General features: G+C 41.7%; 1 protein-coding gene across 1 annotated transcript; it reads right to left on the bottom strand.

Moving 5' to 3' along the window:
• Positions 1-21742: 21742 nt before the first annotated feature.
• BMPER (BMP binding endothelial regulator) lies at positions 21743-54510 on the bottom strand. The gene is made up of 6 exons (XM_064290413.1): positions 54348-54510; positions 50908-51048; positions 47486-47590; positions 43464-43509; positions 22182-22597; positions 21743-21895 (listed from the first exon to the last, which is right to left on the bottom strand). The coding sequence occupies exons 1-6, from the start codon at positions 54480-54482 to the stop codon at positions 21743-21745; spliced, it is 996 nt and encodes a 331-aa protein (XP_064146483.1). The 5' UTR covers positions 54483-54510.
• Positions 54511-72089: the final 17579 nt, after the last annotated feature.

The raw sequence follows: 72089 nt of genomic DNA, 5'->3' as shown, positions 1-72089 counted from the left end.
CTATTTCAAATTTGCACATTCCCCACCGATTTAAATTTTGCCAGCTTGATTGGAAAATGGTCAAGGAATCCTAAACGGCTGTCACACCCACTACGACCCTGAGCCTCGTGTGACACCCTGGAGCCATTCCCAGCACAGCACCAAGGCCAGCGAGTCTTCTTTGAGAAGCCTGAGGATGCCAGGACACCAGCTGATTTCCCAAGATGCTGTGCCTGACCTTGAAGTTCCACTGAGTCACTACGCTGGGCTCATCAAAAGCCTGACAGGTTCCAACTATCTGTATATGTCTGATCTAAACCAGCCTACACAAGAGACGCTTCTGGGGACACCTGGCCCCAGGTTTTCTTGCTTCCAAGAAGTTCTGGCATCCAGCTGAGTGTCCTGATTTTCCAAAGGGCAACATGAAATCACACAACCCAGCCTGTCCTCATGAGGACCACCCAAATCTTGCTGGTGGTGTGGCCAGCAGAAGGGGAGTCTTTATTCATGTCACCAGGGCTTTACAAGGGAAACCTGGTTCAGCCTCATGAGCAACCTGTTGGGTGATGATATTATCTCTATTTTACAATGAAAAATGGAAATTCTGAGGTGTTAGATCTCTTGCCCATGGCTATGTCACTTATTCCAGAAAGGATTTATGTCAGCTTGCACAACTACACACAAATGAGTTATGACGAAGATTTGGTGAATGAAGAAAACAGAAAAAGATAAAATGAAACCAGCTATTGAGATTCACTTACAAAACAAAACATGCCCTAAAGTTATGCATACTCCATAGAAGTGGGTCACAAACAAGGTTCAGAGCTATTTGGTAAGCCTGGGAAGGGCAAAAACAAAGTCTATGACCTAAAGCTCTTGCACTTTTCTTTTAGGAAAGAAGCTTGGGTCTTCATTCAGATCCTCTTAGTACTTAATTTGCATACAGTATTAACTAACATTATTTTTTTGCATTGAAATCACCAAGAAATGAAGAGAGTGAAGCAGGGCAAGGGGGAGCTATAGCAAAAATACATAAGCTAATTACCAAATAATAAGATCTAATATTTTTTTTTAATAACCAAACAGAGCTCAGAACCCCACTCTTCCTTTCAAGGGCCTACTAAGAATGATGTCCCTAATTGTAACTGCTGTATCAATAATAACCTTGAATCATCCTGTAAAAGTTAAATTACGCTCAGATCATTCTCTAAAAAGGCAAAGAACATTGGTATCAAGAAAGTTGAAACCTGGTTGTTATGGATTGAATTGTGTCCCCCCAAAATGTGTATCAACTTGTCTAGGCCATGATTCCCAGAATTGTGTGACTGTCCACCATTTTGCCACCTGATGTGATTTTCCTTTGTGTTCTAAATTCTATCTTTGTGATGTTAATGACATGGGATTAGTGGCAGTTGTGTTAATAAGGCAAGACTCAATCTACAAGATTAGATTGTGTTTTAAGCCAATCTCTTTTGAGACATAAAGAGAGAAGCAAGCAGAAAATGTGGGGACCTCATACCACCAAGAAAGCAGTGCCTGGAGCCCAGAGCGTCCTTTGGCCTCAGGGGTCCCTGCACAGATAAGGTCCTAGATCAAGGGAAGATTCATGACAAGAACCTTACCCCAGAGCCGATAGAGAAAGCCTGCCCCTGGAGCCAGTGCCCTGAATTTGGGCTTGAAGCCTACTAGACTGTGACAGAACAAATTTCTCTTTTTGAAGCCATCCACTTATGGCATTTCTGTTATAGCAGCTCTAGATAACTAAGACACTGGTATACATTCTTTCTTTTGGTTTTACTCTTCTAAGAAAATCAAAACTAGACATGTGAACTCCTTCTCCTCAGCCTCTAGCCTATAAAGCACCTTGGGTGTGAGTCCTTTTTTTTTTTTTTTAAGTTTAGGTCCAAATATTCATCTTATAAAATTAATTAAACTTTCTTTGCCTCTCTCTCTGGTTCAGCATTATCAATTGAAATAATTTGTGAAGAGTACATTGTGGAAATTTTAATTAATTACAGGTATTGTTTATTCTTATTTGTTTTGTTTTAGGAAAAGTATCAATTTCTATGCAATACAGAAAGAATTCTTCCAAACAGGTCTAGAAACAACTGTGTGAAATTAAAAAAAACTCTTCAAGTACGGGCAAAGTGCAACAGATATTAGCAAGTCTTCTGAAGGCAAACTCCACACCAAATAGGCTTCTAATCTAATGCAAATGAAGTAGTATTAAGAATAAAACTAGCATGACTGAGCATTTGCCTTGTTAGAGGCTTGGGGTGAATGCTTTATGAGGGCTATTCCATGTACTCATCACGACAAACACTCATTACAACGGGGCAGGGCCTCCACTTATGCCCTTTTTACACCAGGCTAGGGCTTCTATGAGTCAGCTAACTGCCCAAAGGTGCAAAACTTGTAAGTGGCAGAACTCAGAAGTTAGCCCAGGTGGTCTGATCTGGCTCCGAAGCACGCTTGTCTACTATGCCATATGCATTTGTACCTCTCCATCTATCACTTTCTAAAAGCATCAGTCACGCCAGCTTCCATCTAGTCTAAACAGGCCATACCCTTTCCAGCACCTGGGCTTGTCACTGCCCGTGCCCTGAGATGGGCTTCCTCACCAGCAACTCCCATGTGTGGTTGACTCTACTTAGATGAGACCTCCTCACAAAGGCTTTTCCTATCCACCTAATTCAAAGATGGCTACCCTCAGTCCCAACCTAACACACCATCCCATTTTCTCTATAACTCTTCTCGCGTTTGGAAATTGCCCTGTTTCTTGTTTAGAGCCATCTGCCCATACTGGTTAATGTGCTCAGCAGCTAACCAAAAAGTTGGAGGTTCAAGTCCACCCGGACACACCTCAAAAGAAATGCCTGATGATCTAATTCTGAAGAATCAGTCATTGAAAACTCTATGGAGCACAGTTCTAGTGTGATGCACACGGGGTTGCTATGAGTCGGGGTCACCTCTATACCATCTGCTCAACTGGCCCACATTAGAGTGTGAGTTCTCTGAAAGAAGAACCTTTGTCTCTTGTTCAGCCCTGAATCACCACACCTAAAACAGTACCAGGCACAGAGCCGGAGCTCAAGAGAAAGTTGTAAAATGAAGGAATGAATGAAATAATTAATAAAATCCTCCTCTGGAAGCTCATGGCAGAAATAGGATGTTTAACAACCTAAATGGATAGTTGTAGAATGTGGGAGCCACCATGGTGGTCCTTGGCAAGTTCTCTGACATGGACCACAAGACCAGGCATTCCTGTCAGGCTGGCTGCTCAGGCTCCACAGGGAGCCCGGAATGAGTCTGTTTGCCTCCGGATGCTTCAAATAGCTCAACAATAAAATGAGGAAAACACTACCCATGTCAGTCTCACTGTCTTGGATGGAAAGAGCTTTACACCCATCAATAATGAAAAAATAATAAAGCTGCACCCTACTGCCCCCTGCTTACTAAGAAGGAGTCAAGGATTCCCCTAAGCAACCCAGAGAGATACTACAAATTAATTAGTGTTTTACCTGCTACAACGACACTCATTTAAATCTCTGTTCAAGAGCCTCATCTAATTGCATCCAAAATGTAATGTTCTGAAGAACACTGCAAGATTTTAGGGAGTTTATGCTTAAAATAAACACAAAGTTAAAATTAAAATCATAATTGAAATTGCATTTAACCTTAAGCAAGGAAGGTTAGTCTGTCAAGATAATTCAGTTTTCTTTCTTCCTTCTTCTTTAAAGAATAGTATTTGTCTTCTATTGACTGGAACAATTAAACATGAGAGAATTCTGAACTTGAATAAAATAATGTCCCAAGTGTCCTCATACCTTTCTTCCTGCTTTAGCTCCAAGAAAACTGGGCAAAACACGAGTGGCCCTTCTGAGCCGAAATCTAGGTAGCTAGAAAAGCAATTTAAGGCCTTTTTCTTGGATCACTTTAGTGGATCAAATGGAAAGAATCTACTTGTGGTTGAAAAGGAGAAGAATGAATGAAAGGTTGAGAGGAAACCACCATAAGGCTTTGGTTTTCACCGGGTTGAAAACTCAGAGCCAATGACCAGGTAGAAGGAACGTGGCTTCTCAATATGAATGCTAAGTGGTGCCAGGGCAAGAGGGTGAATGGGCCTTGGCAAGATCACCCCGTCTGAGGCCTGCCTGTTGTGCTACAATGAGAAAAACCCAAAACCAAACCCACTGCCACCATTGAGTCAATTCCGACTCATAGTGCTACAATGAGAGAGGCTAATTTGAGATCCTAAGGCCAACTGAGAGAGGCCAGGGCAGAAATATCTACAGATTGAAATATTACATAAGAAGGCAGCAAGATCAAATACTAGCTGAGGGGTAGAGGAGGAGCTGGGACGCCCATGTGGTTTAAAGTGAGTTGTGAGTAATGCAGAGGTAGGTGGCCGAGATTCAGAGATGTCAGCTTGCGTGCCACTGGCAGTCACAGCAGAATGAGACTCCTGCAGGAAGAAGTGCTGACAGCTCTTACAGCAGCAAAGGTAGACCAGGGGCTCTGCTTGCTCTGACCAGTCTCTTATTTTAAAGCACAGAGATGCTGGCACACCTTGACTTTAACTGCATCATTGAGCCTGGGCTAAAGACCTAGGATGGAACTGGAACTGGAGGTAGCAGGAGTAGATCACAGAAGATGACAATAAAAGGTAGGCTTGGAAGAGAGCTAACAGAATTTTGCTGAGAGCAGACCTTTTAGGGGTGACGCTGGGTAAAATCCAAAAGGAAGAAAACACATTTCCCTTCCTCCAAGCAAAAAAAAAAAAAAAAATGCCATTGACTCGATTCTAACTCGTGGAGACCCCATGTGTTGAAGAATAGAACTGTGCTCCATAGGGTTTTCAAGACCCTGATCTTTCAAAAGCAGATCTCCAGGCCTTTCTTCTGAGGTGCCTCTGGGTGGGTTTGAACTGCCAATCTTTAGGCTCGTAGCTGAGCAGAAATTGTTTGAGCCACCCAGGGATACCTCCCCATCCTTCAGCTAATCTAAAATCTAATACTGGAGAGAGACAATAGCAGTGCAACATAGTATACATATTAAATGTGATAGATACCATCAGCATAGCTAGGAAACTAAAGAGGTCTTGGATGGATCTTGAGCTGTACCTTAAGTCAATGTAGAAAATGAGGGCATCTCAGGCAGAGGGAATGGCATGGACAGAGACCCAGAGGCAAGAATGTGCATAACGTTTTCAGATACAATACAAAAAGTGACTGTCATGGATTGAATTGTGCCCCCCAAAATATGTGTCAACTTGGTTAGGCCATGATTCCCAGTATTTTGTGGTTGTCCTCCATTTTGTGATTGATACAATTTTCCTATGTGTTGTAAATCCTAATCTCTGCCTGTGGCTAATGAGGCAAGATTAGATTATGTTAAAGAGGGTTAGGGTGGGATGTAACACCCTTACTCAGGTCACTTCCTTGATCCAATGTAAAGGGAGTTTCCCTGGGGCGTGGCCTGCATCACCTTTTATCTTACAAGAGAAAAAAGGAAAGTGAAGCCAGCAGAGAGTTGGGGACCTCATACCACCAAGAAAGCAGTGCCTGGAGCATGGTGCATCTTTTGGATCCGGGATTCCTGTGCAGAAAAGCTCCTTGTCCAGGGGAAGACTGATGACAAGGACCTTCTTCCAGAGCCAACAGAGAGAGAAATCCTTCCCCTGGGGCTGATGCCCTGAATTTGGACTTCAGCCCACAAGGTTGTGAAAGAATAAACTTCTACTGTTAAAGCCATTCACTTGTGATATTCCTGTTATAGCAGCACTAGATGACTAAGACAGTAACCTAGAAGTTTCAAGTGAAAAAACAAAAAATTAGGTGAACTAATTATTAGGGGAAGTATTTTGAACTTTTAAGCCCAGGGCTAAAAATCTGAGAGATCATACACCTGAGGTGCCTACTGCCACCTGGTGGCCACATACCTTAATTACAATTTCAGGGTGACTAAAACCCGGCACCATGGAGCAGATTCTCGGACTCTTAGTCATTCTGTAAGACAGAGTAGCACTGCCCGCATAGGGTTTCTAAGGCTGTAAGTTTTTTTTTAAGTCCTTACAGAAACAGATTGCCACATCTTTTCCCACAGAGCAGCTGGTGGGTTCAAACCCCCAACCTTTCGGTTAGCAGCCAAGTGTTTAGCCCCTGTGCCACCAGTGTTCCTTCAGGGTGACTACTCATCCTAAAAACTGAGTCTGCCAAAAGAAAAATGAAAAGCAAAGCCTATATTGTCACACTTTAAAGTGAACATTTCATTGGATTTAGAACCCTAGTTCTAGCGGCAGTTCAAGACAAGTCATTTAAGGATGTAAACAAAAATCTTCCAAGCATTTTCTTCTTTGAAGCAAGGAAATATTGACTTGATTTTAATTACAGAATAGCAGGCGACTTTATATGATTTTCTCATATGCAAACACACACACACACACACACATACACAGTGTATACTCCCTGCCTGTATCTCTCCTCTTGCTTTATAATAAATGATGAGTTTCCGTTACAGGAAAGCACAAAGTGGGCCATCCATGAAGTCTGTGATCTTTCCCTGGAAGGAAGCCCCTGGCGTTCCCAGGACCGCAGTATATTCAACACCATTGTCCTGTTGGAGTTCCCACGTGCTCCTACCCTCCCTTCCACCTCCTACCTCCCAGTACCTCGGCAAGAAAGGAGACATCTGTGAATCCTCTGGCTTTACTTCAATTCCTTACAGCTGTAATAACCACTGCATGGAAAAAAAGAACATTTCCTAGACTGGGAATCCCTAGACGCTTTCTCATACCGAACAAGTGAACAGAGCTTTCACTCTGGTGAATTATACCCCATTTTTTTTTTAATAACCCCAGAGTGGAGAGAAGAAAACAGTCCTGAGATGATTGTGGTCTGTAAATGTCTGGGCTTGACTGCAGTTCACATCATTTTTCTGACTTCTCTGAAATGTGGTCCTGCCCTGGATGTAAAGTCCTGCTTTGCCGGCAGGTTACACTTATTGCAAATATTTCATCCAAACTTTGGGTCTGAGTGAGGATAAAAGCCAACTGCTGGTGTTTTATAGGCACAATATGCAAGGTCTTTTCTTTGCTGAGTCTGGTTCAAACAGCCCCACAAGTCTCCTATTCTCTCTCTCTGTTCCCCAGAGACCTGGTATTCTTGGCCAATGCCCCTCATGCACAGCCACCGCCCACCTATCAGGGGAGGTTTGCATGATGCTGAATCACATAACCCTACAGTCTACTACTCCAGGAATGACAAATTGAAGAGGAATGGCATTGTCAAAAAGAACATTTCAAGATCCATCCTGAAGGAAAATGCTGTCAGTGATAGGATAATATCCATATACCTACAAGGAAGACAAGTTAATACAAATATTATTCAAATTTATGCACCAACCACTAATGCCAAAGATGAAGAAATTAAAGATTCTTACCAACTTCTGAAATGTGAAATTGATCAAACATGCAACCAAGATGCACTGATAATTACTGGTGATTGGAATGAAAAAGTTGGAAACAGAGAAGATTAGTAGTTAGAAAATATGTCCAGGTATCTCATGACAAAATTTTGTAAGACCAATGACTTATTCATTGCAAATACTTTTTTTCAACAACATAAATGGTGACTATACATGTGGACCTTGCAAGATAGAATAAACAGGAATCAAACCGACTATATCTGTGAAAAGAGACAATAGGGAAACTCAGTATCATCAGTCAGAACAAGGCGAGGGACCGACTGCAGAACAGATCATCAATTGCTTATATGCAAGTTCAAGTTCATATGCCAAGGTAGGACCTTGAGTATACCACACCTGAATTTGGAGACCATCTCAAGAACAGATTTGACGCATTGAACACTCATCACTGAAGATCGGACGAGTTGTGGGACGTCATCAAGGACATCATAAATGAAGAAAGCAAAAGGTCATTAAAAAGACAAGAATGAAGGAAAAGATCAACACTGGATGTCAGAAACTTGCTCTTGAACATAGAGTAACTAAAGTGAATGGGAGAAATGACAAGTAAAAGCTGAACAGAAGATTTCAAAAGGTGGCTGGAGAAAACAAAGTAAAGTATTATAACGTAATGTGCAAAGACCTGGAGTTAAAAAACCAAAAGGGAAAAACACACCTAGCATTTCTCAGGCTGAAAGAACTGAGGAAAAAATTAAAGCCTTGAGTTGCAATACTGAAGGATTCTATGGGCAAAAGACTGAATGAAGCAGGAAGCATCAAAAGAAGATGGAAGGAATACCCACAATCACTGTATCAAAAAGAATTGTTCAATGTTCAACCATTTCAGGAGATAGCATGTCATCAAGAACTGACGGTATTGAAGGAAGAAGTCCCAGCTGCACTGGCAAAAAACAACTCTTAGGATTTGATGGAATACTAATTGAGATGTTTCAACAAATGGATGCAATGCTAGAATCACTCACTTGTCTATGCCAAGAAATTGAGAAGACAGCTACCAGGCCAATCAACTGGAAGAGATCCGTATTTGTGCCCGTTCCAAAGAAAGGTGATCAAACAGAAAGCAGAAATTATTGACCCATATCATTAATATCAAAAGCAGGTAAAATTTTGCTTAAGATAAGTCAAAAGCGGTTGCAGCAGTACGTCAACAGGGAACTGACAGAAAGTCAAGTCAGATTCAGAAGAGGACATAGAATGAGGGATATCATTGCTGATGTCAGACGGATCTTGACTGAAAGCAGAGAATGCCAGAAGGCTGTTTACCTGTATTTTATTAACTATAGCAAAGGCATTCAACTGTGTGGATCATAACAAATTATGGATAACATTGGAAAAATGGGAATCCCAGAATACTTAATTGTGCTTGTGAGGAACTATACATAGACCAATAGGCAGTCATTGGAATGGAACAAGGGGATATGGCATGGTTTAAAATCAGGAAAGGTATGTATCAGGGTTGTCTCCTTTCACCATACTTATTCAATTGGTATGCTGAACAAATAACCCAAGAACTGGACTATGTAAAGAAAAATGCAGCATCAGGATTGGAGGAAGACTCATTAACGACTGCCAATATGCAGGTAACACAACCTTGCTTGCTGAAAGTGAAGAGGACTTGAAGCACTTACTGATGAAGATCAAAGACTACAGCCTTCAGTATGGATTGCACCTCAACATAAAGAAAACAAAAATCCTGACAACTGGACCAATAAGCAACATCATGATAAATGGTGAAAAGATTAAAGTTGTCAAGGATTTCATTTTACTTGGATCCACAATCAACGCCCATGGAAGCAGCAGTCGGGAAATCAAATGATGCATTGCATTGGGCAAATCTGCTGCAAAAGACCTCTTTAAAGGATTAGAAAGCAAAGATGTCACCTTGAGCACCAAGGTGCGCCTGACCTAACCATGGTATTTTCAATTGCATTATAGCCATGCTAAAGCTGTACAATGAATAAGGAAGATTGAAGAAGAATTGATATCTTTGAATTATGATGTTGGTGAAGAATATTAAATATACCATGGACTGCCAGAAGAATAAGCAAATCTGTCTTGGAAGAAGTACAGCCAGAATGCTCCTTAGAAGGGAGGACGGCATGACTTAATCTTACGTACTTTGGACATGTTATCAGGAGGGACAAATCCCTGGAGAAGGATATCATGCTTGGTAAAGTAGTGGGTCAGAGAAAAAGAGGAAGACCCTCAATGAGATGGATTGACACAGTGGCTGCAACAACGGGCTCCGGCATACCAGGGATTGTGAGGATGGCACAGGACCATGCAGTGTTCCATTCTGTCGTACACAGGGCTGCTATGAGTCTGAACTGACTTGACAGCACCTAACAACAACAACAACTTGATGCTGAACAGGCTTACAGAGGCGCTTCCAGACTGCGATGGAGAAGAAAGAAAGGCCTAGTGGTCTACTTCCAAAACTCAGCCAAGGAAAACCCTTCAGATCACAACGGTCAGATCTACAAGTGATTATGGAAATGGCACAGGACCCGGCAGCCTTTTATTAAGCTGGGCATAAGTTTGCCGTGAGTCAGAGGACGGCTTTACGGTAGCTAACATCCTCAGCTGAGGGTCTAGCGGAAGTCTTTGTGGTGGGGGTCTCCCTCTTCCTTTTGGATTTCTCAGTTGGCATCCAGGACAACTAGATGCAGGAGGTGACATGAGGCTGGGGGAGGGAGATGAAAATGAGAAAAGAAACATGAGCGCATTCACACTTTCTCCTCAGGAGAGTCAACATTTGAATCCAAATGTAATTCAAATGATTTTACATTGATTTTCCCACAGTACACTACCTCTCTGGCTACAGGGAATTCCTCCATAACAGGCCAGTACAGGATAATGTGGAAAAAAAAAAAAGTGTATATATATATATATTAAAGGAGGTTATCTAATTTAAGGATGAGTCAATTAGCAAAGCTAAGACTTTAGACACGTTCTCAGTACAACCAGTTAACTATTTTATGCTATTATTAATCAAATTAGTTTGCACCTAAATGTATTCAATTAATTAAAATACATTGTGCCTGATTAGAAAGACTTTAATCAGATATTACATTCTTATGCCAAAAGAGGCCATGATGGTGAAACCCATATATGAATGAAAAATTAGCAAAGCTTCAAAAGAAAAAGAAAAAAAAAAAGCCTTGGCATTTGTGCAGTCATTTCTTCTTCATTTATGAAGCTTGTAGTTCCTCCAGTTTTTAGACAATGGACAGTTTATTGTTAAAAATATTGAACTAGGTAAAAGGCCAAAATAAAATAAGAGTTTATAAACCCTAGAGGACTCAAAAGTAAACTGTATTTCAGAGAAATTGGAATTATGATTTTGATCTTATAAGAAGAGCTATCTCATGTTTATAATGTAATTTGCCCTGTCAATTTGTCATATGATTAAGGTAACCGAAAGTGGATAACATTTCCTCAGAGAAAAACCCTCTTCGCTCTCTTTTTTCTGAGTGTTACAATCACAGTGGTTCTTGGAAGGCTGAACATACATGTTATGCTACTTTATTCTTTGTCCTTAAAGGAAAATACAAGATATTTCTTTGGAGAATAAGGGACGAAAATCAAAAAAATCAAATTTAAATACGATTTATGTATCTGATTTGCTGTGATATCAAGGCAACTCCCTACAGTCCTTTAGCCAGTTTCCGTGGAGTTGATTCTGACCTGTGGTGATCCCATAGGGTTGAACTGCTCCACAGGGTTTTCAATGGCTGTAATCTTATGGCAGTAGATCACCAGGCCTTTCTTCCGTGTCACTGCTGGGTGAATTCGAACCACCGATCTTTTAGTTAGCAGCTGAGCACATTAACTATTTCACCACCCAGAGACTCCACGGTGCTTTAACAACTCATTAAAAATATGTCACAGCCAGGGTCCTATGTTTTCAGCTTCATTTTAGAAATTTTACGGGTAGGATATCATGTGATTGCTATTTTCTTCTTCATTCTTTTTGATGTTATTTATACGCTGTACGACGAACATATGTTATTCTCGTAAGAAGAAAACAAAAATTACTTTTAAAAACAACTGCAATGCGATCTCCCCTTACATGACTTCATTCAGTGTCAGAGAAAAGAAACAGTTCGTTTTAAAACTGATCCATAAATTCATCAGTGAGAATCTGTCTAATCAATTCTCCACGATGAGAGTGGAAGACATGAGCAATGAGGAAGGTGACTGGGCCAGGGCGAGATTCCCCACAGGGAGGAGGGGAAACAGGACCACAGCACACTCTATTCCATCTTCCTCACAGACCAGTTCCAGTGCTGAGCTGTGCTTTAGCTTCAGTCTTGAAAGGAGCAATCCTCCCAGGTAGTTATCATCACGCCCATTTGATGGGAAGCATCTGTGACTCAGCTAACTGCCCAGGGTCACACAGCTAGGAAGTGGCCGAGCTGGGAGTGGGTCCATCTTGGTTTTGCCCTACACACAGCTCATTCTCTGTCTACGCTTCATAAAGTCTCCCTAGGAACCCCAAGTTTTTATTTTTCCTTGGAGCTCCCCTGGAAACAAGCTTACTTTACCATGCAGAACCTTGTTTATTTTCTTTCCTGCCAGACATGAGTACGGGAAGGAAAAAAACCAAGATCTACCCAACATCAGCCACCTTCACTGCAAAATGTATGATGGCTCACCCCTCTGCTGGGCGGGGGTGGGTGGTGAGAATACTGGCACCACATGGGACACACAGAATTGTCCAGCTCTGGCTCAATGGTTAAGTGCTTGGCTGCTAACCAAAAGGTTAGTGGTTCAAACCCACCAGCCACATCTCAGGACAAAAGACCTGGTTACCTGCTCGGTAAAGATCACCACCTAGGAAACCCTATGGGGCAGTTCTACTCTGTCATATAGGGTCAATCTGAGTTGCAATCGACTGGACATCACACAACAACAACAACAATAACCATCCCTGAGCTCCTCTGCCCTTTAGAGGAAAGAGGTTGGCTATAGAAGGGCGTTCTGTCACTAAGCTGTGCCCCTGAAGGGGAAAGCACAAGCCTATGTCCCCACCACATCCCATTCTCTGAACCTCACTGCACAAAGATCCCAAGGGCATTTTCATGAGCTACCAAAGCATGGGCCCCAAGTCCCTTGCACACATAAGCTGACGTCGGACATGCTGCTGTCGCTGCTGTAGCAGAAGGGGCTCCTCACGGCCACTGAAGACTACGATTCTCTTAGGCCTGCACGTCAAAGTCATTTCTCAAGACTTCTACCAAGGTGCTCATCGTATTCCTGCTTGCAGTCCACAGAGAGAGAAACAAATAGGAACTCCAAAAAAGGACTCATCTCTGCAAGCCTGCTCTTTAATTTCAGTTTTCAACACATGCCTTCGAAATGGGATTAAAAAAATCAAAGCTACAGGCTGCCAGGGCCCTCGAGAAGCACAGCCTTCCCATCCTTTATTAGGTAGGGGACGGTCCAACACAAACCCACAACCAGGATGGGGCATCCAAAAGGGACCTTGTCCTTCTTAATCCATCAGTTAATAGTAGAGGAACTTATGCCCCCAAGAAACAAATCAGTTGCTGTGGAGTCGATTCCTATATGGCAGCCTCATGTGTATCAGAATAGAACTGTGCTCCAGAGAGTTTTCAGTGATGGATGTTTCACAAGTAGATCGCCAGGCCTTTCTTCCAAGGCACCTCTGGGTGGATTCAAACCATCAACCTTTCAGTTAGCAGCCGAGTACATTAACCATTTGTACCATCCAGTGACTGCAGAAGAATGGATAGCGGCCAACAATTACAGAGGCTGTGCGCTGTGCAGGCTCGGTGCTGAGCACACGTTTAAGTTCATAATCTCACTGACTCTCAATGACACTCTTCGAGGAAGGTCTTTTTTAATTATCCCCACTTCACAGATTAGCCAACTGAGGTTTATAGGCCTTAGGTAATTGTTCAAAGTCACATAGCTGGGCTGGATTTTTAGTCCTTGGAGACCACAGAGCTCTTAATTGTCATGCCCTGCTTCCCATCAGACCTTCAAGTGAGAGACATTTGGGTTTCAAATGAAGCCTGTTTCATCTGTACAGCTGCTTAATTCACCCCAAAATCTTTCATTAAATCACTCAGTTTCAATAGACAAGGGGGGTGGAGTCAGTGTAGGGGGTGGTGAAGGTAGGAGAGAGAAGGCAACCCAAAGAATTCAAATTATAACAGGAAAATGGCTTGAAAGAGCAACACAGAGGACTTGGAGCCAAATGGTTTGGCAGATGCGGCCATGTTCATTTGTGATGACAAGGGCAGTTTTTTTTCCATCCCACTTGGAGCTGCCTTCATAGAATTTTATCTTTTATGACCAAAGATCAAATAATAAAAAAAAAAAAATCACGTTTAATGAGAACTAGGGGAAATAAACTGGTGGCAATTAAAGAGTAAAAATAACCTCCCTGTGGCTTCAGACCACAGGAGTTTTCTAATTTTAAGAGACACAAGCAAATCACTCAAACAAGGCCTTTGGGGCTGGGTTCGTCTCAAGTTTCCCCCCACACCATGGTGGTTAAAATTATAGACAGCTATAGCTCTTGAACCCATGGAATAGTGTAGTAAATGGCAGTATAAACAGGCCAAACTCATCAACTCACAAATGCAAACTTGCAGCGTAAAATCAAACCCGAGTCTCCTTCAGATCTAGTTGCTTTCTGCCAAAGGTTAATTATATTTAGAAAAGGCCATGGAACCCCCATTCATAATGAGTGACCATCCTTCCTCCATCCTTAAGCCCTGTTTCTACTCTCCTCTGACTCTGAACACAAGGTCTCATCATAGGCCAAGATCCAAGAAACGTTCCACTCACTTCCTTGTCTTCCACATGGAGATTTGGTTGGGACTAGACCCTAAGGCAGGCCTGGACTCTACCTCAGCCCTAGAAAGACTGAGCTCATGCAAGAGCCCAAAGACAGCCAGAGTGATTTCAGATTTCATTTTAGGAAATCACCTCTGTTCTATATACCGCTGTCAGGGTTAGCTGGATTTTGGGAAGCCCTCCTTGATCTTAGAGACAAGCTAATCCCTGGAAAAATCCTAGAGTAACACTAGCTTCACAATGAGCCTGTAGACACACAAAAGCATATAATCACCTGCAGGAGGTGGAAATCCTGGTGGTATAATGGTTAAGAGCTACGGCTGCCAGCCAAAATGTCGGCAGCTCAAATCCACCAGGTACTCCTTAGAAACCCTATGGGGCCGTTCTACTCTGTCCTATAGGGTCACTATGAGTTGGAATTGACTTGACAGGCTTACAGTAGGAGGTATCTCTGAAATACTTCCCGGAATTTCCGATTTTTAGGACATAATGTAGAATGAAACCAAGACAAGTTCAGCCACTAAACAGAAAAAATGGGATGTTTACTCTGTGCTTTGGAGGCCTTTGTTTTGCACACCAAAAGATTTCATATACTCTGTTCTAAGGTCAAGTCTATCCTTTGACTGTAACCTAAACCCTTCCCCTAGAACACTGTACTTACCGGTAGAAAGTGGCATAGTCCACAGTTGAGTGGCAGATCTGGAACTCCCAGGATTTGAGCTTCTGGCATTCTCTATGGGCTCGGAGCTTTACCTTCACTGTCCCTTGACACAGTTCAGGCACTGGTTTTCTCTGGGGTCTGTTGCAGAACTCATTGGACTCCACCCTCCAAGACTCAGCAAAATCATCCACGTCAAACTTGAAGTTTCCATCTCCACCGATTAAGTCATCACGCTTATGTCCATTGTAGTTGCCACAAAGGCCACAGAGTTTTCCCTTGAGATGGGGGGCAGCCATGACTTCTACAAAACTGTCTCCATCCCAGGATATTTCCAAACCTAGATGAAACACAGAGGAAAAGAAGATCAACCACTCCCGAATCCACCAATAATTCCTAACACATCCTTACACAGTACATATGACCATCTTCTAACAGGAAACAGCAAAGGTTTGTCCAAATTTTTAGTTACCTTTTATTCTCACCATATTGAATGTTACATGAAATTACATGAATAATCACTTGTTGGGGTTCGGAATAGTTTGGCCCTATAAAGGCATCGTATGTACCCTAATTTGACACCTTGACTGTGTTACTATAGGTTTATATTTTTGCCCTTTCTAATAGTAATTGTGTTGGTCCAAATCATGACTTCATTTATCCAATCACTACCATATTGTAGAAATGGAAAGGTAACAAAGATTATAGTTTTTTAGTGTGAATTTTTTTCTTTATACAAAAATTCCCCCATGATTATAACAAGTGCCAAAAGAAACTTTCTAGATTATTTGCTATAATTAGAGTATTAAAGTAATAAATATATAGCTCCTGAATACTTATCAAGGACAACACTCACATAAATGAAATGTTTTCTTTCTCATTATTTTACAGTCACTCTTGAGGCACAGATGACTCTTTAATCAATGTTTCCCAGGGTTGAGTTGGTGCGGAACCCTTCCACTCTTGGGAGCTTTAGACTGAGGACCATCCCTGGGCTGCTTATAACCCTCAACATTTGAGAAGACGTTGGAGGCTGTTCAACAAGTCAATGCCATCTTCTTTACCAAGAAAATGATCTTCATTCCAAAAAGTAAAGAGCCTAAACCCCTATTGGTTTGACAAACTGACCATCTAAAACATTGGAGGATTTGTTTGAGAACTTTCCTTTTTCTCCAGACATGCTAGTCCAAGGTTTCCAGGAACCATGCTACCCACTAACCCTGGTGAATGGTGGAATTTCAATGTCGAGTATAGGACAGCCAGGTTATGCTGTCACACAGCAGAGTTCAGTGTGACCAGAAGGTCAAGTGTGCGTTGGAAGCTTTTCTTACTGTTCTTCTGGAATAACCTGGCAGTGCCTGAGACAACAGTGAATGGGTGAACTACATACCAGTGGATGAAAAAGAGTCTGTGGCACAAACACCAAAAGAATATCTATAACAGGTCAATGCGCATTTCTGCCTGGGACTTCTCTTTGTGCACTGTCACTGTCCTAAGAGTGGCAACCCACAGAGAACATCTCTCTTTAACAGAAGGGTTTCTGCTCCCCATGTGTGTATTTTTTAAATCTTACACTGTTGGGTTTCTGACAAAAACTAGTCTTATGTTTTGCCCATTCAGAATTTCTGGAAATAGCATGACTTTCCTCCTAAAAGGCTTTGTCTTTGTTACCGAAAGGTCAAGACCAGGCTGATGTGCAGGTGTTCAGAGGATGCTCAAAATGATGGGAAGATGAGGTAGCAATGGGCAGACAAAGAAAGAGATCATGTCTGGATATGAAATTGGCATAAGGCAACATCGGCATGAGGTAAGATCAATAAGAAAGCCTCAAAAGACTGTAAAAAACCAATACTCTCTAAATTTAGACATGGTCCAAGCGAAGAGAAGTCTGGCCAAATAGCATTCTTGCGAATAGGCCACTCCACTGTCACGAGAGTTATAGATCCTCTTCAGGAAGAGTGATTGGTCAAATAAACCAGTGGTCTAAAACCATGTTTCTCAATAAATAAATGGGAAGGCCTCTATGGAAATCATAGTATAGTAAATGAAAGTAATGGAAGCATTCTTAGACCATGGCCAATGGTAGAGGAGACTTCTTGGTCAAGAGAAGAAGCTGGGTTCAGAAAAGTGGAAAAAAAAAAAAAGAGTTTGATAAAGAAGCAAGAAGGAAGGTCATAGGAAAGTCTCTCTTGGAAGTAAATGTGTGAAGAGAAGAAAATAATGAAGCCAGGTGATCAGAGAAGACATGGCTGGAATACTCACATATTGGGTTGACCTACCATGTGGATCTCAGTAAGAAGATGGTGTCAACCCTGACAATCACAACTATCATATAAAATAATTTCTATTTCTTCATACCCCACATCTAGCAAACTGCCTGGCATATAGTAAGTGCTCAATACATGATTGAATTACCTCCTATAACACTGATTCATCAATTCTGTGAAGGCAAAGGAATTGTGAGTCTCATGACAGTTAAGATACTGAAATAACCATTTTGAAAAAAGACAGACTACAAAATGATTTGTAATAAACTCTCTCGGGTATAGAAGAAACTTGACCTCAAAAGCCTGTAGCCAGACAGCTGCCCTTCAAAAGAAACAAGGGAAGAAAATCAATTCCATACAACACCCAAACTTTTAGTGCATAATTCCAAAGTTTTTCCATGTTGCAAAATTTTCCAAACTGCAAATCTCTTTCCTAGACAGCAGGCAAGTACTTTTCTTCAAAGTGCCATGAATGGTTGAAAATTTACACCTCAAGGGACTCCAACATCATTTCTGACCATGATATAATAAATTTAAGACTTTGAACAACTGAGTTCATGAGAATTCAACTCATAGTGAACAAAGCTATCGCTGTTCTATCTTTGAAGTGACCTGGTAGCCCACGCTTGAGAAGATGCACGGACACTGTGTTTTTAGTAAATTCATCTCAAAACCCTTGATACCTCTCATAAAACCTGGTCCCCAAAGTAAGAGACAAATTTGTAATCCATTCTCCTGTCTTCCTCTTTCTCTTTGTTATTATCATATTGAGAGGATTTTCATAGACCAATTCGAGGCTTCCCATTGTGGAGAGATGCCTTTGCCTGTGGCTGTATTGTTTACATACGTGTTTGCATGAATATTTTTACCCTCTATGTGAGTACAACCCATGCAAAGTAGATTACAGTAGTGAAAAGCAAAAAAACTAATAAGTTGTAATTGAGGGAACTGCTCTTCCAAACGATATTTTAAATAGGCATCTTATGAGATGAAAACATTGTGGAAGTGTTTGAGGGACTGGGGATATTCCTTTCTGCAGCTGGAAAGCGTTTCCTAAGACTATGCCTGGGAAATTTGGTAGAAATAACTGGCAGGGTTGGAAGGCTGAAAGCTGAAGCACATGGCCCATCTGGGGACGTGAGTAGCTGCTACATTCCTTCCACTGCAGTGAAGGGCCTTCCAATTTTCCCTTCTCACCAGTGAATGTTTTACCAACTTGTTCTTTACCCTTCAAGTGTCTGACCTTGCTCCAGGCTTATAGACAGTTTTTGTTTTGTTTTGGCAGTTTTTCTTTTATTTTGTGGTGGTGGTTGTTTGTTTTATTTCTTGGTTGTTATTGTTACTATTCCTGTTGCTCGCTTAAAGGGAGGGAGAAGTGCAAAATCTGTAGACACACCTTTAAAAAAAAGCCTGTTGCTCTGGAGTTGATTCCAACTCATGGCAGCCCTATGTGTTTAGTAGTAGACCTGCGCGCCATAGGATTTTCAACAGCTGTGACCTTTGGAAAGTAGATCCCCAGGTCTTTCTTTCAAGGTGCCTCTCAAAACCAAAAAGCCAAACCCAGTGCCGTTGCGTCGGTTCTGACTCATGATGACCCTATAGGGCAGAGCAGAACTGCCCCATGGGGTTTCCAAGGAGCAGCTGGTAGATTCGAACTGCCAACCTTTTGGTTAGTAGCCAAGCTCTTAACCACTGTGCCTCTAGGGCTCCAAGGTGCCTCTTGGTGGATTTAAACCACTAACCTTCAGTTAGAAGCCAAACAGCCATTTGCAAAGAACGGATGGCTTTTCTGTTCAGATTTTTCACCAAAAATAATAATAATAACAACAACAGAATGGCATATATTCTCCAGGTTCATCAAGTGAAGAACTCTACCAAAAGTAAAATTAAAAACCATGTTCTCCTGTTCCCACATACTCATACTTTCAGGTGGATCTTAGGTAACCCTTTCAGGTAGAGTTGATGAAGTGAACAGCCAGGAGAAATGAAGTATTTTTAAATTATTTGCTAAGTGCCAAAAGTTGAGTGGGGGGAGGTGCGGAGCAGTGCTTTCCCAAGTCACTAAGCCTTGCTCTGCCCACTCGGTACCCCAGTCCTTATTAGGTAAGCAGTGAGAGCTTAACTTCACCCAAGCTCCATGGCCACCTGTACTCTCCTGCCAAATGATTGCGTCATGAGGTGCTGAGTCCATAAACCACAGGGGCAAAGAGTCAGTCTCCTGCTTTTCCATTCCCCAGATGGAGGCTTAATATAAGCTGCCATTTTGAAGAAACTACACTTTGATCAGATGAGCTTATGAAATGAGAAATCTATGAAGAAGAACACTCAAAGGCAATACCGTGATATTTTAAATAGACGATAAAAAGAAAATATCTCTAAAGGGTAATACAAACTGAGATGGCTCAACCAGGGTGGAAAACACTATTGTCTAGCAATGGAATTGTTTCATTCAAAGGATCACTGCAAAGCAAGTGTCGTGCCCAGAGGAATACATTTCTTTCCGAGGAAGCAGAAAGCTTGTGTGATTCTCGGGCTACAGGAAATTGTTCAGCCGGGTATTAAGAAAGCCACATAAATTACTTGCATCGTGGTAAGAGAGCTGGAAAAATGGAAGAAATTGTAAAACTTAAGTTCAAGGCCTGAAATAGTTAAATTTACTAATCAAATTATGGTATTTATGATCTCTTATTATTTCCTTAGCAGCCTAGTCCTTTTACTCATTTTTACAATGTGGAATCCTTACAAAGAGTACACTTATTCCATAAGGTTTTGCCAGCTGTGAGTGGAAAGGTATTGAACCTTCTAGGCTGTTAGCAATCTTTAAGTATCCAGGATCCCTTTGAGAACTGTGCTGTGGTTGACTAATAATTTCCATATCGGTAGAACCCATTGTGTTCTGCTGGCTTGCATACAGACATACAAGGTGCTTCTAATCAGTGGTGTGTAAGTTTTTTTTTTAATAATGTGTAATCTTGTGCACATTTTGCAAGGAGCCCTTACTGTTGCCTCCTTTACAGGAATGAGCTGAAGCCCACATTTCCAGAGTGGCACGTCTTTTGGATACAAGAACAGGTGTCTGAATTTTCTAAGCAGGACTAATCCCGCTAAAAAGTTGAATGAGTAGAGCTCTTCACATTTGCCACTTCAAAGATAAAAAATAGACTCTTTCCTCCTTTCTAGAACGTTATAATACATTAATGCTTGGTATTCTCTCACTGAAACAGTGCACTATTCTCTAACTAGAGGCTTTCTGAGCTTCTCCTTGTGCTGACTTTGTTTACCTAAGCTGGCATTCCATAGGCTCAAATTAATTTATCAAAATACATTTTTCCTTGAATTGAAACAATTAACTGAGTTCTGAAGGTGCAACAAAAAAAGTCTAAGACTAGCTTCATTTCTATATAAAACCAGTTGCCGTTGAATTGATTCCAACTCATGGCAACCCCATGTGTGTCAGAGCAGAATTGTGCTCCATAGTGTTTTTAATGGCTGATTTTTAGGAAGTAGATTGCCAGACCTTTCTCTCAAGGTGCCTCTGGGTGGACTTGAACCACCAACCTTTTGGTTAATAGCTGAACACTTAAACTGTTTGCACCACCCAGGGACTCCTTATTTCTCTATCCAAACCAAATTAAACCTATTGCTGTCGAGTCAATTCTGACTCACAGCAACCCTACAGGACAGGGTAGAACTGCCCCATAGGGTTTCCAAGGCTGTAAATCTTTACTGAAGCAGGCTGCTACATCTTTCTCCCGCAGAGCAGCTGGTGGGTTCAATCTGCCAACATTTCAGTTAGTGGTTGAGCACTTAGCCAGGGCTCCATTTATTTCTCTATCGTCCCTCAAAAATGCTAGATCAAATGTTTCCCTTTCAAATCCATATAATCTAAAGAAACGAACCCAAGTCATATTTTTAAACTGTTAAACTATCATCAGTTTAAAAAACAAGCTATACCATAATTTGTTATAAGCAACATGTTCAAAGAAATAGCACATGGCAAGAGGACATACGACTCAAAATCCCATTGACACACAATATGTGTTCACTAAAGACAGCTGAAGGGAACCACACACATCATAACAAAATGTGTAAATCAGCTGAATTCATTCCTTGGGCTGATACCCCAGAGAAGGAGAATTTGAGCCTCACTGGACTACTAAGGGCAACCCGTTATCAGCAATGAACAGTTTGTGCTATAAGGAAGGCATCTGTCCACCAGGCAGAAATAGAGTCCAATGGACCTCAGGCAATATGAAATGCTGAGGAAGGGCCTCAGCAGCCAGTTCCACCAGCCCCAGGGCCCAGCTGAGGGAAGCCGTCACAGAGCCAGCATCCCAAGTGTTTTCTAGCAGAAGCCAATGGTTCTAGCCATAAACTCAGTGAACGAACTTTCCCAGTGTCCATGTGTAGAGGACAGCTGGTTGTACATAGTCCCACCACCTGCACCCCCCACATGGCAGTCTTATCCTCCTGGGCATGGGACAACAAAGTGAGGGGATAAGGCTACCAGGAGTCTGCGAGATCAACCACTTTTGGTGTGGACATTGATGTTTCTTTTAATAATATGCTGTTTACTTTTGAGGATTTCTTCCCTTTTTGGACAGATGTTAATAAGGAAACATTCCTTCTCACAGATGTGAAATGCACTGACAATTCCAAGCTGGACATTAATGGCCTAAAATAGCAACAAAACACGAGTGAAAGAGGTTATTTGGAGACTACCACTGCTATTTTTAAAATGAGGATGGAATGGAACTGGATGTCCACAAGTAAAGACTGGCGTGACTGGCGCCCAGTTGCAAGCCTCCGGGTTGTGCAAATTCCTTCAGTTATTTTGTAGCATCTCCGGGATCTCCCCGTCCCTCCTGCGTAGGGTGAAGCAACACCCGCAGCTAGAGCACTTCTTTGGTCAGGGTTTTCCAACATGGCGAAGGGGGAGCCATGCTTCCTGGGCGCGCTACCAGGTGTTGCTGCTGTGTGGTTGGGTGACGAGGAGGGGAAGAGTGAGAGGAAGGCCACAGAAGCCCCATGCTTCCGGAAGCCCCACCTGCTTTGGTGGTCACTTTCAGGAGGTAGCCATCCAGGTCGATCTGAAAGTGCGTCGCCCGGCAGGGCAGGGCGATGCGGGTGCCGTTCCAGCGCACAGTGAGGTGCTGCTGGAGGCTCACGGTGCTCTTGCCCATCACCAGGTCCACGGACTTGGTCCAGGAGAAGGAGCGGGTCCTGCGGGCGTCGTTCTTCACCAGCACCTGAAAGGGCGAGGCAGGGGAGGAGCAGTCTTTTGTCAAAACGTACTGACACGTCCCCTGAAAGTTAAATGTCCGTCCGTCAAAAGTGTTGTAGTGGGGATCTCCGAAAACCGTGCAAACGCCGGGCTCTGCGGATGAGTGAGAGACAAAAGCAGGGTCACAAACCAAGCGAAGGATTCAACCGGAAATCAAGGGCCCCTGCAATATACCTGGAAGGGGCTCCTGCCAGGTAAGGGAGGGCCCTTAGCAGAAATGCAGTAAGGAAATCGACTTAAGAAAAAAAAAAACAAGTTTGGTTGTTTAAAAAGTTTGTGCCAAACCTCATAGGACATATAATACTTCTGGTACTTCTATAGGTAAAGGTTATTTATAACACTTCTGGATTTTTAAATTTTATTTTATTTTTATTTTTGTGAAAATATAGAGAACATTCAAAAAAAAAAAAAAAAAAACCTGCTGCCATCGAACCGATTCTGACTCATATCAACCCTATAGGACAGAGTAGAACTGTCCCATAGGGTTTCCAAGGAGCACCTGATGGATTTGAACAGCTGACCTTTTGGTTAGCAGGCCTGGCTCTTAGCCACTAGCCACCAGGGTTTCCATAGAGAGTACAACACTTGTCAATTCTGAATTTTTCAAGCATCTCCATTTTGTAGCCTTGCTGTGTTTCTATGGTCTTAATGCAAGAGATGAAGAAATTGAACTGAGATAATTTTATAAACTGAGTTGGCCTAACTTCATAACCCATATAAACAATAACAAAAAATAAAAAGCAGCAACGTAAATCACAGTATACAAAATTAATTTTACATTTAATTAATAATATTCCCATCTAGCTAATTCAAAGGATTTAGAAACAGATGCCATTCTAAATGTTACTCATGGTTTTAAAGAAAATTATTATCAACATCCACGTGTTTACTAAGGACAAATAAATAGAATTGCTAAACAGATACACGTTTATTACCATCAGGAACCAAAGTACTGATAAAGTTAATATTTACAGACAGTCTCTACATGTTTTCTAGAAATACAAGGTTCCCATATTTTGATGTGTGTACCAAAATCTAAAGTTGGATAAGAAAAAAATATATTAGAAAACCCATTACTTAAGAAATTCCAGTTAATTCATCACCTCAAAATACCATTAATTCAAATTTATGAGGTCTTATAAGGCCCAGTAAAGTTTTACACATTAAGGCATTGCAAAGATTTTTATAGAAAACTGAATATTATTTCTTTATTAGTGAGAAAAATTAGCACTGATTTATCCTCTATGCAAAGATATTTTATCAGTTTTCAAGGAGGCATGAAACAACCAGGAAATGAGAAAATCATCTGGAGAAACTAGCCTAAATTATGAAAGAAATGTAATAAAAAGAGCAATTTCCAGTCAACGCCAGAACAGGTCAAGAATATGAGAATATCATGTAAGTTACTGCTCTGAATATCTAAGGGAAAGATTAAGAGTCAACACAGAGAAGGATGTGCCAACAGACTTGACGGGACCGATGGGACCCAAGGCAAACATTTGCTTTTCATTTCTCAGGTGTTTGCAGAGAGTGTTGTTTTATATTATGGTACATGGTGTCACTTCGTATGTCAATTTCATGTGACCTCATGCAAATAGTTTGTATTTGGAAGCTGATAAATTAATGACTTGCTCTAAATTAGTTTTCCTTGCCAATATATGATATTCAAATTAAAAAAGGAAAGGGATGGCTTTTGGTTTGTAGGATAGTTTCAGTCAATAAATAATTGAATATATATGTATATACACAAAAGACACTACTTGGGAGAGAAGGATGGACAAAGTGGGTGGGGAGACAAGCTTTGAAAGCCCAGCAATTCTATTTGAACTCGACCTCCATTTCTGTTCCTTTCTTATTCTTTCCTTGGTGGTTTGTTTTTTCCTTGTAGTCCCAATTTTACCCAGTGTGTAGCTTTACAATGTACTACACCCCCATCTTCCTGATCTTGTACCCCCCAACTGATGCCACTACCTGCTTAACCACCCCATAGTGCATTTTCTAGCCCTCTCTCCACGTGATTGCTTTTGAACTTTTCCTGTCATACGTTTCCCTTGCATTCTGACAAATGGAATCTCTCACTGGCACGGAAATGTTTTTTTGTTGGTTACAGGGAGCAGGGCAGGTCTTTCAGACACCCCAGGTGTCATCAGGAGAATTATAGTTTAGAGTTAATACTAACACGGGCCACAAAAGGACTAAATTTAAGCCTGTCTACCAGATGCTCCAACTTAAGAGAAGGGCTTTTTCAAGGTTCTTAACTCCACCTCCACCATCTGTGAGTTTGTCCTACTCTGGTGGTATTTGTGCTGCTGTGATGCTGGAATCTAGGCCATCGGTATTTCAAATACCAGCAGGTGGACACATTTCAGTGGAGCTTCCAGACTAAGACAGACTAGGAAGAAAGACCTGGCAATCTACTTCCAAAAATCAACCAATGAAAACCCGATGAATCATAACAGATTATTGTCTAATATAATGCTGGAAAATGAGCACTCTAGGTTGGAAGGCATTACACCATAGCCACAACAATTAATGCAAGCATGCCAATGATCACAAAGATGTCACAGGACCAGGCAGCATTCCATTCTGTTGTATATGGGGTCACCATGACTCAAAGCCCACTAGACAGCAACTAATAACCACTTTACCTGCTCAACAGGAAAACCCAGAAGTAACCAAGGCTTTTGAACTTTTGAGCTCGTAACAGATGGACCTCAGCTTGGAAAGGCCAAGGCACTACCAAAGGGGCTGAAATTACACTCTGAAGGAAACTCCTTCTCAGCTGTGAGCAGGCACAGGGAATGCCTCCACCTGTCCTCCGTCTGTTACAGCCACTTGTCTCCCTACACCAGGGACAATCCACAGCTTTCCCTGAAGTTTTAACAACAATTTGCATCAAAAACTATCATTAGTGAAAACAACAACAACTCGCATTTATGGAGAACCCACTACATGCCCTAGCGCTGTTCTGTAAGCCTAATGATCATGGATATAGCATAAGAAAATGGATATTTAGATTGTCACCTAACATTAAGTAAGCACTTGATAGTAGATCCATAAATAAACTATTATCCAGTCATTGAAAAAGTTTATGAATGATTTTAATGACTGAGGAAATGCTTATGACAAGTGAAAAACACAAAACACAATTTTATGTATAATATAATCTTAGTTATACACACCATGGTGTTTTCAATTGCCTCATATGCACGCGAAAGCTGGGCAATGAATAAGGAAGACCAAAGAATTAACGCCTTTGAATTATGGTGTTGGTGAAGAATACTGAATATACCATGGACTGCCAAAATAATGAACAAATCTGTCTTGGAAGAAGAACAACCAGAATGCTCTTTAGAAGCAAGGATCGCAAGACTTATAACGTGTACTCTGGACATGTTATCAGGAGGGACCAGTCCCTGGAGAAGGACATCATGCTTGGTAAAGTAGACGGTCAGCAAAAAAGAAGACCTTCAATGAGATGGATTGACACAGTGGGAACAAAAATAGGCTCAAGCATAGCAATGATTGTGAGGATGGCGCAGGGCCGGGGTCACTATGAGTTGGCACTGACTCGACGGCACCTAACAACAACAACATACACACACACCCCTAAAATTTTAAATGAGTTTACCTTGGTGGTAGAACTAAGACTGATAGTTTTTGTCTTGTTTTGTTTCTTAGGCTTTTCTGCTTTTGTTGTTGCTTTTTTTATTTTGTCTTGAAGAAGCAAAACATGGATTCTTATTGATAAATCCAATTATGTGAGAAAGCAAATTCTCAAAGCAGCAACAGAACATACACTGCCTACAGTTGCCCAAGGGGAGGCTGAGCTTGCTCATAGCTGGGCAGGAAGCAATGACGGGCGTCTAGGGAGAGACTGGGCAAAGGAAATCATGTGTAAACAAGGCTGTCAGGAGAGATATTTTTCAAGAGGCCCTCACTGTTGGGAGAGAGTGGCTTGGAGATTGGGGTGATTTTTCTGTGTGACAGCAATATAGCAGAGGCCAACAAAATTTCATGACTAGGAAGATGCCTGAGAATTATATGTTGTACTTAGGAACATTTGTATCATGAGCAAAAATAATTTTGAAACCTTGGCCCCTTTCCCTGGCACCTCTAGATCTCTATGCCAGACCCTCCAGGAGCAGAGAACACGTGCACTGGCGAACAGCTCAGAATGAGAATCTCAGGCTTATAAAAATCTGCCTCCTTAAGACACTTAGGGGACAAAAATGAACATTATATTCTCATCTAACTTTTTTTCCAGCACACCCAGAAACAAGCTGCAGTCCAAGATGTCCAGATGTCCAGTCAGTCTTCTGGGTTGCTCAGAGTGAAAATGGGGGGGAGGGAGGTTCAAACAAACAGACTATTTCAGAACCAAAATTGTTTGAATACGTGTAAGTTGGAGGATGGAGAGAAAAATGCCATTTGACCAGTGGTGGTACATTTTCTTGGTAGTCCTTTAAGTCAAATAGGGAGTCCCTGGATGGTACAAAAAGTTAAGTGCTCGACTACAAACCAGAAGGTTGGCAGTTCAAACCTACCCAGAGGTGCTTAGAAAGAAAGTACTGGCTATTTACTTCTGAAAAATCAACCACTGAAAACCTTGTGGAGCACAGTCTTTGAGACACATCAGTTGCCAGGAATCGGAATCAGCTGGATGACAATGGGTGTTTTTTGTGTGCGTTTTAAGTCAAATCATTAGATTTCATTTTCTTGTTATACACATATGTAAATATATGTGTATACACACATAGATGTGTGACCACGTATGTGTACACACCCACAAATTTACAGGCATGGGGGAAAGCAGGATGGGAAGTATAGAAACCCAGATATTAAGAGTGTATTTTTTTTTCCTTTTAAGTAATGCAATTATGTGTGATCTTTATCTTCCTCTTTTGTTTATGTGAATTTTCCTTATTATTTCATTATTTACAACGCTATATACTTTTTGTATACATTATTATTTCATTGTTTACAATGACTATAAGAATATTTGGATAAGAATATTTGTTTTAAAAAATTAAAAGCACTGGATTAAAACATACCACTTTGATGTTTGTTATATACTTTAATAAGATTGCTGTAAAATAAAGTTGAGCTGCCTCCTAAAACACATTTCCAATGCTTTTCCCTTAACCTCGTCAGGTACATTTATTTCTGCCATGGGTATTTTTATTCCAATGAAATACCTTTCTTCTGAGAGCAGTGATTATTCTCAAAACATCCGTCAAAGAAAAATTATATGACTGTTTTAGGGACTCATAGGAAGTACGGTCGGAATCGATTCAAAGGCAATGGGTTTTTTTTGTTTTTTTTTTTTGGTTTATATGTTATAAGGGAGAAAATAAGGGAACCTAGCCTTCATTCCATAACTATATTAGTTGGAAAACATAGGAAGCTACTCTCATCCTCAGTCTATTACTTCCATAAGGAGAGAGGTCTCTCCAGCTCATCACGTCACACTACTGCATGCATCAGCGCATTTCAAGTGTAGTGTCCTAACCACGAGGAAGCCTATCAAATAAAATATACAGCTTTAAACTCTTCTCAGCATGAACTGCAGGGAAACGGCCCAGTGGGACTCTGGAGTCACTGTGTTGTACAGGGGCTGCTGGGAACTCCAGATGAGAAGGGGTCTTGACGATGCCAAGCTTGGATAGGAAGCAGGAAAGACTGGGATTAGACACCTCCTCCTTAGCAGCATAAAACCTTTTGCTGTAGGTCTAGACTCTTCCTGAACAGTGGCAAAAGCCTTCTGTATAAAAAGGCTGTGGCATGACCCAGGAGGAACTGAACTCACACACTCAGGAGGCTCCGGCCTTGAACAGAGGATGTCACCAGCAGCTGTTGCCTCACAAGGGACCGGAGGGCCAGCAGGTCCTCCACAAGGTGGCACCTGGATCCCTGTAAGGTTTTACATCCCTGGCTTTTTAATCTAACTTTAACATGTGCGTATGAGAGGTGGGTGGACAACAGGCCTGGCGATCTGCTTCTATAAAGATTACAGCCAAGAAAACCCTATGGAGTTCAGTTCTACTCTGTAACACATGGGGTCTCCTTGAGTCGGAATTGACGGCTATGGGTATGGGGGCGTAGTAGCAGTGAGTCTCTTTCCACCAATCCATAACACACCAGAAATAATTACAAATCTATATAGGAAAAACTGATATTTTAAGAAGTCGAGTAGATACGTCGTTGTTAGTTGCTATTGAGTCAATTTCAACTCATGCCGCCCTCATATGCGCTGAGTAGAACTGCTCAATAGGGTTTCCAAGGCTGTGACCTTTTGGAAGCAGACTGTCAGGCCTGTCTTCCAAGGCACCTCTCGTTGGGTTTGAACCACCAATCTTTTAGCTAGTAGCTGAGCATTTAACTGTTTGTACCATCCAAGGACTCCTTAGGTAGGTGTACCTTAAGAAGATAGATTTATTTTCACGTATCTTCCATAACAGCATCTACACACCAACTTTAAACAAAGAGCAAGTTAAGGAAGCAGTCCCTAACTTCAAATTCTAAATCTAACCTAAAAGAAAACTAAACCCAAAACCTGTGGCAGACAGTCTAGGGCCTCCCCAGTTTAGCCCAGTGCTTCCTACCTCACCTCTTTGCTCCGTAGTGACCTGTGCCATCAAAGGCATCTCTGCAGTTCTGGGCATGTGGGTCCTCACGTCCCCGCTCAAATACTAACTCCTCTGTAGCAATTTCCCTGATGTCTCAGTCAAAGTCATTTCTCATTTCTCTAAATCTCAAAAGTGAAGCTGACCATATAGCTCAGATTTTCAAGGACAGTCTTAATTTCGTATATTCTATCCTGAGGTCACACTATGTATTTCAGTTCGAGGATCAGGAATATGGTCACTGAACCTATAGCCTGCTTATGATATATCACTTTCTACCAGGTTTATAGTTACAATGTATCCTTAACTCCTAAACCAGGCTTTATACTCCACATATGTAAATTTTGTGCCTGGCATACTGCTTTGTATATAAACCAGTAAACCAGTTACCACTGAGCTGACACAGATTTATGGCACCCCCATGCATGTCAGAGTAGAACTGTGCTCCATAGGGTTTCAATAGCTGATTTTTCAGAAGTGGATTGCCAGACATTTCTTCCAAGGCACTTCTGGGTGGGCTCAAATCTCCAACATTTCAGTTAGCGGTCAAGTGTGTCAACCATACGTGCCATTTATATGGATTCATCTTTGCGTTACTCATAGTGGTGCCTGGCATAATACATATCACATATTAATACATATCTATTGAATTAATGGATTAATTAATTCACCAATTAATTAGTTAAAGACTATATTGTGATGGGAAACAAATAAGCTGCCCACACAGAATTTATCAAAATAGATAAGTATAATGCTTGGCATATGGAGGTAATCAACGGAATTTTATATAATCAGTCAATGAATTAAATAATTAATTGATGGTCTCTGAACAAACGAATTATTAGGGAAAAATATGAAAGCCAAGAACATAAGGGGGAAAGGATGTCTGGTGCCAAGAGAGCCACCTGAGAAATTCAAATCCATGAACTCAAATACTTGTTCGGACAACAACGACCTTCCCCTTTCTGAAGTCCAATTTCTCCATCTGAATAAAGACAACTGCAAAGTACTGTCAGAATCAGAAAGCTTTATCAGACCAGAACAAGCTGAGAAAAGAACTTAGTCCTAATTCCTATATGATTACAAGTGGTAGGCAGGATAATGCTCTCCCCACCAGAGATGCCCACATCCTAATCCTTGGAACCTATGAATATGTCATGTTACATGGCAAGGGGCAAGAAAGGCTGTAGATGGAATTAAGGTTGTTAATCAGCTGATTTGAGTGGGGAGATAATCCTGGATTACCTGGGTGGGACCAGTGTAATCACAAGGGTTCTTATAAGTGAAAGAGGAGGGCAGGAGTGTCAGAGTGATGCAGCCTGAGAAAGACTCAAGCCACCATTGCTGATTTGAGGATGGAAGGGGTCCTCACATCAAGGAATGCAGGCAGTCTCTAGAAGCCAGAAAAGGCATGTAAATAGATTCTCCCCTAGAGCTTCCAGAAGGAACACAGCGCTGTCGACACCTTGAGTTTAGCCCAGTGAGACCCATTTCAGGCTTCTGACCTCCAGAACTATAAGATAGTAAATGTGCGAGGTTTTAAACTGCTCACTAAGTTTGTGATAATTTGTTAGAGCAGCAATAGGAAGCTAATACACATAGCAACAGTCAAGGTGAGCTAGTCAAGGGGAAAATAAAAGACATAAGCATCACTAATGCAAACAATCGTGACCACACAGAAACTGACTAGTTTATGTGAGGCATTATGCCAGACACTTTCCTGCTTTCAGTATCTTCTTTAGTCCTCACTATGTCTCAGCCCACTGTGTAGTATTGCCCTCATCTCGGAGCAATGAGTTTGGAGAGGTTGCCTGGCTACTCATGGTCACTCAACCACTTGGAGTAAAGACAGAGTCCAGCCCAGTCTCTGTGGCTCCAAGGCCAGTGCCTCCTCCACTGCACTTGATTCTTCCACATATAGCCTACACCACAGTGTGCTGTGCAGTTGTTGCTGTTAACTAGTTGGGTCACGGAGCTCTTTGGGAATCTGGAGAAATGCGTAGACACTTTTCTCTCAAAATGCACATGAGGGTGTCCACTCAAATTTAGAGGTTCGTAGATACCATGTCCCAAAGGCTAATCAATGACCTCCTAGGAGTCTGAACCTCAGATGAAACACCAGTGACTTAAACCTACCCAGAGGCACCTCGGAAGACAGGCTTGGCAATCTGCTTTCGAAAAGTCACTGCTTTGAAAACCCTGTGGAGAAGTTCTACTCTGCACACATGGGGTCACTGTGAATTGGGATCAGCTGATGGCAACCAACAGCAACAGAAGTTAATGAGGAGTCCCTGGGTGGCACAAAAGGAGCCCCGGTGGTGCAGTGGTTAAGCACTCGGCTGTTAACAGCAAGGTAAGCGGTTCAAACCAACTAGCCACTCTGCAGAAGATAGATGTGGCAATCTATTTCTATAAAGATTTTCAGCCTTGGAAATCCTGTGGGGCAGTTCTACTCTGTCCAATAGAGTCGTTATGAGTTGAAACAGGCTCAACAGCAATGGGTTGGGTGGTTGGGTTGGGTGGCACAAACAGTTAAGTCTTCAACTACTAATCCAAAAGTTGACAGTTTGAACCACCCAGAGGCACCTCGGAAGATGGCCTGATGATCTGCTTCCAAAAGGTCACAGCCTTGAAAACCCTATGGAGCAACACACGGGTTGTCATGAGTAGAAACTGACTGAAAGCAAACGGTTAGAAGTTAATTAAGAGCCATATTATATTATTTTCTCATTGAATGTGTTTATATTTCATCCTCCCAACTACATTACAAATTCCTGAGTGAAAGGTCAGTATCAGGTGTTTATCTGTGTCCTTCATAGCATCTTCCAGAATGCTGGCCACTCACTAAGTAGTAACAAAAACATGTTATCGAAGATGTGGTTTTGCCACTCCCACCATCCAAGGTCTGACCTTAAAATGTCTCTTGGCTTTAAACTAGAAGTTAGTATTTATCAATTAAAAGAGCTATGTATCTAAGATGAAGAGAGAGAATTTCACATCTCCAAGTTAACCTATCTTCCAATTTTAAAGCCACCTTAGAACTTTGCAAACATTGAACTTGTTACTTTGAAGAGGGTCCTGGGTTTGCATCCTGACTTTGCCACTTACTAACTATAAAATCATGCACTTGTTACCAACTTAACCCCAGTTTGCTTACTGTAACACGGCTCAAAGAACAGCTACCTTACAGGACGATTATAAACAGAAAGATAGCATTGTAGAGTGCCAAGAACATAATAGATGCTCAGACAATAGTCATTATTAGCTTTATTATTATAAGTGCTATGAGAGTCCAGAAAATAGGTATATCTACTGCTGGCTGAAATAGGGTTGAATAAGACTATAACGAACACCAAACCCATTATCATCAGGTGGATTCCTACTCATACTGATCCTATAGGACAGAGTAGAACTGCTCCATAGAGTTTCCAAGGCTGTAAATCTATACAGAAACAGGCTGCCACATCTTTCTCCTGCAGAGTAGCCGGAACCCACCGACGTTCTGGTCAGCAGTCGAGTGTTAAACCACTGCGCCACCAGGGCAGACATGTAAAAGTAGCTTTTTGTTGTAAAGACAATGTGGTTGGAGTTAGTCTATAAAAGACATAAACAATGTAGATTTGGGGTTAGAATGAAGTAAACCTTTTAGGCCAAAAGAACAGTGTTAACAAAAGCCATAAACATAGGAGAGAAGGCAGCTTGCAGGAGAATTTGCAAGAGACCAATAGACCAGAGTGGGAAGTAGCTTCAGGAGATGTGAGACACCCAAGTTGTCTAAATAAATCGGCCTGAGATTTATAGCCAGCCTGGGAAGTTTAAATGTATTCCAAAGAACCAACATTTCTTAACATGTTTCCTATGAAACATCAATCCTGCCTGTAGTTCTGCCAAAATAAGTAGAAATAAAAAAAAGTTCTGCAGCTCAAATTAGTTTGGGAGGTACTCTATACTACATCACCCTCCTGAAAGTTGACCAGGCACGTTGGCATAGAAAGGGCTCTGGGAATTCAGCAGTAAGGAAACATATTTAAGTTTACTTGACCCGGTATTTCCCTCAAGTATTTAATCATAGCAGCCTGTTTTGAAAATATTACTTATTACTATCCCTCAGCGTGAGTGTTTTATAAAACAAACATTGGGAAACTCCGCAACAGGCCAGTGAAGGAAGCTGGCGTAGGTTCTTGTGCAAGCCAAGCTTGGTTTTGACAGTGGTATGAAGAAAGGGCTGAAGGAGAAAAGATGGAAGTTAGTGACAGGCAATGGGATGAGGGGCTAGCTGACATGGAAATCAAGGGAAATTATTTATTAGAAAAACAATACGAAGAGACAATCAACCAGACTTGATGACTGATCAGCAACAAGGGAAAGAAATGCCAAAAGTATGACGAATAACACTGAGGCTCAAAACCTGCACAGCTGGGATAAGGGGGTGCCAGAATTCGGTCAACAAATAAGTTTGGGAACAGCCATTAACCCCTCATCCAACTCCCAACCCAGATCATTTGGAGGAATCAAAGGTAGCAACTTTTTAATCAAATTCGAATGCAGTACTTTGAAAGAAGAATGTGTGCTCCACAAAGATTAAAAGCTGTGATCTAGCATGTTAGCATCTTGTCAAGAAGTGTCATGTGAAAGACATGGAAGATTGTATGAATCAGAACGAGAGAGTTTCTAAAGAGAGGTGCCATGGAAGTGAGCTGTGAGCTCACAGGATGGAAAGGTGAGAATAAAAGGAGTCCCTGGGTGGCGCAAACAATTAATGTGCTCAACTCCATGGCAACTGTTTCTTTAAAAAAAAAAAAAAAAAGAACAGATCTGTGTACTAAAGAGAGATATGAAAAGGCAGGAGGGAAGAGTGGATATGAATTTCACATCAAAGGAAAATACGCAGTTCAGCTAATGAGTCATTTCCACATTATTAGCCATGAAGGTTAGAACCAAAGGTATTTTAACTCAATAGACTGAAGAGATTAAAGTGACCACATAAACGTAGGGACATTTTTTAAAGATGAGCAAATGCAACTGCTTTCAAATAAAAGCCACCGGCCATGTATTAAAAAAAAAAAAAAAAGGAAATTGGCAAACTTCATATATGTTCTCCAAAATATAATAAAAATATAGTCAACAGTGCTTAAAAGTTTGGGCTTTGGAATCTCCTGACCAGGTTGAGAATCCCAGCTCTATCTCACATTAACTGACCTCAAGTAATTTAATTTCTCTGATCCTCAGATTCTTCACTTGTAAAACGGGGACAGCGATAGCTTCTACTTCGTAGGATTATCATGAGGATTAAATGACATGGAGAGCTTTGGTCACAGTGTCTGGCACAGAATTACGCTCAATAAATCACTGCCAATAATAGGACCAATTGTGGCAGCCACAGTAGTAGCAATTTTTATTGTTCTGATTTTGCTCATAGGAGATTTATTCCCCCTGAGAGGAATAAACCTGCCTCAGCCTTGCATAGGGTAAGGTGTAATTTATTAGATTTTCCAGAAAGCGTGTGTTTCAGTTTTGGAGTGTGGGGTTTGTATTTGTATTTTAGATGGACTATCACTAAGGGTTTTAGTCACAGGTATCCTCTGTCAACACTGGGTACCAGATTCTTTCTTGAGATTCAGGATGGCAGCCTTGGGTAAAGTGTACCAGATGTCTAATGATGAATTTACATATTAATGTACTAAATATATTCTTTCTAAGTTAGGCAAGAAAATGACTTTAACTGAACAATTTAATAATGGTACAGTTATTCGTAAGATAACTTTCCCACACAAAGGTCCAGGGAGACCATATGATCGAACAAATACTGGAGCAGGTAGTCAAGAAATGCTGGTTCTCATCCCAGCTCTGCCAGTCTGTACTAACTTGGGCCTCAGTTTCCTCACCTGAGAAGTGGGAAGGTTGACCTCATAATTAAGGTCCACTCACTAATAACATTCCATGATTCTAAAATGGTGATGAGCTTGAGTGGCGTAGCAACTTGGCTCTTTTGCACTCTTGGTGGAAATTATACAGAGTTACTGCAAGTTTAAAACTGTAAGTAAAAAAATTGGGGGAGGTCTTTACTTCCCCCGGAAATATGTCAACTATACGACACCAGGTGAAAAGAAAACTGAAAAAATAGAGCGACATGGAATACCAAGCCAGTCTGTTTTATTGGTTAGCTCAGAATATACCAACCATCAATGTTCTGCACCTGAGCAAAAAGCTGAAGAGGTCCCCAGGTATAGGAAAACCTGGGAACATGGTTTCTATTTCTCCCAGGGTGGGATGGGGGGACAACACTGTTAAATACAAAACTCCTCTTTCTTTTAATTTGCTTCTCCAATCTTCAGTTCCTGTGAGTAGTAAAGCCCTCCAGGTCTGCTCTTCTTCCTAAGTGCAACTGGTTGTCAAACTGTACCAAATACCAGGAAGCCAAAGGGAGTAATTTTAGCCCAGGCTCTGGGGCCAGACTGCCTGGCAGGAATTCAGGCTCCACAGCTTACTTTGGGCATCCTACTTTACCTCTAAGGCTCAGTTCCTTCAGCTATAAAATGGACCTAATACCATCACTTGACCCATAAGACTGCTGTAAGAATCCAATGAGATGCCCAGTGACAATGTGTAGGCAGAGCTTGGCTGCTAACCAAAAGGTCAGCAGTTCAAATTCACCAGCCACTCCTTGGAAACCCTATGAGGCAGTTCTACTCTGTTCTACAGGGTCGCTGTGAGTTGGAACTGACTCGACGCTACCTAACATCAACAACAAACAAATTACTGCTGCTATTAAAATTATTACCATCAGTGTTATGAGGATGACAGTGATGATGATAACTACTAACCTATAGACCACTAACACCCTCTAGGAACTGACAATAAGTTGTGGAGAAAAGATATTTCCTAAGAAATGCAACCAGAAAGCTCCTTAGAAATGAAGATGGCGAGACTGGCTCACTTGTTTCGGGTACCTCATCAGGAAAGATGAATCAGTAGAAAAAGACATCATGTTTGGTAGGGCCAGTGAAAATGGAGTAAAACCTCGATGAAATGGATTGACACAACAGCCGCAACAGTGGGCTCAAGCATACCAATGATCGCGAAGATGGTTCAGCTCTGCTGCACCTAAGGTCGCCACGAGCTGGAGCCAACTTAGAGACTGACAACAGCAACAACGGTAACTTTAGTCTCCTCCTTCAACTCCACACCAATTTACAGCAAGAAAATTTAAAGTCACAGTACCCCTTGGAACAGAACAGCAAATAAAACAGAAAACAAACTGATTTCCTCATACTTCTTCAAATACTGCCACTGCCGGTATGGGCTTTCCTTGGCACCACGTGTGGTACGGCCGGGTTTTATTTGCCACCCTTGTCTGCTGGCTGGGGCCTCAGGAGCAGTGACCAAACCAACTCCAAATGCTCAAGCAAAAACTTCAGGGGCCACTTAGCTTAACACCTGTCTGGCAGGGTGAAAGTCTACACCACAAATTTTTATTCTACAAGCATCTTGAACTCCAGTCTAAAGTTTCCTTGCTTTCCTGGGTTAAGGACAGACTCCTGGTGCTCAGGGACCTGAAGCTGCTGACAGTCTTGGAGGCCAGAAACCTTGCTCAAACATAGAATTACTAATTTGCAGAACCCCTGTCAGTAGAGATTTCTCATAAAATGGGCCCCAAGGTCACTGTTCATTATGCTTTTTTCCAGGAGAATAAATGAAATTGGTTGTTGGAGTCTCCCTCCTACCGCTACTTGGTTTAACTGGCGATACCTGTGGACCTGCCTAGGGGCTTGAATAAGATGTGCCAAAATCAGCTGGGGCGAAGTGCACAGCATAGCACCGCTGGGGTGGGTGCACACAGCAGGCACACTGCCGCTGCTGCACACAGCTGGAAATGAACCCTTGGGGGGTTTAAAAATCCACCTGGCAACTGTGAGCCTCCTCGCACCCTGAGATGCTGAAACTCGATATTTCCTGTTACTTTGGGGACATGTAGTTGAGGTTATTTCAATTAAATGCACATCTGTGCTCAGGATACCCTACACGCCTCACCGTTATGTAATCGTGAGCTTTCAGTTTGGGTGGGGATTCGAATGGTGAGGTTTGATGTAGCTCTGGGCACAGCTTCATGAATCTACGAGACCTGGGATTTAGCATTCATATTTGAGCTGCCTTTTGTTGCTTCTGGTCCTGTACTAAGAGTCCCTGGATGGCGCAAATGGTTAAGCACTCAGCTAAGTGCCTCAGAAGAAAGGCCTGGAGATCTACTTCCAAAAGGTCACAGCCTTGAAAACCCTAAGGAGCGCCATTCTAATCTGTAATATATGGATTCGCCATGGGTCAGAAGTGACTCCATAGTCCAAAACCAAACCCATTGCTGTCAGGTCGATTTTGATTCATAGCGACCCTATAAGACAGAGTAGAGCTGCCCCACAGGGTTTCCAAGGAGGGCTGGTGGATTCAAACTGCTGATCTTTTGGCTAGCAGCCGAGCTCTTAACGATTACGCCCCCAGGACTCCCGACACGACAATAACTGTTTTTTTTTTTTTTTGGACTTGTAGATGGCTAAGAGATTAAGAGATTAAATTCTCTCACGTTCAATCAACCTCTCAACATCTCTGTCTTTCACATACACATACAACTCTTATCAGTGAAAACTTTGACGCTAAGTATGATTTCCATGAGCACTGAAAGCAGGCATTCTTCGTGCTAGGAGCTTATCTGATTCAGGTCTCTGTTGGGTGATTAAGTCAAGATCCCACCTACTATTTGCCGACACACAGTAAAATAACATTTCATATAAACCCAATGCTGCACGCAAAACAGACAAGTGGCCTTCTTGGCACCTAACTCGTGGTCATGTGATGCACATCCAGGCAAAGCTAGACTCGCTTTAGGCTATAACCTCATACTTTGGCAACGCTTGCATGAGAGCTTTATAACGTTTGTTTAGCTCACTTCAAATATTTTATTTTAAATAAATCATCCAAACCAAATTTAATTCCTTTCAGTTGGAAAGGGGAAAAGAAAGAGAGAACGTCTCATGGTTATTAAAAGACAGAAATGCTTTTCTTACTTCCTTCAGGAATGTTTTATTTATTTTTTTTTTCATTTTGATAGTATCATCCTTACCCCTTCAGTACCAACCCTACAGATGCTCACAACACACCAAAACCTAAAACCAAACCCGTTGCCATCAAGTCAATTCCGACTCCTACTGACCCTGTAGGACAGAGTAGAACTGGCCCATAGGATTTCCAAGGCTGTAAATTTTTACAGAAGCAGAGTGCCACATCTTTCTCCCATGGAGCAAATAGTAGGTTCGAACTTCAAACCTTTTGGTTAGCAGCCGAGCACTTAACCACTGTACCACCAGATACAACCACAAGTTTTTAGACTGCCCAGCTATGGAGCAAACAGCTATCTGTACCTGAATTAGTATCACTTATCTACAGAATTGTAAATTACCATTATCACTGACTATTGCAAAGAGGGAGTCACTAGGTGGTACAAAATGTTAACACACTCAGCTGCTAACTCAAAGGTTGGAGGTTTGAGTCTAACCAATGGTGCCTCGGAAGAAAGGCCTGGTGATCTACTTCCCAAAAATCAGCCATTTAAAACCCTATGGGGCACAGTTCTACTCTGAAACAAACGGGGTTGCCGTGAGTTGAGGTCAACTCAAAGGCAACTAGTGCTGGTCGTACTGCAAAGGGAGTCCTATAGAAATGCCCTACGCATTTATTTCAACTTCTTCTTTTCTTCACCTACCACAGGTCTGAGAGAGCCCCCAAACACTACTGAGGCAGAGACTAACCCGGTCAGCAAGGCAGGAACTCGGTGGGGTTTTAGAAACAGAGAACGCAGTTTCATGGCTGATGGAAATAAAGCAACATTCATTTAACTGCTGCAGAGAATCAAGGTCAGTCAGTTTTAGAGTATTTGAGGCTATGTAATCAATCCATCCCGTTCATTCATTCATTCATCCTTACTGCTTTCCAAAAGAGACTGGACATAATTTACAGAGATACAAACAAAAGGATCCAAATATATAAGGACAGACATATAAGATGACGTCAGGGATGAGCTTATTAATCAATTGTGTGCCGTTAGAGGTGACCTGCAAATTTATTTCTAGCTTCCTAGCAACTAAAGCAAAGGTGGTGACTTTTAATTAATCAAGATATAATTGTGCCTGTATCATTTTTGGGGGGAGGGGGGTTCGGCAAGAGGAATGAAAATACAGAACTACATTTAATCAAAGCCAGAGGCTTCAGGCCTGTCATTTTTAACACAAGGAGCAGGGTAACCCCACTCCACTCTCCTGCATCATCTAATCACCAGGCTTTGGGGGTAAGTATTGCTACGGGCACCACAGGTGTTTATTTCTGCATTCACTCCTGCTCTTACCCCTGTTTGGAGACTTCGGTATCAGTAGTTCTCAACCAGGGGCAATTTTGGCCCTGAGGAGATGTTTGGCAATGCCTGGAGATGTTTTTGGTTGTCACAACTGGGGATGGATGGTTACTCTTGGCATCTACTGGGTAGAGGCCAGGGATGCGGCACAGGACAGCCCCGTACAATTTTCCAGCCAAACTGTCAATAATGCTGAAGTTGCGAACTCTGCAGGACCCTAATGGTTTATGTGTGTGTGTTTCTGTTTTAATACTAATCAGTCACTTTCCTAGTTTTAGAAAACACTTGCCTTATTTTGCAGTTTCAGCCTTGGTTTCTGTGCTGTAGAAATCCATCTATCAGAACAGCTTTCGTAACTGACAGAGGAGGAGAAAGGAGCCCTAAGGTCTGTTCTGGACCCTGTACATAGTGACAAAGGAATTTCAGAGTGGGAGGTATTAGGTCATAGCTCAAGGATACTTGAATGTGGTATGGAAATCTGGGCACTGCTCACAAAACCAGAAGTCATCCCATCTCTTAACTCGATCTGAACAAAGAAACTCGCCAAGTCGAATGTTCTTCAAGATTGATGGGAGCACTGCTGGAGAGCATGACAGAGTAAACAAGTGAAAAAAGATGCCAAAGGAAGTTGAGAAACCACATCTGATGACATAACTTAGATTTGGACAGAGAATCACAGGCCTGGGGACCTGCAGCACTGACCGGTTAGGTGCAGGTGCATAGTACAAAGGGCCTCCTGTGGCCCACCACCTGGGTAGTTTCTCTCTTGCCAACTGTCTCTCTCAGTGATAGAAGTCATAGGCTCAATCAAATCTTTTACGCTGTAAAGCATTTACTGTGACCCGTTAAAAGCTTGGCTCCATTTTGTCAGAATCATTCTTCTCTTCTTCTTTTTTTCTGAATAAGCCACCGGTTTTCGAGATACCAAAAGGCCAACCCATAATGGATAAAATAATAATGAAATGTAGCTTTTCTCTCAGTTATCTCAAGAATCAACTTCTTGATTCTCGTAACATAAAGTCAGATAAGTCAAGATTTAGGCTTAAGAAGATTTAGCTGTAAAAGGCTGGCCACATGTTTTTACTAAGCTGACAGGCAGCAACCCTGTCTTCTGTGACGATTGGCAGAGGGAGCAGGTGTGTGCTCGTGCCAATCGCAAAGATTTAGCTAGACAATATCAGGAGTTCCTTTAAAATCTGTCTCTGCTACAAGTAGGAGATAACTTAAAGGGAGAGGCAAACATCTTCATTGACGTGGGTACAGAGGAAAACTTCATCAGTTTAGACCGTACCCTGATCATCCAAGGAGCCCTAGCGGCACAGTGGTTAAGTGCTCAGCTGCTAACCGAAAAGTCAGTGGTTTGAGCCCACCAGCTGCTCTGTGGGAGAAAGATGTGGCGATCTGCTTCCATAGAGATTTACAGCCTTGGAAACCCCGTGGGGACTTCTACTCTGTCCTATAGGGTCACTATGAGTCGGAATCTACTCTATGGCAATAGGTTTGGTTTTGATCTGCTCATTCAGAAAGGAATTTAGCTGAAGTCACCCTCTGAACCATTCATAAGCAAAGTGGGTCTCCGGGAGGATGGTTAGATGACTAAATATAATAGTCTGTATGTTGTTGTTAGGGGCCGTCGAGTTGATTTTCAACTCATAGCGACACCATATGACAGAGTAGACCTGCCCCATAGGGTTTTCTTGGCTGTAATCTTTACAAAAGCAGATCGCCAGGTCTTTCTCTTGCAGAGCCACTGGGTGGATTCAAACAACCAACGTTTTAGTAGTTAGCAGCTCAGCACTTAACTGTTGTGCCACCAGGGCTCCTTAACACAGGTAGTCCCCAATTTACGGTGTATTCAAGTTATGACAAACTGCACTTATGACCATCTGCTTTTTGGGGGTTTTTTGTACGTTTTATCATTATTTTTATCATTAGTAATATGTACGGCATACAACGTTGCAGAATGAAATTTGCTGATGTTATCATTCTCATGCTAACCCCCAAAGACAAATAAAGATTGGATTTATAAAGATACTGATATAGAAAGGCAATAATAATGAAAACTAAAAAAAACTAAAAAAAATTTTTTTTTAAACATATTCAGTTTACATCAGAACCAACTTACAACAGAGTCAAGGGAACAGAACTCCGTTGTAAGTTGGGAACTACCTGTAGTTTATACGCATGATTGGAAATCAACTGTTACATTGATCATAGTTAATTCTGCTTCCTGCATTAATTTCTTGCCTCTGCTAAGTAATATTTGGTTCACCTCTTTTGAGTTATTATATATTATATATACTTCATTATCTTTAAAGAAACTCTCTTTCATTAAATCTATGATTTAATTTTCATTAATTCAAACAGTACTTTCTTCTAGTATATAATTGTTTAATCTTTCTGCTTCATTAAAAATAGTGAGATAGATTCTTCTTGATGTGTATATATGTAAAGATATATGCATACCTATATAGACAGAGATATACAGACATATTTAGACTTTTTTTTTCTACATATCCATTCCACCATCCATCAATTTGTTGTACTGTGGTGGCTTGCATGTTGCTACTATACTGGAAGCTACGACACTGGTATATCAAATACTAGCACGTTCACTTATGGTGTACAGGCTTCAGTGTAGCTTCCAAACTAAGATAGACTAGGAAGAAAGGCCTGGTGATTGACTTCTGAAAATTAGTGAGAGCTCTATGGATCACAACAGAATATTGTCCAATATAATGCTGGAAGATGAGCCCCCTAGGCTGGAAATCACTCAAAATAAAACATACACAACCATCAACTTGAGCATATCAACAATCATGACGATAGCACAGGACCAGGCAATGTGTTGTACGTGGGGTTGCCACGAGTTGGAGCTGACTCAAAGGCAGCTAACAACAACAAACACAACACATCCATTGTCTAAAAGCACCAAAAAATAACAGCCAGGTTAACTCCTAGTAATATAAACTCTGACTGTAGACAAACGTAATGAACAAACCTGTTCCCCCATGAAAGCTGCCTTTCAGCTGCCATCAAAGCCCCCTTCTCGAAGCCTGACTGGCTCATAAAAAACCTTCTAATAGGCTTCACAGCTTGGTTAATCCTGTTATCATACATCGGAACTAATTTGACAGCGACGTTACTAATACCCCTCTTCCAATGAAACACTTCAGAAAGCTATCTTAAAGTCCCCTGAGTTCCAGGAGGACTGAGATGGCAATCTGCTAATAAATCTAGGCATATGTTTCCATATGGGGATGATATTAAGCCAGTTGCTGGGTTCCGTCTGCGTGATTAGCAGAGCAGCTTCAGATGGCTTTCCGAATGGGTCATTCTTACAGAGAAACTTCAAGAACTCAGTTATGAAAACAGGAAGGCAAAACTATTGTCAGTTCAATGACCTGTTTTGTCTTTGCCAGCAGCAATACTGGATGTGCCCAGGTGAAATGGTGAAAAGGTGGGGCGGAAGTGAGGGAGGAGGACTTGCAGCTGTTTGGTTTCATAGAGGTAGAAGGGAAATCCCTCCTAGGTTATGTATAATGTTTGGTTTTACTGCATATTATCATCTTAGTCTCTATGACTGCAAATGCTATTAGCACTAAAATGCACATTAAATTATCTGGTCCTTTTTAAAATCTCGTCAGACCATTTATCATCTTAATTTCTCATAGCAACAAATTCAGATGGGAACATCTATATTTGTCTCAATTGTGCTTCTGTGAGAGAATTACAATTGACTGAAAGTATCTGTACTGATGTAGGATGATCCCATCCTATACCTACAGAAATGAAATGTGCATAAAACTTAACAAAAACAGTTGTCATCGAGGCGGCTCTGGCTCAAGGTGACACTTGTATCACTGTTTTTCCCGTTGTGCTTACAAAATGCAAAACAAATAATAACAGAAACACATTTTCAGAGGAATAAACTTACTTTCAGTGCAAATAGGACAACATCCTTTCCTGTTGAGAATTTTACCCTAATCGAGAGAAAAACAAATAACAGGTTAGTATGAAGACACAGGGTCTGCTGAGGACAAGTCTCTTTTTTAAAACTACTACCAGATAAACCAATGAAATCTGTTCAAGCCGTATTTGAACTCAACGCCCAGATGCTGAAACTGAAGTTTCAAGTATCAGGTTCTAAGGCCATGCAAAGGCATTCAAAAAGCTTTCCTGTTTTTTTCCTCCAAGAAATAGAATACCTAAAGGGCTCAGTGGTGTGATTTTTCTCACATGAAGGGAAGACGGGGATAGTCTGGACTCAAGCTTTTCACTGATATCCACATCCAGCCCTCTGGAGACCAAGTGCACATATAAAAATGGGAACTGTCTGTCAGCCAATCAATCCACACAAGGCCTTCCTTCTGTCTTTGCTTACAGGAGGAGCCCAAACGATAAACCGTAACCTGAGCTCGGACTCACCCAGTTCTATGGCTATGAGGGGTATCCACAGGAGATCAAGTTCAGTCAGATTTCTTCTCTTAGAAAGGGGTATGTTATCCATTTTAAGTCATTTTTATCCAGTCAAAGTCAATGAAGCTGAGAGTTTTGAAAGGCTGAGTAATTTTCCATTACCTTTCTGGAAATACAGTGCAATCTCCTACGCTGCATTTCATTTATTTTTCATGTGTGACATTTAAAGGAGGAAACCTAGTCTCTGGGCCTGTATCAGAGGATGGCATTGTCTTTTACCTGACTCACTCGTTAATTACAAAGGAAAAGAAATGCGGAAGAAGATTATGTAACAAACACCCGATTAGATATTTTACTCATGTTATCTAATATCAGGTAGTTGTAAGGATTAAATGGGTTTATACTTAGAATACAGTAGCATTTAATCAATATTAGACATTGCTGTAACTGCTGTTATTAAGGGCAATGAAAAAAATTGGAAACAGTGATGATGGTTATACAATGTGGTGAACATAACTAATGTCCCTGAGTTGTACACATAAAAATGATTCAAATGGCAAAGGTTTTTTAATGTATGTTTTACCAAAATAGAATAAAATAAGAAAGATGGGCAACAATCTTAAAAGTATTTCCCTTCACACAGATGAAGAAATTGATCTCCTGCAACACAGGGGTGGTAGATGCAAAATCAAACCTAATTTTGTGTGACTATAAAGGCCATTAGGGAGCCCTGGCAGTGAGTGGTTAAGCACTCAGCTACTAACTGAAAGGCTGACAGTTCGAACCTGCTAGACGATGTTCCCCAGGAGAAAAATGTGGCAGTCGGCTTGCATAAAGATTACAGCCTTGGAAGCTCTATGGGGCAGTTCTACTCTGTCCTCTAGGGTTACTATGAGTTGCAATCCACTCGATGGCAATGTTTTTGTTTTTTGTAAAGGCTGTGCTGTTTCCATTCTAGATCTGCATCCTCTTTAGCCTTTTATCTGTAAGAGAATTTAATATTTACTGAGAATCTGCTAAACACTAGACAGAGTGCTGTGCATTCTACAGACTTGATCTCGTTTAAATTTCAGAACCCTCCAAATACTTCTGACATATCCCCTGTTATTGAAGAACAGGAACTGTGACTGGTTCATTTTTGTACCAGCTAGATCTAAAATGGTCCACTAAAGGCCATGACAAATTTGAATGAGACTTAAAACTCAGCCCAGTTCATTCAGCTGTCCATGATCTTTGGGCATCATGATATATTTTCATTGCCTAGAGCTCTGTTATCTATTCCTATTTGGCAAGAGGTGTGCTTTGACTTCTCATGCCTGAAACCAGTTGAGGACAAAGCATAATGAGGTCAGCTCAGTCAGGCCATGGGGTGATGGCCAAAGGTGGGTGGACTAAGGCACTCTATGCAAACGGCACACAGCTGTTGAAAGCCAAAGTCACAACAGAATGTGACTCCCTGCATCTGCACCCCGGCAGAATTTGCTAGCTCCCTTCTTCAAGAAAATGAGACTGGGGCTGGTAATAGCCCTAAATTAGGTGGGCAATAAATCGGGTACAGACTATGAAGTCAAACCACTGGGGTTATTGTTAACTAACCGTGGTATTCTGAGCATGCTGCAACCTCATCTGTAAAACGTGTCTAGTATTAGCACCCACCTCAGAGGAGTGGCCTCAGCATTAGATGAGGCGAGCCCTGTGACTGCAGAGAAAGTCTCAGTACATGTTAGCCAGGATGAGGTGATGGTGTCGTAACGACCCAGTCCCCATTGAACTCTCACAGCCCTTCTCACAAATGACACTCCTTTGCCCCTTAGGGGAGTTGGCAGAGAGGCTGGAGAAATCCAGCCATAAAATTCTTTTTCAACAAGACACACACATTTCTGGAAAAAGAGATGTGCGGTAGTCAGGAAGGATTGAGCAGGGAATACAGGTTGTTGCTTCTATTTTTTCTTATTTTTTAATCTCCCCAGGCAATGCAAGGGAGGGCATGCGAGTGTTTAACAGGCTTTCCATGGTAGAGGTAGGTTATCTTCCAAAGACCTTGTGCTGGCCCCTGAGAAGGGAAAGTGTGAACTGGAGGAAATGTTGGAAAGCTGCCTAGACACACAAAGGCAGCCCTGAGGCAGGAGCCAGCCGGGCACTGACAAGCTTTGACAAGATGTGGAGTGGGTAGGGCAGGGGAAAGGCCTTAGCTGGGAGGGATGGATGTTCTTGGCCCAAAAGTGGTCCATAAAGAAGAAATGCTAACATGATGCTGGTGACATGAAGAGCGTTAACCTCCTTGCAGCAAGAGGACAGTAAAAACCATCAACCCCGCTGCAGGTGGCAGAATTCAAGTGAAGCTGGAAGCTCCACATGGGCCTGCTGAGGCTAGTTACTTGAGCCACCAGGTTGGCACAGTGTCCTGTTTTTGTCTTGTGGAATAAGGAAGCCCATTATTACTAACATGTGCTGTGAGAGTTCATTAGCAGGGAAGGTTCCCCAGGGACTGGCAGAAATGATGTGATCCCATTTTTCCCAATGAATATTTATAAGCAGACCATGTTTGAGTCTATTTATTGTATATCCTTTTTTTTTTTTTAATTCTCTCTTTTATGTGCGGTTTTATGTCTGAGGTTTTTTAAAGCAAGACTAATTAGGGTTTTTTTTTTCTTCTTCTTTTTTCTCCCCCTTTATTCAGTTGTGCAATAGCAACAGCTGTTGTTTTTTTGTGCCTCATTTGGCACTCAAGTAAAAACAGCAACTTTTTGTTTATAATAATAACAGATGTGAATAAAATTCAAAGCTATCTATATCAGAGAAGGGAGGACATGTCCTGAGTATATGGATATGTTTTTTAATTCACTGGAAGGGGTATTGAATAGGTTTGACATTTTCCCCAAGCACACAAAACCTTGAAAGGTCTCAAGTTGCTGAGGTGAATTCAATGAAGCTGGTACTTTAAAAGATAATGGTTGCTTTATTCCCTGCCCTGGAACCACGGGTGTCTGAGAAGAGAGATTTCCATAAGGATGCTATTTCCATCTGGGGCTACTAGGCAGGCCAAAGTTAGAGAGGAGAAGCTTTGGTAAAGGGCCTAAGGGTTGTCGCTAGGCAGGAGAAGCCTCTTGGGGAATTTATTAACAAGCCTCCACATATTACATTGAATGGCTAGTAGAAGAAAACTCTGATTTGAGAAGAGAGAAAGGAGAAAAAGCAAAGGATGGATATGGATATGATGTCAAGCAGAAAACCCAGCAAAGGAAAATGATGGAGCAGATATAACAGGAGCTGGAGAAGTTAAAACAAAGAATTGAGGGAAATCAGTCAGGAATAGGGGAGTTGGGACAAGGACAAGGTAAGCACAATTTTCGTGCCAGGCTAGAATCTGGATGGGAACTGTAAAAAAAAGATGGAGCTGCACTTTACAAAGGACATTTGGCTATTTGGGAAGTTGAACTATTAGAGGGATCTGGACTCTGTGTTCAGAAGATAATACACGGTGCGCCACACACAAGACATTTCCCAAGATACTATGGTGAAGAGAAAATCAACCTGTACCTGAGGGCAGCTGCTGATGGGAACGCACTGCTTCTTGCGACACTCTGTGTTGCCCTTCACACAAGCACAAATGGTGCAGTTAACAGAGGACCACATCTCTCCATCCTGCAGAAGAGAGCACAGGATTCCGCTATCAGCTGGCGGCAGATGGGAGCTCATCCAACAGACTGTGGCTTCTCTGCTGAGGAAGGCATTCCTTACCTGATTTAGTTACGTCACTGTTAGACTAAGAGACTGAGGTGTTTATCTACACCCAGGTGGACTTCAGCTGAAGATTGCTGGGAATTTGGGTGTGTGTGCATGCATGCATGTGAGTATACGTGCATGTGTATACATGTGTATACATGTGTACGCACACATGTGTGCCTTGTGGTGTGCCTGTGTGTACGTGTGCGTGTGTGTGTGCACGCGTGCGTAAGTGAATGTGTGTGGGTGTGGGTGTGTGAGGGTGTGTGTGTGTTCCGCCTCTAGGATATAAAAAGAATGTTCATGTCTCTGGCCAAGTCATATTTGCATCTTGCTCCTCATGCACTGTTTACTTAGTTTCACCCTGGTAGACAGTCAAATATGAATTTTCATACATTATGCAATAACGAAAATCTAATTTTCCCATTTGATGGAACTGAAATACTTAAGCTGTCCCAGGCATCAGCAGTGAATTGAGATGTCCAGAGGTGATTAGTTTATTCCCAGATGTGACAGTGTTCTGGACCACACAGGACATCAATATGCAAAGAAGTGTCTAAATCAAAAGACTCCTAGGGCCCAGGCAGACACTTGGTTTGCAAGCTATCTAAAATGCTAAAATGTGGACAGAATACTCCAATTGCCATGCCAATAAGGTACTTTCCTCCCAAAATGCAGTATATGCATTTCTTAGACTCTTGCTCAGCCAGAAAGAGCTATTTGAGAAATTTCTTTGGTTGATTGCATTTATAATCTGCAGTTGCCAAATGCCTAGGCGGCATAAACAGACCTTGTACCTCCTGAGAACCTGCAGGGATTTGCATCCTTGTTTGTGGGAGAAAAGGTCGCAAGCCCCACTTGGGCCTGAAAACCAAACAAGCATTCCTCCCTGGGCTTGTAGGATCCAAGGAACAGAATTTTTTTTTTTTTTTTTTAATTTTTATTGTGCTTTAAGTGAAAGTTTATAAACTAAGTCAGTCTCTCATACAAAAAATTATATACATCTTGGTATATATACTCCTAGTTGCTCTCCCTCTAAAGAGACAGCACACTCCTTCCCTCCACTCTCTCTTTTCGTGTCCATTCGGCCAGCTTCTGACCCCCTCTGCCCTCTCATCTCTCCTCCAGACAGGAGATGCACACATAGTCTCATGTGTCTACTTGATCCAAGGAGCTCACTCTTCACCAGTATCATTTTCTATCCCGTAGTCTAGTCCAATCCCTGTCTGAAGAGTTGGCTTTGGGGAGGGTTCCTGTCTTGGGCTTACAGAAGATCTGGGGACGATGACCTCTGGGGTCCTTCTAGTCTCAGTTGGAAAATTAAATCTGGTCTTTTTACAAGGACCATTAAATATGGTCTTTTTACAAGAATGTGGGGTCTGCATCCCACTGCTCACCTGCTCTCTCAGGGGTTCTCTGCTGCGTTCTCTGTCAGGGCAGTCATCGGTTGTAGCTGGGCACTATTTAGTTCTTCTGGTCTCAGGCTGATGCAGTCTCTGGTTTATGTGGCCCTGTCTCTTGGGCTCATAATTACCTTGTGTCTTTGGTGTTCTTCATTCTCCTTTGTTCCAGGTGGGTTGAGACCAATTGATGCATCTTAGATGGCCGTTTGCTAGCATTTAAGATGCCACTCACCAAAGTGGGATGCAGAATGTTTTCTTAATAGATTTTATTATGCCAATTGACCTAGATATCCCCTGAAACCATGGTCCCCAAACCTCTGCCGCTGCTACGCTGGCCTTCAAAGCGTTCAGTTTATTCAGGAAACTTCTTTGCTTTTGGTTTAATCTAGTTGTGCTAACCTCTCCTGTATAGTATGTTGTCTTTCCCATCACCTAAAGTAGTTCTTATCTACAACCTAATTAGTGAATACCCCTCTCCCTCCCTCTCTCCCCTGTCTCGTAACCGTCAAAGAATATTTTCTTCTCTGTTTAAACTATTTTTCGAGTCCAAAGAACAGATTTTGTTAAAGACAGAGAAACAAGTCAGATTGTTGACAACAACAACTTCTCCTTAATTTTCGAAGATAGTGTAAGGACTAACTACTCTCCTGTAACTTTTATTTCTCAGGATAGAAAGCTCTAACTGCATCTGTCTTAAAGGACACCTAACTGCCCCACATTCACTGGGTACATATTTCTAGCGTTCATTGTTTCAAGGATGACTCTATAAATTATGTCAGGCCTCAGTCACTCAAAGGAGCTTTCTTACAAGGAGACTTGAGAGTGTTTTGCACACAACACCAGCATGATTCTGAGTCTATTTCATCCAGGTACTTGGGAGATAGAGGAGGACTTTAGGTAATAAGGACACATGAGTGGCTCTGAAAGCTCTTGTAAATACAACACACATGCGTCCCCTTCCCTTGGGTATGACACATCACATCTTCTCACAGATTGCATAAGAACCAAACGCTGTCCCTCCATCTGTTACAAAACAGTGTAACAAGACATCTGGGTGAGTGTGGCATGCCTGAGGAGCTTCCATCTCTGATGGAATTCAGAGGGTCTCGATTGGTATTAAGCTTTCCTTCTCCAAAAATCAAAATGTATCTTCTTCAGGTACAGAGGGACTCCCTCCACCCCTGGGAAAATGGACTGAATGGGAGGCACTTTGTACAAAGCCAACAATCCTGCATCCTGAAGTTTAAATGGCCACTGTACTGTTTTCCACTCAAGGACATCAGAAAATAATGTAAAATCTGTATCAGATAGCAAACAGACAACCCTTTGGGTTCAGTTGAGAGAGGACTCGCTCACCTTTGCTCACCTGCTGTGCTGGCTACTTAACCCGTGGACATCCCCACAGGAACATTTTCCAAATGAGAAAACCTTTCTTTGAAAAGACAGCTTTGTGAAAAGCTTCCAGAAGTATCAGACATAGAATTGTTGGGATCTTAAAAGGGTCATCACCCTGAGAAGGGTTACTGAGCAGCTCTGACTGAATGAGAAACTCACAGGAACTTGGGCACCCCAGCCACGGCATCCATGGGACATCTTCTTCTGCTCAAACCCAGTCACAGGACAGCCACATTTTGAAAAGACAATCACTTTTACAGGTTTAAAAATAGTTCATGAAAAAAATAGAGCCAAACAATTGCTTTTCTGCCCCATCTGTACTTGACTATATATGTTATACACACACACATATAAAATATGGAAAAACCCAGTCCACATTTTGTTTGGAGCTTTTTAAAAGTCAGTATGATAGTTCACATGAGCTTGTTCATAACATACCCGGAAAATCTTGTTGCCAAACTTGCACACTTTAAGGTCCTCTGCGGGCACTCTCAGGAGGCACTCCTCACAACAGGCCTCCTCGCCTCTGTCACAGCTACCAGGGTGAGAGCACTTCTTCTTACACACCACGGTAGAGTCCTGGGTCCAAAGGCAAACAAGAAATTAAAACTGATTTCCACCCCTGCCAAATATCCTGCTTGGCCTTCATTTAACAGCCCACGACTATCTGATGCTTTTAAAACATACTCTGTAGGTACCCTGTTTGAATTTATTGCAATAAATAATTCATTCATTTCAAAATGTTGTTTGTGGATTAAATATCTGGACAAGAATATGCGGGAGATATGAAGAATATGATATATATGCTCTATCTTCCAAGGGCTTATAATTTAATGCTTAAGAGCAACTGTGATTCTGCTCCGGCCAGTGTGTAGCAAGATGGCCCAGTTACTATGGGCCAACCTGGTTCCTTCTTCCTGTCCTTTTCTCCTTTTCACATCCTTCATTAACAATGTTCTTTGGCACCTCATCCATGGCTTTATGCCACCTTATGGGAGTTTAGCACAAAGGCAGAGTATTTGTGATCAAAGTATAAAAATTAAGCACTGATGTTCCATTTCAAAATGAAATTCCCCAGGTGTGTTGTGTTCACAAAAGCACCAAATGAATAATTCCAAAACTGGACTTGGGCCCTAGGGTTCTGCTATAAGTAGTGTGACCTTACCTAGGTCACTTAACCCTTAAGGATTGCACGTTTATATCTGTAACTTAAAAGGGAATGGTGTGACTTCTAAAAAAGTGCTGTACAATGAAGAAAATAACCAAGTACATTTTACCTACTAATTCATTTAACAACACATTCAAGAAAGGTTTAGAGTAGCTTAAGGAAAATAAACTTCTATAGTTCTCCAGCCAACAAGATAGAATTTCACCTGGAGTAGTAGGTCATCGGCTGGAATGACGGGAAGGGCAAAACATTTATGAAGCTGAGCAGAAGACGAGTATGGAGGAAAGAAGTGTTGCAGGGTAGATCAGTGATTCCACTGAAGTTAGAGTGAGACCAATGACAGAGAAATGAAACCAAGCCCATCCCCAAGACACAGACCCTATTACTAAGCGTTGAGAGAGGACTCATTTCCAAGCATCAACTATAAACACCTTGTGTGAATCAATCTATGCAACTTCTGCAGCCTCTGTGTTAATTCTGTGACTTCAAGAGGTACTTTCCGTAACATCTACTATACTCCAATCGACTTGTTCATCTAAGCCTAGTATATGACCATGAGATACTCCTCCAAAAAAACATGGCATTTTATATCCTTTGTTTTTAAGTTCTATCCACCTGATGGAGTGGATAGAATATGGGACTTAGGGTCAAATAGGACCAGGTTAAAATTCCCATTCATTTATTAGGTGTGGAAACTTGAGAAAATGCATCTCCTTGAGCCTCAGATTCCTTATCTTCAAAAATGGAGATGACAATGCCTACTTCTCAGGTTACTGTGGGGTTTATATAAAATATGTAAAGTACCTGGCATGGTACCTGGCACATAGCAATTATTATAAATCAGAAAAAATAAATCCTTTGTCAAAGTGTGTGTCCTGATATCTGGTGTAAAAAATAAAGGCACTCATTAATTCTCAAATAATGCATACTTTACTGTAGCGCTCTCACCTTTCACAAAATAAACAAGCATACATACGTATATATATTAAACAAGCATACATACATATATATATATTATGCTGTGTGCCTAGCCTTAGGTCAAGCAATGAGAAGATGGAGATGGATGTACTTCTGTCCTCAAGGAGCTTACTGGGTAAGAGAGGAAATAACCATGCAACCAAACAAATTGCATTATAATGCGAAAAATCAAATTAGTAGAGGTGTAGGGGTAGCAGAGAAGAGAGGATAAAGAGGACTTTGCTAATTTAAATTTCAAATTTAAAGAAGGTAAAGACGCTGCAGGTAGAGGAATCAGCAAATTTGAAGGTACAGAGCCATGAAACCGTGTGTTCTGAGAACTATTCGACAGTTCCCTGCATTTGCAGTGTGAATTGTGAGGAGCATGAGATGGAGTTGCTGGAGAGGGGAGCTCTAACAGATAGAAAATAACTCTCATTAGCCAATATGATTGCAGCCTGATACTATGAGCATCCAATCTCCCAAAGATAACTGTGAATTTATATTCTGATAAAGCAACCTCTTGAGAGAACAGGATTAACTACACTTCTTGATAAGCAATGGGACATATTGCCTATTCATCTCTAAGAGGCTCCATGCATAACTAATTCCCATTCACAGGATGTCTGGCTTTCCTTCAGTCAAGGGGATTGGGAATGTGATGTGTTTCATCAAAGACTCAGTATCCCCATGAAGAAGCTGTAACCTGTGAAATTCCTAGAGGGGAAGAGAGGGCCTGAGGATGGAGTCTGAGGCAGACAGAAGGAGTTGCTCTGTGTTCAACGTAGGATAATACAAACCACAGGAGAGGGGAATGAGCCTCGGGAAAGTATTCTCAGGCTGCAGAACAAATCCTTGTTTAGTGCCAAGGAACAGATAGTTCAGTCTTACCCAGCCATCCCCCTGAAGCAGTGCATGGTACTTAGCAAAGCATGGCTCAAGTAATTAGGAACTTATGAACTCTAATCCCAGCTACTGACTCATAACTTCATTGAGCACAGTTCCTCCCTTTCCCTCTCCAGTCCTTTAGCTATTACAAACAAAACAACAACTACCACCACCAATATGCATTATGCTAAACTTATACAACTGTGTGGGTCCTGAAGCCCTCTGTGGTAAATGCTTAAATGATAAAATATTGCTGCACAAATATTGCTGTACAAGTATAGTCTATGTCTACTTGGTGTGTGTCCCTTTAAATATCTGGAGCACTGGAATTCTTTCTTTACCAATCATTAGACTTCCAGGTGCTTTAGAAAAAAGTGAGCAATGCCTCACGTAAGAAATGGGACAAGGGGCACCACATAAATACTCTGTTTCCAAATGTCCAGGTTTATCTTTGTGGTGAACTGTAAATCCATGTTGGTGCCTTCTTGTGAATATAATTCAAGCCACATTCATGGTCAAACGTGCCAGATAATTCAACTCGGATAATTAGAGCCCAACAATGCTGCGCTGTGTATTTGTCTGATTTGGGAAAGTTCCTCATGACAGGCCCTCAGGGTTTGGTTCTCACCACCACAGGTTCATTGATTGGTGCTCAAAAGATGATAGTAAGTTATATTTTGGGCTTCCTTGTGACCTTAAGTATGATTTCACTGGTAGATGGCATCATTGCCTCATTGGTTTCATTCATAAAATGGCAGTGATAATGTCTCCTCCCAATAACACATTGTGACCTCTGGCTATGCTGCTAACACTGAGACCCAAATCCTGTCTTTGTTAGGCCACCATCCCCTCAGTGCCACCTTACCCTGCAGATGCATGCCGTGCAGTTATCGTAGAGAAACGAGGATCCGTTGTCATATACGTCACTGCGAAAGAGGCAGCTCCCAAAAGGGAGGTCAAACACTTTCCTCTGGCCTAAAAGAAAGCAAAAGGACAGCATAAGCAAGGTATAAGCCAGGGGTGTCCCATTTGGCCACCAGCAATTGCATCACGGGACTGGTAACATTCTCACAGGACCAGGTAAATGTGGTGCACAAAAATAGAGCCTTAGGTCAGATGCTCCCAAGGGGATCCCCAGGAGTCATTAATTCAGAAAGTTTTTTGTTAAAAGAGTTTAATCTCCACACTCAACCCTGAGTTGAACAAATCTTTATTAAGTGTTCACCATAGTGAACCAACATGACTGAGACACAGGATTGCCCTCAGGGAACCCACAGTCTACTGGGGAGACAAACCCACAAAAGGCATTTGACACAACACTATGGTAAGTGCTAAGAAAGAGGCCAACCTGGGAACTGTGGAGACGGGGAGGTCACATAACACTTCTTGGAGGATGTGACATCTGAGTTGCATCTTAAAGATCAAATAAAACTACCCAGAAAGTGGGTATTGGTGGGGTTGGGGAACAAGGGATCAAGACAACTCAAGAAGAACTAGAATGAGCACAAAGAGGAACTAATGAAGTAGCATCTCAGCTGTGGAAACTACAGATTGGTTGTCATAAAGGATGAAGCTAACTCAAAGGGTGCACAGAAGCAGAATTCAGCTCCACCTGCCAAGTGTCAGACCTTTCCTAGACACTGTACCTCTGTAGAATGGGCTTGGTTTTCCCTGATGCGAGGACCGAATGGTGATCAAAGGTACAGAACAAACAACCCCAAAATAAGCAGCACAATCCAAGCTCTTCCTTTCTTTCAGTATTTAAGAGTTTCCGTCTCCCTGGAGCATAGCAAAACATCTTTGAAATGTGATGTTAATTAAGGCCTAAGGAAAGAAGCCAAGGATTCGGGTTTATTCTTCAGATTTAGATCCACGTCCATCTTCCTTATTGTAAAAGGATTAATAAGCCAGTTGCTGTCCAGCCAATTTCCACTCATGGCAACCCCACGTATAGCACAGTAGAACTGTGCTGCACTGGGTTTTCAGTGGCTGGCTTTTCAGAAGTAGATAGTCAGGGCTTTCTTCCAAAGCACCTCTGCATGGACTCAAACCTCAGATAGCAGCTGACAGCATTAGCCATTTGCAGCACCCAGGGACTCCAAAAGGATTAATACCAATCTCCATTTATGGTAGGCTCCATCAAATGCTGGAAATACCTATACACACTAAATTCTGTTCTCAGAATTGTCAGAATTGCTGTTAGTAAGAGTCAAGAAAAATGGTATCTTCCTATCAGTGTCTACCGCAATGCCAGGATACAGTATAAATTCAAAATCATTTGTTTGATTCTCACAACCAGGAGCAAACATGTTGGTAAAAAATGAGAGTGAGTTATAATTCTGATCCACATACAGATTTCCTCATGACCTTGAGGGGACTCGTAAAATAGCATCAATAATGCCCCCTCCCAATAACACATCACCACCTCCGGCTACAATATTTCCGTTAAAGTGTAAACCAAAAACTGGTTAGACAACAGTTAGCATATGATTGTAGCTGCATCTTACAAGTATTAATATCCTGATCTAGATGGATTTCTCATGTTCGCGCCCACATCCTAAGTCTCTTGAACTACCTAAGAACTTACAGGCTAAATTATGGGATTATCTACAAAATACAAAATTCATCCTTTCCTTAGATTTCCCACTTGGTTTACACTGAAGCATCAGAAAACTGTGTGTAGCATGAATTACCCAGATTTGGGCCACCCCATCAAATCACTTCTGTCGAATCACACTGTGGTCTCAGGGCATTACAGTTTAAGAAACAGCCTTAAGCAATTCTTTTTTTTTTTTTTTTACTATAAAAATGATGGTGAGGTCTTTCTTCACTACTTAAAACATTGTCCTCTTTATATCAATCAACAGATACGTTTCTGTTCTTTAGGAATTAAAGATAGCTCTGCTTCACTTGAACATTTATTTTTTTAATTGTGATAACTTGGTTTACATTTTTCCTATCATTTATCTACATGTGTTTCATGTATTCTGTAAGAGGTCTTAAATCCTTTCTGGCAAAACACAAGATACAAAAAAATAGTACAGTTGAGCTTTCCCTCTCCATCAATCAAAATATGTCTTCTTCGCAGCTTTGAGGTCCTTTCGTCTCTTAGAACGAATGGCCCCTTCCTGTGTTCCAACAGCCGATTGCTTTTACAACTAGTATAGTATTAAATACTATTGCATAAATGAATGAATGAATGAATATATGGATGACCAAACAGGCACCTCAATGAATTTATCCACAATAATGTGGATAAAGGTGACCAGTCACTTAAATTATCCTTCAATAAAATGTAAATTTTAGAGGAAAAAAAATGGTTGGAAAGCTCTTAGCACAGTGCCTGGCACTAGCTAAATGTCCCCAGTAAGTGGCAGATGATAAGTATTATCATTATGTTGTCAGCTGCCATCAAGTCAGCCCCCAACTCATGGCAACCCCATGTACAACAGAATGAAACACTGCCCAGTTCTGTGCCATCCCCATGATGGGTTGTGGATCAGACCATTGTAATCCATGGGGCTTTCTTGACTGATTTTCAGAAGTAGATCACCAGGTCCTTCTCCCTAGTCCATCTTAATCTGGAAGCTCTACTGAAGCCTGTTCAGCATTGTAGCAATGCACAAGCCTCCAATGACAGATGGGTGGTGACTGCACATGAGCGGCAATGGCCGGGAATTGAACCTGGGTCTCCTGCATGCAAGGCAAGATTTCTACCACTGTACCAGGACTACACCACATTATTGTTATAGTGGTAGTATAATTAAAACGGGATCCTGCGCTGGGTCACTGTGAGAGGTGCGTTGGGCACTCTGTGTACATTGCCCTCTGACAGGGCTCTTCGGTGAAATGAGACAGGAAGAAGGCAATGTTATAATGCAAAAGGCAGAGGCATGGCATGTGAATTTATCCCAGGAGAGGAGAAATTACCAGCAAATCAGTGTCCAATCAGCCAAAAGTCTAATTAGTCTATGATTTCAGCATCAGAAAATATCCCTGAGTTTTTGTGCTTTTTCCTTTCTGTCTTTTCTTGTGTCGGGATGTTTCTTTCCACCCCCAAAGAACATCAAATCTTACCTTAATCCCAAAGTCATCATGGCCCCAAATAAAGTATTCAACAGAGAGGGTGAGAGACTCCGTGTACACCCTGAGTTAAGCTGTGTTCACATAATTCAGTTCTCATTTGGGAGAATTCTGATTTTTAAGTTTCCTAAGACTTACTGTTCTTTTGTAGTCTGTCTTGTGACCACAGGGAACAGAAAAACCTGTTCTCAATACAACAACCATTGCTCATGTGGGAAGATCCGTGCTGACTCACGGTGCCCAGGGTACCAGCTTCAAAGCACTCATCAAGTTGACTCATCTTCAAGGCCAGGCTCAAATGCCACCTCCTGTCTGAAGGCTGACCACTTATATGGAAACCTACTTCTACTGTGATTCCCAGCATGATAGTTCGAATCAACCACAGTGAACTTGTTCATTTTATTCCAGAAGCAAGAACACCCATTGGCAACCCAAAGAGCACACACGTAATAAAATGTCTTTAATCAGGCATGCCTGAAAAAATTCTCCTTTGCTCTTATAATTATTTCATATATACTTTAAAAGTATATAGATTAAACAAATATCTGATATTTACTTTAACAAGTAGGAAGGCAAACATTGTCAGGTAAAGAGTTAGTAAAATCCTGATGGGAGAACGCTCTTTCAGTTTAACAAAGTACGTTTATTTGCCAATTTGGATGTAGAAAGACAGGCTTCAGAGCATGGCTGTGATAAGCGGGGAATGAGGAGAATAAATTAACGGAAATTTGGGGGGTTCGGGAAAGCAACTATGAAAGAAAACAGAGATGAATCAAGGAAGGGGTATGAGAAGTAAATTACACAAGTTGGGAGCCAAAAGAAAAGGACGACCCCTTCCCAGAGGCAAAATAGCTAAGACCTTTTAAGAAGCAAACTAGTTGCCATCAAGTCAATTCTGACTCAAGGGGACCCAATGTGTGTCAGAGTAGAACTGTGCTCCAAAGGGTTTTCAATGGCTGATTTTTCAGAAGGAGATCACCAGCCCTTTCTTCTGAGGTGCCTTGAGTGGACTCGAGGCACCAAACTTTTGGTTAGCAATCCAGCGCACAACCATTTGCATCACCCGGGGACTCTGTTAAGACCAAACAGCTTAATATTCCATTTTACATTGGTCACCATGTTTTAACGAGGTGATTATCTCATTGGCTAAAAACTGGCAGTAAAATCTTCTACACAAGTCCTGATTCAGTGGCACCACAGGATGTGGAAAGACTTGGGGGTGGAGGTGGTGAACTGTGAAAGGACGAAATGATGTAAAAAAAAAAAAAAAAGAAAGAAAGAAAAAGCAGAACAGAGAGAATCAGCAGGAGCAGAACACAAACCCAAAGGCCACTAGGGAAATAGCAGTCCCTCAAGGATCCACAGGGATCCTAGGGGCTGCCAGACATTTTACTGTATATGGAGGGTGGATTCAGCTACTTTTATCTGAATCTTGAATAATCGGAACCCAACCAGCTCAAGGGCCTAGGATTCATTGAGAAACTGACATATGGATTATAAACAAAAGCCAGAGCATCTCAGGCTCTAAAGACTCCCCAGCATGGTTTTCCTCCTTCTAAGTGGCAATTTGCTGCCCTCCCAAGTCATCACGGAAGGAGCTGTAGTAGGTCAGGGCATGGGCTTTGGGATCATACTGCCATCTGTTCAGATATCAGCTCCATAACCTACCAGCTGTGTATCCTCTAGGCATCTATTTCCTTCTTGTTCCGATAAATCTAATCGTAGCATCTACATTATACACATGAATTTTATATTCAGTATATCCTTCACAGCTTCTTGAGAAGATTAAATGGAAAAAAGAGTATTAAGCGCTTAACATGATACCCAAAACCGGTTGCCATCGAGTTGATTCTGACTCATGGTGACCTCACATGTGTCAGAATAGAACTGTGCTCCATTGGGTTTTCAACGGATAATTTTTCAGAAGGAGATCACCAGGCCTTTCTGAGACACCTCTGGGTGGACTGGAACATTCAACTTTTGGTTAGCAACCAAGCACCTTAACTGTTTTCACCACCCATTGACTCCGACATTGTGTCTAATACATAGCAAATGCTCAATAAAAAATAGTTAATACTCTCTTCTTCTTGGCTATCATTCATCATTCGCTTTCAAACTTCTTGCTTTTGGGCATGTTATCCTTCTACATGCTTTTGCCTCTAAAAATAATACTAGTCTGTATTCCTTCATATTTACATCCAATGTCTTTAAGATCATTTGCTACTAATAGCCATATACTCAATTAAAGACAGTTTCTTTCATATTGTTCTTGTTGACAAGGAGATACTTAACCCAGGCTGTCTGAATGATCAGGCTTACAGATACAAGGAAAGAGAGAAGAAGCATCTGTAGAGGCCTCAAAAATGAGCCCAAACCTGTACATACCTTATCTCATGCAATTAGAAGAGACAATCACCTCTAACAAACCATGAAATAGGACGACTTGAGAACGTCAAGATAACGTTGCGATGAACACTCTCAGCAGACACTCAAAGAATAAACTACATTGTTCTTTGACCTGAAAATGGTCACTCACCCAAACATTTGGGGCAGCACTGTCCTGGGGGAATATGACTAAGATGCTGAGGACAGGAGAGAATGGGACAGACTTCTCTCACGCACTGTGTCCTGCCTCCCTGAAGAAAAGAGAGAGAGAGAAAAGGGACATTTAGAAAAGTAAGTGCATATACATTGTACACCCAAGATTTCTGTAACAAACCTAAGACGCTTCCACAGTATCAAGTCCCTGGGATGACTGTCATTGTTGTTGTGTGCCATCCAGTCGATTCCAACTAATAGCGACCATACAGGACAGAGTAGAACTTCCCCATGGGGTTTCCAAGGCTGCAGGTCCATGTAATTTCTCCCAAGCATCCTTTTATCTTCCTTGGAGGCCATGTAAATTGTAACTGCAAAGACTGCCCCTAGAGAGATGATTTTGACACCTCTTCCCACCATCGACCACCACCTTTATTATTGTTCTCCTCCTCAAGACTGACCTTGGAGTAGGTCGACAGGGGCCAACTGCTTCAGTGGGACTTTCAAGGCTAAAATTGGGTAAGTGCCAGGCAAAACAGGATGAGTTGGCCAACTTATCAGATCGCTGCCTCTCTTCAAACACACACCCCTGGCCCTAAAAAAGAAAAAGGGATCCTTTGGGTTTTAATGAGGTTTTCCTCATCTTTCAGGCCTCCATTCTTCCTTAGGCTTTACAGACCTCCTTTTCCAGGAAGACCTCACTTTCTTCCACAAGCTTGAAGGTGCCATTAAGGTAGCTCAATGAGGTTCAAACTAGAAAATCAATACGCTGAAAGCCAAGTTTCAGAAAGGCCATTTTACTGAATTTACCAAGCCAACAAAATCTGTTTCTATAACTAATTATAAAGTGTATGATGATTGGATGACTGATATTAGAAGGACTAGCAGAGCTTCAGAGGCCTGTGGGAGAACTTCTGGGGCCTGTAGATATTCTCCTTGGCTCTCATTCTCAGTCCTTTTTGACCCTCAGCACACCTACCTCTGACATTAGTCCTGCCCTCTGTCACTCAATATCTCACCATCTCTAGAATGTAAAGGTATGTGTCTTAGTTATCTAATGGTGCTATAACAGAAATACCACAGGCAGGTGGCTTTAGCAAAGAGAAATTCATTCTATCACAGTCTAGAAGGCTACAAGTCCAAATTCAGGGTACTAGCTCCAGGGAAAGGCTTTCTCTCTCTCTCTGTGGGCTCTAGGGGAAAGTCCCTGTCATCAATCTTCCCCAGTCAAGGAGCTTCTCAGCACAGGGCCCTTGGATCCACAAGTCACGCCATCCTCCTAGCGTTTGCTTCTTGGTGGTATGAGGTCCCCACGTCTCTCTGCTTGCTTCTCTCTTTCATATCTCGAAAGAGATTGTCTCAAAACACAATCCAATCTTGTAGATTGAGTCCTGCCTCGGGAACATAACTGCCACAAATCCCATCTTATCAACATCATAGAGATAGGATTTACAACACATAGGAAAATCACTTCAGATGACAAAATGGTGTACAATCACACAGTACTGGGAATCATGGCCTAGACAAATTGATACACATATTTTGGGGGGACACAATTCAATTTATGACAGTATATAGTATGCTGACTCCCTCACCTTTCCCTTATCAAGCCAGTACCAGTTGCCGTTGAGCTGATTCCAACTCATGACGACCTTTATGTGTGTCAGAGTAGAACTGTACTCCATAGGGTTTTCGATGGCTGAGTTTTTGGAAGTATGCCCATAAGCCTTTCTTCCATGATGCCTCTGGGTGAACTCAAATCTCTAATCTTTTGGTTAGCAGCCTTAACTGTTTGCATCACTCAGGAACTCCTCTTCAACAGAAGTTTTTCCAGCCTCAACAACTTGTAACTACATATTCAGAAAGCTATGTCAAGTGAAAAAAAAAAAAAAAGTCCTTTCCAACCAATTTACACCAAACAACTTTGCAAGACTGATGCGAAAACTATGCCAGGCAATATGAATTGCTATGAACTTGGTAAACAATTAAGATCTTTTTTTATATAATTTTTAATTAGTAAATCTGGTTAAATAGATCACTACACTAGGCAAGTTCAATTTCAGTGAAATGGCTTCTCTGGAATCTTACCTGGAAACCAAACTCTAGACCTTCAGGAACCCGTTGTCTCAAATGGGTAATTCATACCTCAAGAGGCCTCAGGAAATGAGTAACTCCCACCTCATAGAGCCCTGGGCACCACAAGGGAAAAGATTTCCTTAAGCCATTTCCTCACACCTTCTCCACCGATTTCTGCGTTAGCACCAGGCTGGGTCAACAACAGCATACTGCTGTCTCCTGCTGTCCCTGCGTTCCCTTCCTTCTCCTCATCATTCTCATTTCATTTTCGGGTGGAAAAGGCTGAAAAGAGGACGGCATGTTATATGTCTTTTTTAATACATGTCATTTTTAAGCCTCTTTAATATTAGATTCTTCCCCAAACCAATAGAGAACATGCTAAGTACCACAAAAAGCTCTTCTGTTGTTTTTACGTTATTTCCAGATCAGGAAAAAGCACTAAAAATCTCCTAAGACTCCCTGGCTGGTCTGAGATTCCTCACTCGATTCTGCATAATCTCAAAGTTAGGGAGCCTTTCACCAAACTTCAGAGGGAGGTAACCTGAGTCCAGTTCAGACCATGAGGTGTGCCCCGGCTTATAAATAAAACACAAGAGTCAAATTTAGTGGGAGAACTCCATGCTGCCCTTAGCTTTCAATTTCAAAGAAATTCAGCTGCAAGCAACTTCCTAAAATCTTGAGGCCTTAGGCCACACGAGGTAGCCTGTGTGTTGGCTTCTTTTAGGTGCACAGAGAGCACATTCTTTTCACTGATATTCTCTGTTCTTGTTGGATCAGCATCTATTTTTCAAGTATATTTTAAAATGAAAATTTTTTAAAAATTGCATAATTGCAAAGGAGTTAACTTGTCCAACACTCTGGAAAGCTGGCAAAAAAAATCATGCATATTCCAGTAATTTTCCTTACAATAAGGTCAAAGAGCAAATTTTGCATACATAATACAACAGCAGTTTGTGTTTCCCAAGAGTCAGTTAAAGTAACTTGAACTCCAATCTGGGTTTGCTGGTTTAGTCAAGTTTTATTTTGTTTGGGTTGCAACGTTGTGGTATAGCCCAAGTCCCCAGGCTGGATTCTAATTAATGTCTCCAAAGAAAATCCAAGGTCCTTCATTGGAACACAATTACAGTTTACAACCTGCTTCTATGATTTCAACTCAGCAGGGACCTCCAGTTAAACTATAAGCTGTGGCTATGTTGTAAACTAAGAAAGTTAAAGTAGCAGAAGTAAACATTTCTGTTTCTAAAAATGAACCAATTCCTTCTGTTATTGTGGGAACCCAGGCTCCCTCAGATTATTGAAATAGCTAATTGGCTTCCCTGCCTCAGCTCTCTTCCACTAATCCATCCTGGAAGGTTCAAGATGTCCTGGATTCCTTTCCAACAGCCATCCATCACTTCATTATTTTATTAAGTACTTGTTAAAGGTCTACCACCTGCTGTGGATGGATATAGCAGTGAACATAACATACAAAAATCCCACACGTTAAGAGCTTACATTCCCAAGCTGAGAGTTCATATACCAGAGACTATGTGCTCACCAAAATCCACTGCCTTTTTCTCTTGGGTATACAGCTAGCCTACATTCCCCAGGTGCCCTTGAAGTTGGGTGTGGACATGTGAGCAAGTTCTGATCAATGAGAGATGGATGGGAAGAATATAACACACTTCTAGGCCTGATGTATAAAAATCTTCCACTCACAATCCTCCACACTCTCAATTTCTCCCTCTGCTGATGGATAGTCAGCTGAATGGAGAAGACATCAAGAACCTTGCAAAAAATGGGAGGAGTCTAGGTCCCTGAGTCACCACGTGGACGTCTACCCACCAGATACCTATAATGAACTGTTAAATGAGCAAGAAATAGATTGTATTGCACTAAAACACTAATATAGTTCTTTATCACAGTAGTCTACTGTGTCAAGACACCCCATAATCTTCTCTCCAATCTTCTTCTCCAATCCCCTCATTCCAATATAAAGAGAGAGCTCCAGGGTATCTTATTTCTTTATTGTCCCCAAATACATCTTATGCCTTCTATCTTCCTTATACATATCTCTTTTCCTCTCTCTGCCCCCACTGATCCCTATCTAAATCCTGCTTTGTATAAGGTCTACCTCAAGACCCCTCCCATCTAGAAAGCCTTCTTGGGCCCTTCATTTCCGAGTGACCTCCTCTCTGTTTTCATAACTCTTCCTTTATCATCTATACTCCTATATTCTTGGCCCATAATCAAACATACATAAATTTTAACCTACAAGACAACACCGGTTTCGCCTCTAAGCTACATTGTCTTGGGGACAGGGACCACATCCTATGTGCCTGACATCCTTCAGGAGAGTGATAGGTTTGAGGAACTTTCTCAGTAAAAATTCATTGAATGAAAGGAAGGGCCACCACACATAATGAGCTCTAGAACTTGGGTGAATTCATTCATACCACTTTAGCTATAGGATACTGATGAAATGGCATAGTTTCGGGCTCTCTGCACATACTTACCATTGTATCTCCTTGGGTTTTGCACATTTCATGTACTAGCTAAATAATATTGTTGATACTGCAAGACACAACACTCAATTTCAACATGTAAATCTGGTAAGATTCCTAGGATCTTGCATATTTTTCTATATGTTTGAAAATTTCTAAATGGCTAAAATTCATAGGGCCTAATGATTATATATAGCCATCTGGTTGACAAGGAAAGGAATGCTAGGAAATGTCATACTACGTGGTTGTAATGATTTTCATCATTTGTCTTTTCCTGGAAAGACAAGTTTGTTCTTTGTTGTTGTTCTTAATTGCTGTGGAGCCAATTCTGACTCATGACGACCCCATGTGTTACAGAGTAGAACTGCTCCATTGGGTTTTCTTGGCTATGATCTTTACAGAAGTAGATCAGTAGGCTTTTTCTTCTGCAGAGCTACTGGGTGGGTTGAAGCTGCCAATCTTTAAGTTAGCAGCCGATTGCAATTGCTTGCGCCACCCAGACTCAGTCTGTTGTTTAGAGGTGGTCATTTGTTCTAACTACATATTCAAGTGCTTCTCTGAAAGTAGTTGCTTTCCACAAGAAAGACCTGAAACGGATCCCAGGTCTGTTCTCTGCCCCTTTATTTTTGTTTTGGCTGATTCAGTCAAGAATACAATTGCTTTGTGTCAAAGTTTACCCTAGAACAGCAGTTTTGTTGCATAATAAACATTTATCTGAATAGAGTGATGAGTGCAAGATGACAAAACCACAGCCATGTGCAGGCAGGATGCTTCTCCAGCCGCTGGGGGCCACTGAGAATTGGGGGCTGGAGACCTTCCTGCAGCATGTAACGTGGCACTCACCCCTCGACCAGGACGCAGAGCCTGGCTCCCTGACAGGAGGCTGGGAACAGAAAAGCACGTTGCTAAACACTCACAAAGAGTCAGCTACACTCTACTGTATTCTAGAGTTGTTGTTTTTTTCTCCAAACTGCTCAATTCTTTGAAAAGAATAGAGTTCTCCATTGATTCCGAGATGGAGGAGAGAAGCTGGATGTAGGTGAGAAATACATCTTGAATGAAAAGCATTTATGGGTGGCCCATAATTCTTCTATCACAACTGCCAGCAGTACAAAGCTGATTTATGAGCAGAGCACCCACTCTGAATTACAAAGTGGGTCCAAAATCTTCACCAAATGAAATAGATATCCTTAGCAATGCCTCTTTTTGCCCTGAAACTATTTTGGTAAAATTTAGAGAATGACAGTCACTTCCAGGGGCAAAGGTCTTGGCGCTTGGCTTTTCCTGTTGTTGGCCAGCACGGAATAGGAAAAAAAAAAAAAACCTATAAATCAAAGGAGAGGAGGGGCAGCAGATGAGCTGTCCTTTGGGCTGAGGGACAGAAGTAAAAATGGGCAAGGGGCGAAAGAACACCCCAATATGAATGCACTGTGCTTCAGTACTTTATATTGTTTTAACAAAGTCTCTAAATGACCTTGTGGTGAAAATATCACCATCATCCCTACTATAGAGATTGAGACACCAAGCCTTAGAGAAATTGCTCAGAAAACTTGCTGTCAGACAAGTGGCAGAGTTGAGCTTTGAACTTAGTTCTAACACCCAAGCCAAGTTATTTCCATATAACATGGCCTTTCTAAGGTCACAGGATAATTCACAGCTGCAGCATAATCAAATGGACAGTCAGAACTTCCTCTCCATTGAGCCATTTCTTAAATATTACTTGGTAGATTTTGTTTGCTTCTTAGATTAAAATGATTTAAATAAAATGTATTATCAACATTTTGCTATTTACTTAAATAAAATCCAAATCATGCACCAACTTATGCAACTCAAATGCTTTTCCCTGTTTTCTTAGTCATCCAGTGCTGCTATAACAGAAATACCACCAGTGGATGGCCTCAACAAACAGTGTATTCTCTCATAGTCCAGTAGGCTAGAAGTCAGAATTCAGGGTACCAGCTCCAGGGGAAGCCTTTCTGTCTGTGTCAGTTCTGGGGGAAGGTCCTTGTCATCAATCTTCCCTTGATCGAGGAGCTTCTCAGCACAGGAACCCCGGGTCCAAAGGATGCACTCTGCTCCCAGTGCTGCCTTCTTGGTGGTATGAAGGCCGCATATCTCTCTGCTTGTTTCTCTCTTTTATATCTCAGAAGAGATTGGCTTAAAACACAATCTAATCTTGTAGATTGAATCCTGCCTCTTTAACATAACTGCCACTAATCCTGCCTCATTAACATCATAGAGATAGGATTTACATCACCTAGGAAAATCACATCAGATGACAAAATGGCAGACAATCACACAATACTGGGAATCATGGCCTAGGCAAATTGATACACATATTTTGGGGGGACACAATTCAATCCATGACACCTGTCATGCTCTCCTCTCTTTCCCTTTCACTTCTTTCCTTTTAGAACTTAAAAAAAAAAAAAAAGTCTAATGGGAAATCTGAAAGTTTGGGATTTCTCTCTCCCTGTTCTTTCATGAAGAGCACCAAGTGTTCAACATCCTCATATCTATTTATAACTCACCAACACGGGCTCTTCATCTTCCTCTTCCATTCAGTTGAAAGAGCTTTCAACCCCACAGATAACAGTGTGTTGCTTATTATGCTTAAAAACATTTAATGATCACTACTCATGATTCTCAAAGTAGGTTGTGTGTCAGAATCACCTGTGGAATTCTGGGGAAAAAAAAATATATGGAGGGCTTCACGTCCAAGACAATCTAATGCAGTACCCTGGGGTAGGACCCAAGCATCTTTATTTTATGAAATCTACAAACATGTACCAGTTATTAAGCTGTTATCTCTCAAGTCCAAATCCGCCCTCCGCCCATCTGTACTCAGCTTTCTGGTACTGGGACTGAGACTCTATAAACCATATTTCTACTTTGCAAGTCGGATCCACATAAGACTATGCCAATAGCGGGTGCTACAGGGAGATGGCACTCGCTCCTGCCTGGGTGCCTCCACCTGTTCCTGTGGGTATCACCTCAGCAATGCTGCTTCATCTAGACGGTGGCAGCTCCTTCTGCATCAGCAGCTGAGCACAGTTTGCAGTCTTTCCCACACTTCACTCAAGTAAAACCATCTTCATCTCACCCACCTCACCCCATTCCGCCCCGCCAACTGAAACTCCCTTCTCAGAGGTCTGAATTTCAGCTCACAGGGCCCTCCTCTAAATTTCTAAGTTTTAGTAATTCCCATCTCTTCCACTGTTCCCCCACTCCTAACAGTGGCAGTTTCTTCCTGTAGATGCTACTTCCACGATGTGCTACTTCCATGATGCCTTGTTGCTGTTGATTCTGACCCATAGTGACCCTATAGGACAGACTAGAACTGTCCCATAGGGTTTTCTAGGCTGTAATCTTTACAGGAGTGGATCACCAGGTCTTTTATCCCATGGAGCAACTGGTAGGTTCAAACCACCAGCCTTTCTGTGACCAGCCAAGTGCTTAACCATTGTGCCACCAGGGCTCCCATGATACCTTGGAGTTCACTTTTTTGCCCTTTCAGTTTCTGAGTTAACAACTTTACACCTAGTTAGTAATTCTTTATATTAAATTTTCCCTGTTTAAATAACTAATATGGTTTATGTCTCCTGACAGAGCTCTGACTGATATGACCCTGAACATATGACCCTGAGGAGCTGGCAGGTGTGGGAGCTCAGCTGTCAGCCTTGCTCTGGCTTCCTCAGGCAAAGCCAGCACTGCTTGCTGTACTCCCAGAGCACATGGTATTTTTATATTATATGTGTGTATATGTGTATATATAGTCACTACAGTGAGATACATGTATATACCACCATAATTTAATAATTTATGTACCAAACAAAACCAAACCCAGTGCCATCGAGTCAATTCCAACTCATAGCGACCCTGTAGGACAGAGTAGAACTGCCCCATAGAGTTTCCAAGGAGCGCCTGGCAGGTTCGAACTGCCGACCTTTTTGGTTAGCAGCCGTAGCACTTAACCTCTACACCACCAGGGCTTCCAATTTATGTACAGACTACCGTAATTTAATAATTTATGTGTGTATGTTTGTGTCAGACTTACTCACTAGACCAAAGTTTCTCAATCTTGGCTCCTTTAACCTTTTGGCCCAGATAAGTCTTTGTTCATTGTAGGATATTTAGCAGCATCCCTGGCCTCTACCTATCAGGTACCAGTAGCACCCCTCCTCCCCCCAAAATGGTCTCAAGACAGTGCCAAATGTCCTCTGGAGGGGGCCTCAATTGAGAACCAATGCATTTGACCAAAGTTTTCTCAAACCACAGCCTAGAAACCTGCATTTTTAATAACGTTCCTAGATGAATGTGACGCTGCTGCCCCAGGCACTGCACTTTGCAAAATGCCTCACTAGCATGAGCTGCCAGTGAGCAGGGATTAAGGCTTATTTATCTTGTTAGTTCCCCTCACAGCTAGCTTACATCAGAGCTTCTAACACATGCTCAAGGCATGAGTTTTGAACGACGGAGCACATTTTTCAGGTGGAAGAGTTCTCGTTGAGAGCTGAACCAGGCACCTTTTCACTTCTCTGCGGCTGGAGGCCACTTTTCTTCAGGCTTGAGAAGAAAGATGTCAGAAAAGAAGGAGCAGGAACGGGGGGGTGGAGTTGTGATTGAGGCTGATGAGAGTTGAACTGTGCCTCATCAGGGGGTTTAGGCTGAGACCAACTCAGGCTTTATTACCACGGTCCGCAAGGATCCTAGAAGTTTTCTCCCCTGAGAAACCAAACGTGATGGCCACACATGGGTTTCCAAGTGAGAAAATAGAAATCGACAGGAATTCTACACACAGATATTCAAGGACATGTCAGCCAAGTCCTACAAAGATACCTATTTTTGTCTCAGAAAAATCTTGAACAAACTCCCAAGATGGGCCCACTTGGCTGACAAAACAAAAAACCCTTTTGTACTTTACTACCTATTTAGAGAATCATGAACTGATGCCCTGTCCCAGGGAACAAATCCCTTTTATTGTTCCCATCAGCAAATGTCTGTAATCCCAATTATAATGTTTACATTATTGTATTAGTTTCTTATTGCTGCTGTAACAACTTACCACAACCTTAGCAGCTTAAAACAATACAAATTGATTATCTTACAGTTCTGAAGGTCAGAAGTCTGAAATGGGTCTCACTTAAGGATACAATCAAAGTGTAGGGCTGCTTTCCTTCTGGAGGCTTAGGGTAGAATCCATTTCCTTGCATTTTTGTTTTAAAGGCCACCTGCATTCCTTGGTTCATGGCCCTTTCCTCTATCTTCAAAGCAAGCAACAAAGCATCTTCAAATCTCTCTGTAATCCTAAACTTTTTCCCTTATCACATTTCCTCTGACTCCCCTGCTTCCTTCTTATAAGGTCCTTGTGATTACCTTGGATCCACCCAAGTAATCCAGAATAATCTTCCCATCTCAAAATCCTTACATTTGCAAAGACCTTTTGGTCATGTGAGGTAATTTATCCACACGTTTCAGGGATTAATTAGAATATTAACATCTTTGGCGGGGGAGGGGGCATTATTCTACCTACTACAGTTATTATTAAGGAAATAACATTCAATTTCTCTGTGCAGTCCCAGATGTAATTTTTCAGGCCTAATGTCACTATACAGTCCCTGGGTAGCGGAAACTGTTAACGCAGTTGGCTGCTAGCAGAAAGGTTGAGGGTTTGAGTCTATCCAGAGGCACCTTGAAAGAAAGGCCTGGTGATCTACTTCTGAAAAAAATCAGTCACTGAAAACCCTCTGGAGCATAGTTCTACTCTGACGCCTATGGGGTCGCCGTAAGTCAGGATTGACTCAACGGTAACTGGCTAATGTCACATAACACTTTAAAATAGCCTGTTCTATCAGCTTTTTCCTCACCAAAAAAGCTTGCGTGTCCCATGTATTTAAGAAAGGAAAAATTAGCCAACAATCTGAACTTAAATTCTGGTCATGTGGTTTGTGAACTGGGCAAGTTCGCTTCCACTTCTTATTTGTTCCTCTTCCTATGCCCATCTCTACTTATTTCATTATACCTTTTAGAAGTGAAACTTAAGCCAGACAATCTGATATTATCATTTTATTCACTCTCTCCCTATTATCATAGGCAAATCAATAAATGCTGATGGTCAGCTTCAGGAGCAACTTTTTGGGTGTTAATGAACTAAGAAAACTCTCCTGTTTGCCAATTGGCCTCCAGAGGGCACTGCACCAGCCCTGCTTGCCAGCAAGAACCCCCTAACTTGAAGTTCCCACTAAGCTGTGTGTCTTGGCTAGTCACCCCCAAGCCCATGCCAGTGAGCTCTGTAGGGATATCAATGTCCTCTTGTGGTCAGACAGATGACTCCCAAAGAGTTGGACTATGTTTTCCATATTCCAAGATTCTTGCAGAAAAATATAGGGGGAAAAACCTGTACTGGTCTCAGCAGGGGATTTGCATGGCACAGTGCTGTGAAGCCTTAGCTTCAGGATTTCAGGATTGTGTTGGCTTAAGCCTCGTATTTGAACTCTTGATCTTAGCTCTTCCTTGTCATTTAGTTGAATGGCAGTTTTATAATAGATGTCACTTTTTTTTAATGTTCTGGTTAAAGTTTTTGCTTTGAAAAAGAAAATTTATAAATTTCCCTTTTCCCTCCAAAGCCAACTTTCCGCAGTTGACACACAAACCATTAATAAGATTGGGATGCCATTTGAGGCAAATTCTGATTGGTTCTGGGTTTCCACAAATATTTTGTTCTTCTTGTTGTCTATTTCAGAAGCAGAAAGATAGGACCACCCTATAGGACCAAACTCAGATGAGATCTCTGAACCAATGCCCTAAGAACTGAGGCGTGAAGAGAAGCCTTGGGAATTAGGATAGATGTTGCCGCCTTGGTATGTTTGGTGGCTGGAAGCAGGTGCTGAGGGATGGCTGGATCATAAGGATCTGCCCTGAGGAACGTGATACCCCTTCCCAGGGCTCACTGAATGGAGCAGTATGGCTTCCTGATAAGGCACTTAAGAGTCTGGTCTTCCCCCACAGGCAAGCATGGGAGTTTCCTCTCTGAAACAATCGATAAATAAACAAATAAATCTGCAAGAGAACACTCTTCTAATATTTCAGATTCCCAGAGACTCACAGACCACCCTGGTAGGGTGTTTCTCAATTGTCGCCCGAAAGAAAGTGCAAAAGAAAGAAGCCCTTTTCCTTTTCTTGCCATTTTTATCAAAGTTAAAGCTTTCATCATCATGTAAGTAACCAAAGCTGTTACAAGCCTACTGCTGACACATCAAATGCTTTATCTACAGTCTGGCCCACTTCCAGGGAGATGAAAAGAACAATCATTCAGAACTCACACCTTCGATGAATTATGAGCCACTCCATAAAGGAAAGAAATAACACCATTGTTCAGGAGAAAGGGCATTTTTCATGTTCCCCAGACTGTCTGTACAAAGCTGGAT

This window comes from Loxodonta africana, chromosome 8 (genome assembly GCF_030014295.1).
Source record: "Loxodonta africana isolate mLoxAfr1 chromosome 8, mLoxAfr1.hap2, whole genome shotgun sequence".
Classification (NCBI taxonomy): Eukaryota; Metazoa; Chordata; class Mammalia; order Proboscidea; family Elephantidae; genus Loxodonta; species Loxodonta africana.
Note: the sequence above shows the minus strand (reverse complement) of the source record. Positions and strands in the feature narration are given on the sequence as shown.

What these genes read in the sequence shown, in the direction of transcription:
- BMPER (XM_064290413.1), bottom strand. Translation starts at nt 54,482, where the DNA reads ATGCTGTCCTTTTGCTTTCTTTTAGGCCAGAGGAAAGTGTTTGACCTC. An exon ending in TTGGCAACAAGATTTTCCGG is followed by an intron (nt 47,591 to 50,907) that starts GTATGTTATGAA and finishes TCTCTTCTGCAG; the next exon opens with GATGGAGAGATGTGGTCCTC. An exon ending in CCACACAGCAGCAACACCTG is followed by an intron (nt 21,896 to 22,181) that starts GTAGCGCGCCCA and finishes TTGCTATTTTAG; the next exon opens with GCCATTAATGTCCAGCTTGG.